The 61,883-nt window shown below is 37.3% G+C and overlaps 1 protein-coding gene across 1 annotated transcript; it reads right to left on the bottom strand.

Annotated features, from left to right (window-relative positions):
- Nucleotides 1-5,482: 5,482 nt before the first annotated feature.
- LOC145779080 (uncharacterized) lies at nt 5,483-49,435 on the bottom strand. The gene is made up of 20 exons (XM_082590651.1): nt 49,364-49,435; nt 42,706-42,768; nt 39,448-39,500; nt 39,077-39,163; nt 33,917-34,038; nt 30,038-30,159; nt 27,496-27,529; nt 20,451-20,693; nt 19,048-19,164; nt 18,639-18,683; nt 17,900-17,949; nt 17,130-17,299; nt 16,724-16,752; nt 15,560-15,640; nt 14,720-14,837; nt 13,512-13,585; nt 12,327-12,593; nt 10,897-10,988; nt 9,809-9,943; nt 5,483-8,636 (listed from the first exon to the last, which is right to left on the bottom strand). Exons 1-20 carry the CDS (start codon nt 49,433-49,435, stop codon nt 8,511-8,513), a joined length of 2,100 nt encoding a protein of 699 aa, XP_082446777.1. The 3' UTR covers nt 5,483-8,510.
- Between the last annotated feature and the right edge of the window lie 12,448 nt (nt 49,436-61,883).

Genomic DNA, 61,883 nt, shown 5'->3' with positions numbered 1-61,883 from the left:
CTTTTATTTCGATTGTTAAGCTGCCCCACCTTGTTTAACAATTAAGTACAGTGGTAGCAGCTTAACAATAGATGAAATGTATGTTGGCGGATCAATGTTGCACTTTTTTACAACAGTAGGCCGACCAATTGACTCCCGGAAATGTTGAAAAATCTGGAACATCCAAATCATCTGTGCATCGTAAAAGAGAAAAATATCGTCTTGAATCTTTAAAAGCAGCTGAATTAGAATTGTCTTCTGTTGATGCTTGGCAGCTATGTTACGATGGAAAAATTATAGATGGTATTGACAGATATGTATTCATCAGCCAGTAGGCTATCTCAACACAACTGCTGGGGAAACAAAGGTGACGACGCCTGTTAAAGTGAAGTCATTTTGGAAAGAAATTTCGGTTACTTCAGAAGTAATATTCCATGTTATAATCGAAAACATTGATCAACAATACTTTCTCGCGTGTATTTGATTATGGCTGATACAACTGCAGTGAATACTGGTAAAAAGACGGGTGTCAACAAACAATTAGAAGCATAGGTGTACGAGCAGGGGATGCAATTGCACCCCCAATCTATCGAGAATTTGGGCAACGTTTCATATTTGGGCAAGATTTCACACCTATCTATCCTCCTTAGTCTTCAAAAGGAGAATTTTTGGAAGATACAAATAATGCCAACCAACAAAGTTTGAAGTTGATATCTGAATTCTACACCGTGGAACAGGATTTCCTGGAATCGGAATATCAACTTTTTCACCAACTCACTCGCAACAGCGAAATCAAAACTGCTGTACAATGTACAAAATTCCTAATTTCAAATGGATTAGATAAAACTATGCCCCACTTTGCCAAAGCTGCAAAAATTCTAGCAACAGTTCCTGCAACTTCATGTTCAGCCAGTGGCGTAGCCAAGAGGGGGGGGGGTTTAGGGGTTACAACGCCCCCCTTTGACACGCGTGTGACGTCACGATATTGAAAATGATGCTTTCAGTCTCTATGTCTGTAAAACAAAGTTTGCCTAATTTTAAACGAAACTGCACTAAAAGAGCGAGTTTTGCCAACACTAAATATTCAAATATCTCATCCAAGAATTAGCAACAAGAAAACACAGAGACTTAGCTTTGTTACCGAAAAATGCCCGAGAAAACATGATCTTATCCTTTTGCTATGCCACCGGACAGCACCATTCTACAGTAATATTCATACCCAAATTTTTGTTGAAAATGCTCTCAGAATGCACCAAATTCAAAGTAATTTTTCAAAATTTTCTGGGGGGGAACCCCCAGACCCCCCGCCGCTGGCTGTCGATGTCGGGCTTCGCCCGCTGGCCGTCTACCCCCCCCCCCCCCCTTTTCAAAACTCCTGGCTACGCTACTGTGTTCAGCTGAGAGGTCTTTTTTCGGATTACGACGACTGAAGACATATCTGAGATCAACAATGGGCCAAACACGACTGTCAAACTTAGCTTTGTTGCACTTGGAAAGACCAACAACAAATAAAGTGGATGTCAATCGCATTGTAGATATATTTGGACAACGAAGTGGGCGAAACAAATACTTCTTTTAAATTTGTGTAGCCTATACCACCAGTCTACCACTAATCAGTACTTTTTAGTTCAGTTTTAGAGCCATGTATCGGTAGTACTGCATTCTACTGGTTCGTTAGTGTAGTGTCAATTACTCCCTTCAATTGTCTTTTGATGAATTTGTTGTTTTGCAAATTTGCATAATGGTAGGCCTATACCGTACTTATCATACCAGTGGCTTTGTGGAAGTCTTGTCAGTTGATGCCTTATGTTGTTTTTTTAAGGCTATGTTATTGCTTTTTTTTTACATGTGTAGTACTTTTGTTTAGGCCAGTTGACTATATTTGGGCAAGATTTCTTTTGCACCCCCAAAAAATATGCTTCCCGTACACCTATGATTAGAAGAATATGTCATGTAGTACACACTCTTGAATGTCTCTTCCATGTAAATGAGATTTATTTTACACACTCAAAAAACTTTTTGGAAGGCAAAGTGAAAGGCCCGAATGCATACGAAGATGGTGGTTTGATGAACATAATTAAGAAAATACCAAACTTAAGCCCCAACATCTGAAAATCCGACAAGATGGTAAAGTTTCCATCACAGCTATAGTCGCAAAAAAAGCCAAGATCTTATGGTTTTGTGAGCACAAGAAAGAAACTGAAGATTCATGTTTTCGGAGCACAATACGTGTCTTCTTGCCCTGGCAGCTCATTTATTGATGGATGTTCCAGGAAATTTGAAACCCCTATTTTTTTATCGTCAAGAAGGCGTGTCCCATGCGCGTTGGATAACAACAGTGAGTGGTTGATAGTTTTAGGGTATTGTGTTGAGCCTCAGGATGAGGATATCCCTAAACTTCAACGTATGGTTTCTTTCATTGCTTGTGTTTATTTGCCAGCATTTTTAGTCATACATCTTCAACCTTCCGCTGCTGAAGGTCCCTCTATTGTATATACCGTTTACAAGAGATTTATTACTTGCATATAAATCGGTTGATGGAACAGTATTCACCGCTGTTCTGAAACATTTCGTTAAGCATGCATCCCAATGGTTGATCCCTAAAAAGGTTGCTTTAAGTTCCCACGCTGAAGCTCCGCCTTTTGCTCCTGATGCGGTAAGACAGAGAAGTTTTCCAAGAAACGTTGATATCGAGCAGACGCTTTTGAAGCGTGGCAACTTACGTGATTTTTTCTCCGAAGAAAGTAAGATGGCTCCGTGCATTGCATGATTTTCATCTCCATCAGTGTTTTGACGTATGATCGACAACAACAATCGAGGAACAGAACGCTTCATTGGCAGACTCAAGCGCGTTGTGAACGGCTTGATTCGAGATGACCAAGATGATTTGGCCAAAACAGACTTGCGCATTTGTGCTGCTTTGCACAGTATGGTGTGATAAATAAGCCCATTGAACTGTGTTGTGTTGTTGAATGGTGGTTTTGTTTGATAGATCTGTGAACTAAATGATCAAGCATTAGCTAGTATTAGCAATTGCAACATGCATGTAAAAATCAATGCTGAAGTAGGCTAATCAATTGTAAATACAATATGCTAGACTACTACCACTGTACTTAATTGTGAAACAATGTGGCGCAGCACAGCAACTTAACAATCGAAATAAAAGCATCACTGTAGCAAAACCCAAGCAAAATTGCCGTGTTTCTCATTTTTTTGTCCAAAAATGAGCAAAAACATGTTTTTTCAAAATAACTCCTTTTCTGTTGCAGTTAGCGTTTCATATTGTATTGACAACAAATAGGAAATCGTCCCTTCCGGTCATTTTGGCGCAAGTGCCAACTCTCTAGCTCTTACCATATTTGTGATAAGGCCAAAACAGCAAAAATCCGCTAGCTGGCACATCAAGATGACGTCATAATAAAAAAATAACGTCATTTTTGAAATCAGTGACGAAAATCCAGTCAGAATTTGACCCGAACCTAATTTTCCTGAAAAGTCTCCTAAAAGTGGGACACCCTATTATTAACCCACCACCGGCTCAGGTATAAAACCGTGTAGTTTGATGTCGATGGCATACCACGCTGCATTCCAAGTGTCTTCCATGCAGGGTTGCAAGTCGATATTGAAAAAAGTAGGGGATAAATCGATATCGATAGTCAAACAAAAAAGTAGAGAAATATCCGATTTCGATAGCTTCCCAAAAAAGTAGAGAAATATCCGATTTCAATAGCCTTCCAAAAAAGTAGAGAAATATCCGATTTCAATAGCTTCCCAAAAAAGTAGAGAATAAAGAATAGGCTAATCGATGTTAAACGCAATTAAAAAAAATACAAATCAAGTATCTGATTTTATACTGCCTTCCAGTGCTTCCTTTCTGCTCAATCATGCATAACTTCAAACAAAATGCTTATTCTTTCAACTCCGCTTGATCGGTATTGTTCAATTATCGTTTTTCTCGCATGAGCGTCAAAATACGTTATGATATCTTTGTCCGTCGTACGTTATTAAGTAAAATTAAAGGCTTGAAAAAAGTCGCAAAACAATCGAATAAAGAATATCGATTCACACAAAAAAAAGTAAAGAAAAATCATAAACGATATTGGTGGAAAAAAGAAAAAACTATGACGTAATCGATATTGAAAAAGTAGAGAATAGCGCTATCGAATAGCGATTTGGAACCGATACTTGCATCCCTGCTTCCATGTAATGTTCTGCGCTGATGGTATTGCAGGGGTTTATGGTTTTATTTGTATTAAAGGTTTATAACCCCTGTGACAGCAGATACGCTGCTGGCGTAACAAAGCTTCGATGGTACAAAGGTAACACAATGAGTCTCAAGTTCTTTTATTCGTGAGTTCGAATTGAATTTAGATTTTGAATTTGAAAAGTTATCTTATGAGTCTCAGTTAATTTTCAGTAATATTATGAGTCTGAGTTAAAATTGTTTTGTGCAGAGGTATATAAACCACTTTCAGAAAAAGGAAAAAGCAAACAGTTACGTAATTTAAAATTGGCAAATTCCAACAATGTTTACGAACTAGGGTGAACTCCTGGTGAGATTCCGTCACGGAGGTAAACTGCGGATGTAACGTTTTGTTAAAGCAGAGAAGATTGAAAGCGATGACTTGCCATTAAACAGAATCACTTGAGGAAAGCTGCCGGTGGAAGGTTATTTGAGTAAAAAATGATCCATCAAAATTATCTCGGTGCACAACAAGTGAGCATTTTTTAAGAGACGCAAATGTTATGTGAGAATTACATTTTGTAGAAAGCTAAAAACAATGGAAATTCATTCGGGTCCCTACAGTATGATCGCTGAATGCTAATTAGGCTACAAAGGGGTGTCGACTTTAATCGCCGGGAAGATTCCTGAAGAGGAACGTTGAGTTTTGCGTGAAGCAAGTTTGTTGTTTACTTTAATTAGACATTTTTTCGTTGGTTTTTGTGATTATATTAGCCAAAAAAGTAATTCAGCTTGAAAAAATCTTATTTTACTATAAAAGTAGGCCTAACAGCCCACAAAGACCAGTTCGTTGTCAACTGAACAAGTATGCACTATAAGACTACATTTGCAAAAGCTTATACCAAAAGTAACTGTCCAATGCCCTATTTAACCATCCTGCATAAATTGTTGCATGGTTGCATGGGGTATAACCAGGTCTGGCGCGTCCGTTAGGCGAACTAGGCAGTCGCCTAGGGCGCAGAACTTGCGTTTTCATATGCCAATTTTGTAACCTTTATTGAAATTATTTTGTCTGAAAATGTAGCGTTTGGAAGGCTACCAGCTGCCCTTGTGGGCTACATATGAAGTTCATTTTGAGTATCTTGAACCATTTTTTGCTAGGTTTTTGCAGGCGTACCAAACAATAGTCTTCCTACTCCATTTTTTTTTCAAACATTTTCTCTTTCGTAGCAACAAAAACAAACCACTTGTGGCAGGGTGGAAGAAGATTTGGATGAAAAATGAAAATGCAACCTTATGAATAATTATAATATTAAGTCATTTTATTTCAAAACAGCATAAAAATTAAACAAAAAAGATTACAAAACAATTATAGTGTAAATAACTATTATTTTACATCAAATTAATGCTCGAAAAAGCAAATAAAAAACAAAGCGAAAAAACGATAAAAAAGCGCAAGTTCACTTCATTCGTTGAATGAAACGACAAGATGTGTTAATAAAATATAGTAAGGATATCGTAGAGTACCTGTGTATAACAACAGGCCATCCAGTTAAACGCAAGCCTATCAATATTATTCAATCCAATCACTGTAAAATATATGTCCGTTGTCCTTTTTATCGCAAAGAAAATCGTCTAGAGGTCCTTATTTACCGAGTCTCCTACAAGTCAGCAGTTGTGAACTGGGCAAGCAACATTTGAGCAAGTGGCTGAAGTTGGTAAATGATGAAACTTAGTAACAACTGAGCAAGTCGAACTTGACTGGTCACAAGTCAGCAAAGTAAGTTTGACAAGCGATGACCAAGCAAGTCCGACGTCAGAACGTACATCTCATTTGCTCACTTGGAAGTAGCTGAAATGTATTTGCTGAGTTGTCGCATGCCGAGTGGTCTGACGACATTATTTACTGTGAATAGAAACAAACGTTGATGTTGAAGCAAAAACGTCACCTAGTGATCATCCTGGAGATAAACAGCAGCATCGACACGTTCTATTTAACCTCTGCAATTACTCTAAAAAATAGTTATTGCCCGTTTACAATCAGGATGAATGGAGGCCATCCTCATGTCCGATCCCCATAGACAGTGACAGCTTACAGCAAGAATAAAGCAACACCGAGATAATTCTGATCAAACTCAAATTAAACATGCACAACAGAAAGCACATACAATTTCATTAAAGTACAAGGACACAGACGGTGATCAGAACGTCGGTTGGAGGTTGCAAGGGGATCGCAACTTTGCACGAGTGCCTGGGTATTGACAATGAAACACACAACATTATGAAAAGTAAACCGCATGTTTAACAAGTCAACCAGCAAATGCCTGCTGCAAACTCGGATTGACAGTTTGCAAATGCTTAAAGCACGTACTGAATGCAGCGTTTCTGAGCGATTTTAATAAGACAAGCACTTTTGCAATAAATTATTTTGGTAATTGACAAGAAACAGCGTGCATGTAACTTCGGAAGCCTACTGGTGACAAAAGTGACACATGTGACATGGTGGCACTTCTTTTGTCTGGAAGCCTCAGGCACATGTTGAGCACACGTGTTATCACACCACCGGAGCGCAAAACATTTATTCACATATGCAGGTAGGCATAAAATCCAATAATCAATAGCAACTATACGAACCTGTATCGTGCATCAATGCACTTACGTAGCGTATGGTACTCCTCAATGATTTGATAATTCTGTCATTTTAGAAATAGACAAAATAACAATTTAAAAAAGTATTTGGTCAGTGGCGTTAAGTGTGATTATAATAAACAAACGTATGTTTTTTATAAACATTGCAAGGTACTTGACAAAAAGGTCATATACTTCAAACAACAAGTAACTTTTGTGGAATAAAATACTGCAAGTTTTCCAAACTCCGCCAGTTTTGAATGAAGCTCTAACAAAAGCCTTCCCCACGAAGAACGCGTACTGACGAGTTGGCGTGACATTAGAGAAGTGGTTCAAAATAAGTTCAACAGTCTAAATGAAGCAAACACCTTTTCACAGAAATTGCAAGGACTGCTAAAAGAAGTGTGAGCTGCTTCGTCAATCCAAAGATACGACAAACCTACATATCATCTTGATATTTTTATCAGCAAACAAAACCCAGCAACAACATGCATGTAACGCTGAATGTTGTGTTGTTGCTAGGTTCATTTGCTGATAGTTTGAAAAAGTTACTTCTACCTTGATATTGATTTTTGGAATGCGCGTTGCAATGCGCAGCAAATAAAACAATAATATTGATGGCTATGAGTATCAGAAATTGTCATAGTAGCTTGCGCGCTGTTTGCTATGACGTGTGTTGTGTACCAATGCAGTCGATCTAATCACTAAAAGCGATAAGAGACCTGCAAACCTGCAAGTACTGCACATTGTGGGATTCAGAATGTAACTTAAACGCTGATGGTGTTTGCTGGACATTCAACTTGTTTCAGTGCAACAATAATCGGTAATAATAATAATGTTATGGTTCATTTATTGTCGCTCTACAACTGCTAAGGTCCTTTAGCGACAGGGCTCATGTTTAATTTTTATATCAGATTTACAATGTTATCGCATTATCACCCGACTTATCCTCAGTGCGTAATGCAAGAAAGAACACAACCGGTATAGTTTTTTGAAGTCTTCAGTATAACCCGACCTGGAATCGATCTCAGATCTACCAGCACTAAAGACGAAGGCGATAACCACTCGGCCACTGAGCCAGTAACAAGTAACTGATTTTGATTATTTCAACTGGTCTGAAGTAAAAACAAAATCCGTTTAGCACGATGTGATTCTGACACTGAGAGACAACTGAAAATGTTACAACAATAAAAAATGAACTAGTTACAGAAGTAGCAAACATGGTCAGATTGAAGCAAAAGTTAACGTTTACAACAGTTCCACAAAAATATGCGATGATTGAATGTGAGATTGCAACAACTAAGGTTTCAACTGCAATGTAGTGACTACCAGTTAATTTGCAGTCATTACAATAATTCGCAATGCCTTTGCACAACAATCTAATATGTAGAAATCATGCTCGAAAATCACTAAACGAATATCGCGTGTGGTTTGTAGCAGCGGTGTGAATTGGACGGCTATTTGTTGAATCTCTGCAACCAATAAAATTAGACACACTTCCTTATCAGTTATAGCATATTCTAACTGAAAATCTGATTAGGTTACGGCGGGATATGCATGGCGCACCCTTGGCAAGGATGAGAACGACTTGTCAAGGAACAATAAGCAACATGAAACGAAGAAATGATTAAAAATTGAGAAATGTATAAACAAAACAATTAGTTGGTTAACTGCGGTATTTTGCAAGTTTATGACGTAATACAAAGATAGAAAAAAATCGTCAATATTGAGAACACTGAGGCGGCCCAGATAGAGTCACTGATCCTTTACCAGCAGCAAGAATCAAAGGGGAGCACATGTAATATTCTATCATGTCCACTACTGCTGAGAATGCTCTTTCGTTTTCCTGCAAATAAATACAAGTTAAAAAAAATCCACCTCCATCAAACTAAGTATCAAAACTAATTAAAACAAGTGTCCATAAGGAAAGAATCGGCCACTCCCATAAGGAAAGAATCGGCCACTCCCACTAGTGGGGACAAAACCGAATGCGGATGCTGATGACAATGTCAGCAGTGAAATGTTCAAAAATCAACTTCCAACCAAAAAGGTGTAAAACGACAAGTATGAATTATGAATTTATAGTAAAAGAATGCCCGGTGACCTGCAGGTTTACTTAATTTGCCATGCTAAGAAAGTAAATAATCATTAAATTAAATGAGTTATAGTAGCCTATTACAAAAAATCGTTACTGGAAGCCGGTAATAGAAAACTGTCGCCAAGATGCCAACATAAGCCACAGAATTTTGTTGTTGACATAGCCGATTGCTTTAATTTCATTTCGTGGCTCACCATACCAATACACTTTCGTTTTACATTATAGTGTAAAAAAAATTCATTGGAAATTCCAGCACAAAATAGAAAAAATGTCTTCGATTTATTAGATGACAGATGGACAAACTAGCACAACACTTCGCCTTTATCTTTTGGAGGTAAAATAAGATAATCAAGAAACAAGAGTTTGACATTTACATCGCCAGTTTATTATGTCACAAAAAACTAACAAACCTAGTGGGTGTATTCAGCCAACAAATTATCAGTCAATAGTTGCCTAAGCCAATACTAATTAGACGTCAGTGAGGGCAGGAGCTGGTAAAGTATGTTAAATTTACACAGTCTGCAAACAACCCAAAGCACAAGAATAACCTTGTTACAGATGGAAGTCCCCGCTTAACAAGTCAAGTCAACTAACCCGAGTTATTAGAAATGTCACCGCTGTAAAGTCTCACAAGAAAAATGAACGAAAAAAATATTTCCACGCAGTAAAAATTCACATTGAACTAAGAATTGTCATCCATCAAAGAAGTACCCAAGAAAATTTCAGTGAAAATTAAAATAAATTGTGTTTGACAATGTTGTAGTAGTGAGAGAATGGCAACAGTAGTTAAATGTCTGAGCCTCAAATAGGCACGAGAAGACCGGTGACCACCACGACCATAGAAAACACTTTTGATTGATTCAAAATATCACGAAACCGCGTCAATACAACTTTCAACAATCTGAAACAATAATACACACCTTTTCAGAACCCAGAGCATATTGTCTGTCGTCTCTGCAACGAATTCGTAAATTATATGTCCGGTTTTGTGAAGACACCGTCAAGGAATAAGGATGTTCGCGCGACGCACCAGGTCGAACTACAAAGCATCCTTCCTGCAAAGTTTAAACAAATTGAAGAAATCAAACCGAGCTTTGCAGCTCAATCTTCAAATATTGTTTTATCCGAACCTGAGTTATGTTTGTCAGTTGCACATTTGAATTAAGTGGACAAGAACATAAGGAAACTATGTTGTTGTTAAATTCTCAGCTCTTGCAAAGTGGCGAACCAAGAACCATTCGAGCGCTGTTCGAGTACATTCACCACTCACTTATGCAGCCAATCACAATATTAATAATAAATTAAACTTCTAATATTGATGAATGAAACACTGAAATGATTTCATCTACTTGTGTTGTATCGAATAGGAGTCTTAATCATGTTGACCAGTAGAGACAGAGATCGGGTATCGTGTCACAAAAACAAGGCTATAGTCGGCCTATATCATCATAGAGAGTAGCATCATCATCATCCAATTTGGTCTCCACCAGTGCGGTGGCAGATTAGTTCTGGCAGGGATTGTCCACCTCTTATTCTCATCTTATTCTTTCCATCACATCTTCCTCCTTCAGTCCACCCTGGTTTGACCATCCTCAAGTTGCTGTTTTCACGATTTTTTGGGCATCCCCGTCACCTTTTCTTATCTGCCTTCAAATCTTTCTGAGAAAGTTTTCTTTTTTCCTCTCTCCTTAGCACACTCTAGTCTATCCTCTGCTACATTTGCCTTTGTAACTTTTCAAGTTTCTCTACACTGTTTTTAATGCAATAAGGTTAGACAAACCTGTATTACAGTTTAATGGCGTAATAAAGTATCATGGCGTTGATATCACATTTAAACAACAACTTTCATGTAAATTCGCAAAAAATCGTTTTAAAGCAATTACAGCCATCCGCTAGATACGGTAACGCTGAATGGAGAACTGTCCTTAAAGTCAATATTGCTTACTGCACGACAACTTTAATACAAAAACAAACATCCACATATTTATGTAAGAAACTGCAAACTTACCTTTCGATTTTGGCTGATCTTGTTTTCGGCGGTTTTGCGGTCAATGCTCATGAACCAAGGTTGGCTCTCAAGAGACCTTCCAACAGTAACAGCTACAAATAAAGTAATTTAATGTTGAAGAATCATTTTCATCCACTGCTTTATACACATCGCTTCCACCAACACCACAACTTAACTTCTTTAGAAAGGACTTTTATCTGTCCATGTTAAACAATAAATACTATTGATCCTACAAAAAGTGCTCAATGCCAAGCAGAGCGAATTACATCAAATATAGTTATGACTCTCTAAACCCTTGACAGCCTGTTTCACCCTAAAAGGAGGATTATCAGAAGGTCCTTATTCAGTCCAAGTTTATTTGTTTTGATGAACCAAAACTATACAAAAGATTTTTTTCTTACGTCCTTTGACGAATCGTTGTGTTACGACAAATAAATGTTCAACTATTGAGTTTTATCGCGCCAGAGTAACCAATGGCGCCGACTGGGCACTTTGATGGTTACTTACAATGACTTGCCAGCTGTGTGGAACATCACGATTGCAACTATAGCAAACGTTTGTACCAATATAGAGGTACACAGTATTTTGATCCAGTGGTGGGCGAACTGTTCTTGCCTTTACCTAACACAGATACTTTTGGGAATACCGCTTCCCCAAAGTTGTATAAATGTTCACAAAGGCTTTCACGATTCAATACATCTATTTACATGTCCTTGAAGATGGGAAAAAGTTTGCAGTTGCACCAGCAGTTACATCTTGTTACCATTATTAAAAAAATAATACCTGAAACCCCCAAAATCTTTAAAACAAATCTTATTTTTTCAAAATCTTTTTCGATCACGTTGCAATACAGTACGAATAGTGACACTGCTTAATGTTGTTTGGATAAAACAAATTACGAAAAACGTTTTCTTTAAACTAGTAAACAAAGCTACAACTTAATAAACCCCTAAATTACCCCCAGAAATTTAACCCAGTTTGCCGACCACTGCATTAGTGAAAATAGCTGCATACTTCAAATTGGATATTTAATTCTACGCAACGAATGTGTTCACTTGGTACAATTGTATACAATGGATAAAATTCAAATTGGGCTGGTTTTGTCGACTACATTTTTTTGATCCAGATTACGGACAAAATGTTTATGTTGACGCATTCATCACATGCAATGACACATGAGGTATCATTCTCAAACGGCTGCAGACGTTGAATCAATGCAAAAATGAGAAGTTTTGCTAGCTGGGAAACAAAAAGCACAACATAGATACACGCAGGCTGGTTCTACATCGGGAAGAAAGCAATTCAAAACTTTAAACAAAAACATGCTTTCTTGTAAAGTTTTGCTCTGTTGGTTTTTCACGTTTGAATGTTACATTAATGAACAGAATCATACGCACTAAGAACAATTAATTAAAAGAGTTCATGCACACCCGAAGATGAGATCCTTTTCTCCTCCTGAGGACTTTCGAAGTAAGGAAACTTGGAGGCAGGAGGAGGAGGAGTGTCATGTGGTGACCTGGATAGGATGTTAGCCAAATTTTGGTTCGGACTAATAACCGAAGACAATGACATTCCTTGCTGTTGGGGCTTCGGCTTTGGAATTGGGGTCGGCTTTGCAATTGGGGTCGGCTTTGTAATTGGGGTCGGCTTTCTTAGGCCAGTAAAAGGAAGGCCGAACTTCGGCTTTGCCGGCTTTTCTGATGAAAGATAAGGTAGAAATAGAAAACAACTAAGATATTTCATGCGACTGAGAAAAATTGTCAAATCACAACACATACAAATAATAACAGGCACAGTGCACACCACATTTAGCTAAAGCAGTGGTTCTTAACCAGGATTCGATCGAACCCTTGGGGTTTGACGGAGCGGTTTTGGAGGTTTGGCGCGGAAGTCCTCTGAAACATTGACACAGGGCCTGTTAATAGACGGTCGGATAAACCTTGGCACCCTGCAATTTATTGTCGTTTGCAAAAACTATTGTCGTCACAATGATCAATTTGCTCAAACATGGCTGATTTGAGAGGTGCCAGCAGCAGAATTGAAGAAGAGTTAGTTATTTTTCCAATTAAAGATTCAGCATCGAAAACTATAGCATAGCAAACAAAATAATGTTGAAATGCGCATTAGAAATGTGATCATCTTCTAAGATAAGTTTGTTGCAAAAACGTATCACGATTAAACGTGGTTGACTTTTGTTTATATGACATGGACATAAGTTCGGGGTTCAACGAAGCCTTGCGGAATAATGTAGGAATTTGGCGGGTTCGAAAGATTAAGAACCACTGGATTAAAGAAACGATAAAATGTGACATAATTACGGTTACGCAACGTTACATAACATTAAGTCATCAAGTTAAACATCAAACATTGAAATTTTTGCAGATCCATGCAAAGCAAACCGGTCCAGTAGAAATAAATAGTAGACAAGTGAGTATGTTAGTTATGTTTAAACAACAAAGGAAAAGTGCACAACAGACAAGCAGACGATCAAATCGAAACAAAAAAGTCACTTCTACGTTGATTCATGGCAATTAATTCAAAACATGAATCCACACAAAATGATATGAATGCTTCATCTACAACGTTACAACAAAGTAATGTCATTGCTAGCCTACCTGAATCGTCGTGCTTTATTGGAGTCATTTTGGGTAAACACTTCGCACCAGGTTTTGTCGTAGTGGGGGGAGGTCTAAACAAATGCACGGTGAGATGATAATACTTTTAATTAAAAACTTAAAAGTTGGATTTTTCACCAGGAAATATCCTTCCCATAATTTCCAACAAAATCCGAGGGGTTTCATGCATTCAGCGAAACTATGTTTGGGCAAAAACATACAACTTTAATAGTGAATTCAAAATTAGTGTTTGTATATATTTAAAACGTTGTTATTTTTGCATAGCGCAACTGAACGACCGCTGGTTCCGTATTCAAAAAAGGTTTTCACGCCACGGCTAGTTTAAATGTTTGAAATATTAACATGTTCTAAAATACAAAGAATTCCATTGTTAAGCCTTCAGAGAATCTCTCGGTTCTGATCAAAAGTGGAAAAAACTAACTTTTGACTGTAGGAAAAAAAACTATTAATTTGTTTTTTTCTCAATTCTGCTGTCGCTTAACGAATCGAAAAAAAAATTACATTAATAAAACCAGACATTTAATGTTAGATCGGGCAAAACAAGACCGTAAACATACCACACAGAAGCTTCGCACTACATGTTTATACCTGTTGTTCTAATGGTAGTTTGATTGCAACGCTCAATATTCTATGATGGCTTTGGTACAATAAGCGACATATGGTCGACATCACGATAAGAAGCTAAAAATAAAAGCCGCTTGTTTGTAGCGCGCCAACGCTGTGTGATGCTGACCCGAAGTGGAAAAAGGTAACTCTTGAAAACTGGCAATAAACACTTTGCTCGTAAACTTGAATCAATAAAACCGATTAAACTTTAAATACAGAATGGGTCTGTTCACCAGGCATTATAAATTATAGATTAATTTCTTGAGTTCTTCCGATGACCGTACAGTAGACTATCACAAGATGTTGAAATGATAACTAGATTTTTATTTCCGACGTTTCGTCAAGGGACTGAAGACTTTATCAAGGAGCTGAAACAGGTAAAACTACCTGGTACAACACAAAAGCATATAAACAAAATGAAGAATTTTGTAGGATACAAAGTTTGAAACGCACAAAACTGCCACCCAGTGTGATTGACAAATGATGAAGATGATGATGCGTAAAGGACCGCACTGTTCAGAAACCAGTAAATCTATATTGCTCTTTAATTTTGTTAGAAAGAAGTCTATCTTGCAACTAACCTTAGAGGAAAACCATGACCAGGAAAATTACTTGTTGGTTTCAAGGTTGGAAAACCATCGTGGCCTCCTCTGTAAGAAGTGTCGGAAGAGTCACCATGGTTACCGGACCCCGAACTCCCTGGAAGACAAACATAGGTTTAAATATTGAAAACGAGTTGTTTGCACCGTGTTTAAAAACAATGCTCTCCAAGTGATTAAATTGCACGGCAGTCGAAAGATTGCCGCAACGATCATTGTTATACGCATAACCAACACAATGGACAAACGCAATTCCGTTTTTAGTACAACTCTTCGACACATACATAATCCAAGGAAAAATCAATTTAGATGTTTTGCATCTACCGAAATGGAGTTACAATTGAAAACCAAATCATCACCCGTAGCTTTGGTGAAGCAACGAATACCTCAGTACTTCCTGCACCAGCCACGCGTGCAGTGATTGGTTTGTTTTCCTTTTCAGGTAAATCTTCAACTTCCGGGCTATGTGTCAACTGTTTAATACTGTAACCACATGGATTCAGCTTGATGCGTTGTGTTCTTTTGAAACTTATTACCAAACAAAGCAAGATCAAGCGGCGCTGGTTCGACTCTAGGGGTGTGCCCTTGAGCAACGCACGTTGTCCATTTAGCGGCATCTAGTGATAATTCACAGGTACCACTTCAACAACCAGGCACTTCACTTTGTCAATCTCGGTGACCGGGCCTTAGGCAGAGGTTGAAAGCCTCTACAAGTATGCGAAAGTGCCAGGTTAAGCTCTGAGAGAAGCTTTCTCAATCAGAGGAAAAGGATTCCCACAATCAATCAAAGGCAACTTGACGCCTGGTAGTGTTCCCACCCACCTGATGATCCAGCACTGTTCTCCCGCGACAAAGGACCTTTCGGGGACGGGGCTGGGCTTCTGTCTCGTCGTTGCTTCGCTGCTGAACAACAATAAAAATCCAAAGTTAGTTCCATGCTTGATCCAAAGCATTGAGAGATGCGAAGGTAAGGTTCTTACTATACTTGACCGTCGGCACTAACGAGAGTAGGGTGACCAGATATTTTCTCTCGGCGCCTTTCCTTCAGCAACCGTCGCTCACCCTATTTATTACACCCTAGGCAGAGGTGAGCGATGTTTTTCAACAAACAACCGGATAACGATATAATCATGTTAAGAATTAGTTGAGATCACTCCATTCTTACGAGCCAAGTAAGTTAAGTTTGTGACAATCACAATGAGTAGGCTAAATGAGGTGGTTAGCCAAGTGGCTGTCAACTTTTGGAGTAACATACCCAGACAGCACCAGTCGTTTTTTTACATTGATCCAACGTATGCAGACGTTGAATGCAAGTAAAAACGACTGGTTTGCTGTCTGGGCACTTTTTAGGTTCCACCAGACTACTAGCACACATCTTGTCAAGACAAGTCTCCTTGACAGATACATACATTTAAATGTGAAATTGCAATAGATAGTGAGCCAAAAGAATTGTAAGAAAAGCGTCAACTTCGCAAGAGTTGCGTCACTCACTGAAATATCAGCTCTACAAGCTAAATACAGCAGCAACATTATAAAAATATTTCCCAACTAGCAACGTAACAAGATGTTAAAGCGATGTAACAAATATGACGTTTATGGACAGAGTGTGGATACATCGCAGTGTTTTTCAATGACCAGATGGGTTTTCCCAGACACATGTTTTGTCAATCAGGTCTTTCAGTTGTTGTTTGTTGTACTGTCTTCGAAAATACTTGAAGGGTTGTCAAAATACTTGAAGAGGTTGATTGGGTTTGTCAGTTGCTCAACTTTCTAATTCTTTGCGGTGTTTTCGATTCGTTGTGATGAAGCAACAATAGGATATAAAGCGTCACACACCTCATTGTTTGAACGGAAGCGCATGCGCTCGGAAGTGAAAGTTGAACAAACAACAAAAAATAGACAATATCCAAAAACAACGTTGATAAAGCATTGACAAAGTTAAATTTTGATACTTTGCAACAGCAACAAAACACATGTTCAACATACTTTGATCTGGCACTGGTGGTGGACTCCTCCTGCAAGATAGAACATAAATGTAGGTCAGCATGAATTGCGTCATTGCATTCAAGCTGGCTGAAGGTTTGAAAACGTTTGAAAAAGAACAACAGTGAAAAAGGGCAGAACTGGCAAAACGTAGTTCTTCTTCACTTCAAAAATCCGTTTTCGTTGCTACGTGACATATTGAACAATCGAGAACAGATGTTGCACAGTTGGATTCCCAATCAACGAATCAGTTCTTTCGCACAAGCTAGAGTGTGTGATGTGCATAAGCCTGAAAAGTCTTACAAGACTGGCAGAAGCAACAATCTATTTATTACATAAAAATCAATAGCATCCAAAACAACTTTGAAATAGCCAAAAAATATCATTGCACCAAAACAGAGCCTCTTACCAAGTGTGATGTGGACTGCTCACTGTAGGGAGTTCGTAAGCCTCCTGGTCGTCAGAGAAGTTGTTTTGAAAGGAGGTGGGATGGTGGTTGGTGGGGGTGGGATAAGGGGGGCGCTCCCGAATGGGAGGTGGATGATCCTGTTGTGGGGAACCTGAGTACCCCTGGTTGTGCTGCAAAAACGACAAGTTACAAGATCGATCTAAAGCAGAAACTCTGAAGCAAGGGGCTATTTGTTAAAAAATGGAAACATTATATTTTTACCCCCTTTGACACAACTTGCACGTATCACACACTTCTACCAATTTGTTCATAGTTCTAATCTACGGAAACAAATGTTCTGAAACTTCACCACTATCCTGATAAAAAACGCCAGCGATAAGCAAGATTGAAAATATGTTCAATAAACCTCCAACCCAGCGGGTGGGGATCGCTTCCATCGAAGTGTTTAGTTTGAATTGAGTACCGAATTCCAACAAACTATTTGACTTTCAGCATGGTGGTAATATAAAAGCGAAGTAATTAAGAACAAATGCGATGACAGAATCGACAACGCGCAAGGCAGGACAAGTATCCATGGAAACCACCGCGAATTACACGACTGCAATTGTATGATCACAAGCTGAAAACTTTTGTTTACTTTACGAGTTGCAGGAGTACCTCGTTTCGAAGTGACAAACTTTACGCATGATTTTCATGAAACTTCAGCAACAATGTATAAAGGCTGCTAAATTACAGTTGAAGAAATGCTATTCAAGCTAAATCTACTTTACCTGGTTGTAAGAATGCTGCTGCATTGTAGGATGTGGAACTCCCATATCACCTGATAAGAAATAGTTTTATAACTTTTATGGTAGAAGCAATTAACTAATTTTGTCTTATCGTAATCAGGTTTCAGTTTGGGTGGTTCAAGATTTAGGTTATGCGGTGGAAAAAAACATTTAGACACGCCATCAGTGAGTCGAGTCAGAGCTCTCACCACTCGCCAATGCAGCCGACATGTTGCTTGAACTTGTACAAACGTTAACTTTATAATACCTTGGTTTGCAAATTATTAGACAACCAGTACGGGAGTTTCAAGTAATAATCTGATTCTTTGGGAAAGCATGCAATAAAAAAAAAACAGGAAAAGCAACATTTCAGTAAAAACTATAAATATCTCAGCAAAAAGGCATTGAAATAAAAAAATACTGAGTAATTTTAGTACAAGAAATTAAACTTATTACTGAAATCTCATTATAAGTAACTGTAGACAGCAGAATGACAAATCACGCCAGATTTTATTTCAATGAAAAAATTTCAACAAAAACAAAGGATACCACAAGACAGACGATCCGCAGTTTGCATTTTAAGAGTTTTTGTTTCTGTAAAAGTTACCCCGTACTTTTTCTTGTGGTTTAAAAAAAAAATGCATTAGAAAAAATATAAAGCCATTCAAAGGTTGAATCATTCAAGACACTATGTTGATTCAACGCAAATTCAACTACAAGAAAAAGTTTTTAGCAATCTAACCTTGTCCATTCAACTGAAGATACATGCCACCATCAATGGATTTAACTGGAGAAGAAACAAAAAATGTTTTGAATCTTAAACTTTATTGACATGAGCTTTGAGAACTCACCGATGGTTTTGTCAGCAAAAATTCAATTTAAAGCATGACCGGGGATCTATGTTAAACCACCAAGCACATGGCATCTGCCAGCATGTATTTAACTGAAGACATCACAAGAGTTTGTACAGCATTCAAAAAATAAATAAAAATCAACTAAAAGCATTTTGAGTCATGAAACTGTTCAATAGCATGCAAACCGCCCAGCAATGAACGTTTAGCTTCTGTAAACAGAACACAACAAACAAATCAAACATATTTCGAAACAACGAAAACACATTAAAACATTAGTAAACTAATTGTTTTACGTACGGTTGTTTTGTGCCCAGGCCGGTTGCTGTTGTCTGTAGGGTTGCTGGGGCTGGGAGTTGTCCCCAGGGTAACTTCCTCCGTATGGGGGCCTGGTTGATGGCTCAGCCGGCCGACGGTCTGCAGACAAATAAAAATGAAGGAAAATAACTGGAGAGTAATGAAAACAAAACAAATGGACAATTAGAAGCACTGTGGCGTGCTGGCAGAATTTGCAAGCTCGAAATCATATTCCTTTCAAAAAGTCGCATCAGCTATGACACATACGCTACAACACAATAAATGGGAAATCGGGGATTTCTGGAAGTACGGGGTGCAAAACCGCCTGCTCAGAGTAGGATGTTATAAATAAAGGGGTGGGTAGAAAAAATAAATATCGTACACGATTGATGACGGTGCAACACAGCAGCAAGAAAAACTTTGACTTTATTTGCTTTAGTGTTCCCCAATTGTGACAACTTGGCTATTTCTTCAGCTGCCACCAAATGTGAGAACACATAACACACATACCAAACTTGTCGACTAATAATGATATGCAAACGCATGCACCAAAAAGCGCAAGCTGGCTCAACTAGCTTGTGGCAACCAAGCCTTCTATTTTCTGCAATGAACAACCAACCATCCATCAGGGAAAATAGGTTCGGTTTGAAATTTTTTATTTGTGAATAGAACTAGAAGTGCTTGGCAAATGCATTGAAATAAGTCCGTGAATTCAAAACAATTCTTTGCATTTTTTACACGTTGTATTCGAATACTCAAAAGTCGGTTGCGTGAAACAAAACATTTGGTGAACAAAAAGCACTTTTGACGCAATATCCTCCTCTGGATAGGATGAATTTGTAGAGCAGTGTAAAAAATAGCAAAAGCAACAACACGAAACTCAATTGAACGTGCGTAAAAATATGTTTTGATTGGAGCAAAACCGTGTAGACATGCATAATCAAATTAAACTAATAAAACACATCGTTGCACATAAACCAGGCCTTAGAAGTGATATAAGATTGTCTCACCAACAAAAGCTCAAGCAAGTTGCAAGGTTAGATTTGTTATAATAATCGTGTGATGCATTATTATGTAAAGTATTATATTGTGAGCATAAATCGATGACATCATAAATAATGGAATGATGTCACCACTTGTCGAAAACATAAACATTAACATGAACAAGTCAGCAAAATTTTATTCTTTATTAAAATTAGTAATTTGTGCTAATTATTTTCTAAAAATATTCTATCGCTGTGTCGTCGTAAGACTTGTCACATGAGAAAGGTTTGAGAAGGTATTTGCATTGAAATTTAGTAGTTGTGCTTCCAAAGACCAACAACTTCTTTAAACAATTCTTTGTGACAAATAAACTTCCAGACAAAACGACAAGAACATTGTCCCAAACAAGTACAGCTCTCTACCTGAGACAGGATTGCTGGGCGGCGGTCTTTGATTGCGTGGAATGCATTGCGTGTAGTTCTTCTTTGTTTGAGTTGTTGGTTGGCTATTCTGCTGCTCAGGCACAGAAGGGTTTGCGTTATCAAAACGGTACCCTGGTTGGTTGAGTGGCCTGACATTGGAAGAAAAATTGTCTTGCCTATGTTCTCCCCAGCCATAGCCCCCTTCCGACCCATTCTGAGACTGTTGTTTGAAGCCGTCCATTTCTAAGTACAAATCATCAGTCATTGTCAAACCAGACGCAGAGATGCCAGTATGTTCACTACCTTCCACTAACAAAATTGTGCAGAGAAATGATAAACTTCAATGAAATGATTATAGCAGAAAACAACTGAAACCAAGTTAGAAAAATAAGTTTTCATTCAACTGCTTTTTTATTGTTTCTATCTTTTCTGCACCATTGTTAGAGAGTGCAGACTCGACGACCTCTCACGCCTATTGTGCGTTTTGTTTTGCATCCGAATAAAAATAAATGCCTGACTGACATTAAACATATCATTGACAAGAAAGAAACTGAGTTGAACAAAGTTATTCAAATCACAACGAAACCTAAAAACAGAACTAATTCAAATATTTTTGGGCAGCACAGTGACTCATCAGACTTCTGATTAAAAAGTAAAGATCGTAACAACTTAAGCAAACTACTACGTAAATCCTGCATGGAAACTGCCAAGACTATTTTGTTGCAATGAGACAATGTAGCAGCGAGTCAATGACAGAAATAGAAAAAGTAAAATGGACCATAAAAATTACAAGAAACGAGTTTAATATTCAATATCAGCTGATCACAAAATATGTTTCTCTGGCATAAAATCTGACTGTAGCAAGTTGCAATTGGGGTTGCCACCGTTAACAGTCTTCACAGTCTTAACAAGCAGCTGCACGTTAGAGGAGCATCTTTCTTTCCCAGTTTAATGAGAATTACGTTGATTCTTGCTTTGTAACGTCGTTTTCACAAGTTTTTTGTAGTTGTCATCGTTCGTGTTATCTTTCTCGTCGCTATCTTCGTCTTGCTGAGTACACTCTTGCAACCGAATATAATATTGAAAAGTGCCATGCGTATTCTATCAGCACCTTTGTTTCAGCTTTGTTAATATTTGACTTGAATGTACCCAGACAACAAATCAGTCGTTTTTCACATTGAATCAACGTCTGCAGACGTTGATTCAATGTGAAAAACGACTGATTTGCTGCCAAGGTAAGATCTCTCACAGCTTTTAATAGCTATTGTCGCTGTTCGTTTCTTCGATTATTTCATGACGCTGGTACATTGCTGCCCCAAATACGTTTGAATTTATTTTGTAAGTTTTGTTGTGGTTGAAATAACGTTATTCAACATCGCATTATAGTCCATCATATGGTGGACATTGGTGGTGCACCAAAATTAGTTTCTCCTAGATATACAACTGTTTTTGTTGACTAAGCAAAAGATTTCATTTCTTCTGTCTTAAAAAACCAATAGGTTAGACCAGTGGTTCCCAAACTTTTTTAAGCGCGACCCAAATCTTAGTTAGGTGAACATCTCGCGACCCAAGACTTAGACAACCTGTACAAACAATTTTAGTACTCTACTATTTTTTCAACCTATGGTTGCTGATAGATATACAGAAAGTAGCAGAGAAACGTGACGTGTGGAAGCAAATAACAGCCAACCTTCGGCTCGGAAACAGCACAAGATGACGTTGATGCCTGTTATAGCCAAGACACAGACAACCAGTTGAAGAGTGGTTTACTTGAGCTCGTTTGCTTAGAGGCTAAGTATCGCAGGTTCGTTGCTGAGTCAAATCGTCTTCGCTTCAATAGGCTACCGCTTCTTTGTGATTAAAATAATACTCTCGTTTTTCGCATATGTTCCGGATGCTTCGTCTTCAGATGTGTCTTTGACTTTGTTCGACAACGTTTTATAGCACCGCTTCCATTGTGGCGTCACAACATTAGGATAGCACAGAAAAATGAACTCGAGCTTGAAAAAAAGTTTAGAAATCTTGAATTGTGAATTTTCAGCATAACTCGCGTTTACCTTGAATTACTATTGAAGGAACTGCTAATGAAGCAATAGATTTTGACAAAAGAGGCCAAAGAAATGAGGCAAGGGAGGCACAATGAAAACACCCAGTCAATGTTGGGATTTAAAAAAAAAAATAATAGAATAAAAAGCAATGTTCAGTTGTATAATAATTTCCAACACTCTCATTTTAGAACATTTGGATCATTTTTGCACGACCCATAGTTTGGGAAACACTGGTTTAGACTGAAGTTCATAGAAGAACTACTTGAAGTGTGATTGCTCATAACATCTAGAAAATTTCACTAATCCCAATCTGGCTGGAGTCTTTCAACTACAAGATCTGAAGTAGGCTACGCTCGTTCACGTCCATCAGTGTACAAACAGTTTTCTGACAAGTGAAACCATGAGTATAAAAAGATTTATATATACAGTGTATACATCCGTTTAGGCAAGTGGTCAATAAATGTCATGTCACGTAAAAACGTGTATTTGACCTTCAGCCAAACCTCAGCCGCAAAGATGCCTATTTTGACTGCAGTAAACCTGTATTACTGCACGTGCCCTTAACGCTTGAGGAATGCTACGGCTACTCTGGGTCGACAAAGTTCACAGCAACACACACAATTGCACATGCCCTCGAAAACTGTGTCCTATCAAACTTACAAAAAAACGTTTATACCTAGCATCCGAGAGTCACGCACCTTTGGTAAGGTTCGTAGCGACGGTGTCAAGAAACATTGCGACTTGACAATTCCTTGTCAAGTTAAAGAAGACCATTTATTTTAATAATGAGTCTCATCAAATCAGTCTACCAATTATTTGCACGTTTTGGTTGTAAAAAATTACATCTTAAAAAAACTTCGATTCCAAAACTGTTGTAAAAATGGTAAGAGCATGCCGGCTAAACTTGTATGGTAAAACAAACTATGCTTCACCTCAACTGTAATTCTGAGCTTAAAACATTAACACAAATGAAATCCCACTAACAAAGCTATCTAGATCACTTAAAAGCAATGCGATAGATGCAGCAATGACAATTCTTTGAACAGGAATCCAAACAGGCTCGTAATTCGTAAAATTGTGTCACAAACATGTCATACAAAGTGATTGCAAGGATTAATAATACTGTACAATACAAAGATCGACTTCAACTGAACACGCAGCGATGTGCATGCAGTTTTTACTGCGTTAAATGCCGTAATGATGATCAGTGATGCTGCACAACAAGTCTAATGCAACAAAGTCAATTTTCTACGGATGCTGTAGCCCAGAACACCCATTGCTCGGGTTGTGTGGTTCTAGCATACATCTCTCACCTCTTAGTCTAACTCTATCTCACTGCAAGGGCTGGCAAGACTTGGCTTGCTCAAATGATCGGAAAATATTTTAATTAATTAGATCAGTAGAGCCTTGTAATTTCCTCTTTAGTTACATGAGCCAGTCTGCACATAAGGTGAAAGTATGTAACCTTAATGCACAGAAGAGGTCGGCGTGGCAAGGTGTAAAATGAGTATTTCCTGATTTGGTTTTGAGTAATAGCGTAGAAGCTGATGTCTCTCTACCTCTGTTCCTGCTTTTCAACGTAACGGGAATTTATAAGTTATAAGGGTCCATCAACTAGATGCAACCGTGCCCCATAATTTCTTGATAAAGCTTTCGCCACCATAAAAGCGGCTTACTCAAATACCTTGTTTAACTAGTAGAAGAACAAAGCAAACAGATTTCAGGTTTTTGAAACAATGTAAACCAGAATTGTTTGCGAGTTAATGTGACCCCAATACAAAACTTGCAGATTAAATGGGTCAAAGTAAAAACTGTCTACATTGATGCAGCAATACATAAATGAAAATGCCAGCAAGTAAGACTGTTTATTTATATTACTTCAACGCCTGCCAACGTTAAATCAATGCCACTAAGAGCTGATTTGCTGGCTGAAATTATGTCATGTCCTAAAAATCGAAACGTACAAAGCTGAAGGACTCCTGGTCAACATATAGTGTATAGACTAATGGAGCAATGGTCTCAAATTCAAATTGCTCTGAGAGCCAAATGTACACTAGTAAATTAACCCGAAGGCCGCAATGCACAACGAGAAGTCAATAAAGAAAATAACACAATTAAAACGCAATAAAAAAGGTAGTAAAAACACACCAAGAACGTTAGGTCGCAAGTAAAACTAGTAAGAATTAAGAACAAAGAGATGAAAATACACTGTACGAACGCAAACGAAAAAGAAAAACAAAAAGGAACGCAAACAAAACGAGACTTGAAGATTAAAAATCTTGCAATCAACTTTCAAAAAGCGCGGCAAAAACTAAACCCTTGAAAATCTGACTTCAGCTACTACCAAGATTACTATTGCGATAACAGCACAATAAGTGAATAGGCAATGTGATTATATAACAATATGAGTTTCTCGCACGCAATCAAATGGGCGCGACAGTAGTGCTTACTAAAAAGTCGTGTGATGTTTGATGGTCATGTTTAGAGCTTTTGAGCAATTTTAGTGCATTTTACCTTTCTAAATCTATGGAAAAAGTATGTACTGTAATTGTTAATCATTTCAAAGCTTAAAAAGTCCTCGCGGCCCGTGGGCCGCGTGTTTGAGACCCTTTGTATAGATGAACTTATTCCCTTATGAAAACGGTTTTCAATTATATAAGTGACGCAATCACAACTACGCTTTCCAACTGCAACAACGTGATCTTATGACGACACAAAAGCTTGCTAGCAAAAACGCAAGTTCCGCAAATCAAATAGACGGATTCAAAACAACCACATTATTCAAAATTGTTGAAAAAACATAGTTCATTAGCAAATTGAAGAAGTACAAAGGGTAGTCCAGTTCAAACGGATGTTTCTTATGTGACGATGACTAATTCACAACAAGAATTTCTTTTAAAAATAAAACTATAAATATATGTGTAAATGTTCGCGCCAGCAATGAAAAATAAATTGAATTGAATTGTTCTTGAAAAAACGCGGCATGATTACAAGATCGATTTGTTTTGTTTGTTGCAGTCGCTAGAACCGAATAACGTTCATTCCAGTGTAAACTAAAAGTAGCTATTCAAAATAATTAATAAAAAAAACAGATACAACTGTTTAACAAACTTTAATTAACACAAAAAGAAACTACAACACGCCTCTCTGCAATGCGTTTGCTGGTTAACATACCAATCATTTGTCGCACTCAAATTTAGACTCAGTAGAAACTTGACTCTAGACTTGCTAAGTTTGGACTGAAAATCTTTCTACTTTCAATCTCCTTAGCCTACGGTTCTATTTGCATCAAAAAGCAACTGTGAACTAGATATTACAATGCAAACTATATTTCGCAACTTAATGCACACAAAATGTTGTTCAAAAATTTATCTCACATAAAACATAAATTCAACAACAATTAATAGGCTGCTCATATCTGTGAGAAGGTACAAAGTCTTATCCTTATCAAGAAATGAAAATGTCACGAGTATCTTGCCTCCTTTCACTGTTAACTGATATCGAAATAACGTACATTGGAAGCAGTTATCTCGCAAACCATATACTCATATGCAGTGGCAAACAAAGCAAAGTCAATATTGGCAGTCAAAGTGAAACATCTTTCACATCTGCTTTGCCAGCTGTGGCACCTTGTGTGACATAATGTAAAGTGTCAGCTCTTTGGTATACTATAGGATGCAAGTTTGCCATGAAATTGATTAATATAAATACTTACAATTTTCTAAGAACAAAACGAAAGTAATCAAATCACATTGAGATGCAAACCATCCGCAAATTCTCAGACGAGCGAAAAATAATTTCCTAGTGTGGAGAACATTTTCAATGGGTAGCCTAGCCACTTTAACATGAATGAATTCTGCCACAGCCGCTGAAACCTTGAATCCACCGGAAGCTACGTTGCCCATGACGTGGAAGTGGCTACCGTGATAGTGGCCCTTCTAGTACTCAGCCAGAGAGTTGATCCTTGCTTTGAATTTTGTTTACAAATTAGAACAAAAGAAAAAAGAGATATGGCTGGGGTGAGAATCGAACCCGCGTCATCGAAACGACTACTTCTCAAGCCCTAACCTGTTACACCATGCTGTCGACGGCGAACCTTCACTTAATTTACTTTGCTTCATCTGCTTTTCACGCCACAGAAAACGTAGCTTAATAGTTTTTTCCCCACTTTTGAGCTTACGAGGGGTTGATTGGTACAAGGTTTCAGTGGCTCAGGCAAAAAATTTTCATGTTCAAGTGGCTACCACCTTTTCAATGAATCTTTAAAGCAAACTGTCGCATGTATCCAATTTGTTTTTAAACTGGTGATGTTTTAAAAAGCTTGATTTTTGATGGTAACACATTTATAGCTATAAAAACAAAACGTAAACTGACGATGTAGGATACCACAAACGCATCGGTCTGTATTCACTCCCTCCCCACTTACTGTATACACGTACAGTGTGAACCTAAAGTGCAGCTAAAAATACAACCCATGGCTCTCACCGCACGCTCGGGCAGCAAGCAAAGGTACAGTATGAAAAATAAACAGATTTGATGAGTAAGTATCTAATTCTAAGAACCATGCAAGAAGAACGTGAGTTCCATTGCTTTAAAAACGAACGTGAATCATGTACAGGCTCTTGCCGTATGACGTCATTGCCACATAACGAAACCTTGAGATTGGCTCCGGAACCAGGGAACTTAATCTGCACCCGAGAAGTGACGAACAGAGATTGTTTGTTCGTTGTCAGTAAATAGGGAAGTGCACATCGATGAGCATGCGCATGAGAACGCAAAACGTGTCATGTTACATTTTCATAACCAACACTTGATTTTGATAAAAAAAATGTATGGCCCCAGTGGACAACTGATTCCATGACTATGACATGAGATGGTAGAACAGAAAATTTCGAGATGAATAGGCAAAAATAGATTCAATAGCGAAAACATGCATGACGTCTGCCGGCAACAGTTACTATTTAAAAAAAAATATTGCACACAAATCGATCACTCACCGGCAGGGAGGGCTCTCCCATTGTTTTGATAGAACTGCAAATCACAAAAACATTATGATTAATAATGATACGGCTATTCAGATGCAAGGTCAGACTCTAACATGAGAGCAATCGTCCAACATGCCCTTAAGTACAAATAAACAAAACACTTAACGAGACCTGATCTTTGACCATGCTATATGTCGGTGAAGTTGCTATTTTGGCGAATATTATCTAAAATTCAAAATCAACAATTGCTTTTATGAGAATTCAACAACCAAACTTTTGTGGAGACCAAACGCCTTCTTTAAAGATCGGGCAATGGCCACAATCCAGCGATTGATGATATTGTTCGACAATCTACAACTACATGCAGAAACAAAAAACATAACTAGATAAACAAAATTTTAAAAATAAAATAAATTAGAAGTCTTCCAGTAGAACTAGATTAATATTGTCGAACGTGTGTGTTTTCTTCACTTCACTTCATTTCAAATCATTGAATGTTTAACTGGCTGATAAGCAATGGATTAGAACAACTTTTTTCAACGTTTTTGTCATCGCGGAACCCCTGATTTATTTTCGCTTTTGTCAAGAAACCCCCATCAACAAAAGTTTAGAAATCACAAATTGCTTGTAGGAAAATCCAATATTTCGTTATTGCACTTCAAAAAGTAATCAGGTACTTCAACAAATTAACGGTTATTACAAAAGGTACAGTCAGAAATAGCCTGTTGTTTAACTAACTGGCCAGCTTGGAGTGTGTTAAAAAAATCAGAATGATGCATCAATACACTGATTACTGAAGCAAGAAATTAATTCTCAAAAAAAAGCCCGGAAACCCTCGTTAAAACCTCTAACCCATGGAACTCCTTTACATGTTCTGTTCGTATTACAATGTTTTACGAATTTTTACAATCCCTTCTGATGCTTAGAATTTGAGATGTGCGTTTAAAAATGTGACGAAGTCGAAAATAACCTCAATAAACAGAATTGCTGGTTAAGTTTGTAACATTCCCACACTAGTTTTGCAAACCCAGCAGCTTTTGAAATAACTGGTTTTGGGGTCCATGGCAAAAGTATGACAGAGGAGAGAGGAGTAAAATGGCAGGCTACAGCTTACAAAATTAAAAATGAAAAACTTCAACACAATAAAAGCGCAGGCCATAAATGATAAGACGATTATGCTTCTGGAAGAAAGTTACGTAGAATACCTAGGCAGCAACAAAATACAAATCGCAAGAATAAAATTTTTATGCAAAGGGTAGACTGCAAAAATATCACATCATGCCATGGTCACCTTTTTCCCTTATCCTAACAAACATGTTTTTTACCAACGTGTGTAACGCAACATAATATGATTGTTTTAATGACCCTCACAAAAATGTTACCGTATATGATATTCATACAGTCCCTTATTGAACAATAAATGCTATTAATACAAAAAGTGCTCAATGCCAAGCACAAAGCCAAGTAGAGCAAATTAAATCAAATATAGTTATTACTCTCTAAACCAGTGGTTCTTAACCGGGGGGGCGTGAAACATCTCTCAGGCGGGCGCGAGCTCTACAACAGTTTCAATTTTTTAATTACTTTAATGTCCTAGGACCTGTGCTGTTCGTAATATTTTGTACTTTATCTTATTTTATATTGTATTCAGTAATTCTTGCTTTATTAGTTAGATCAGAACTTTACAAAACAATTTTTGCGCTGAACTCCTTCAGATTTATCAAATTTTCTCGACGCTGCTTCATTTTTACTTTTTTGTTTAAATTGCTTTTTTACAGTTTTACTTACTTAATGCTCGATCACCTTACTAAATATTACCGGTAGGCCTACTAATGGCCTGTTTTAATTGCTTAATGCTCGGTTGCTTTTTTACGCTTTTATTTAATGCTCGATCACCTTATCAGGTCACATGAGTTCTTAGCTCAGTGGCCTATCCCCAGCCTAGTTGCAGTCTTTGTGAAGCTGCATTTTCTGCTCTCGTTGCTTTCAAGACCAAGTACAGAAACAGGCTGAGAGTTGAAAGAGACTTACATTGTTCACTCTCTGGAGTTAAACCTTGCGTTAAAAATATAGTCGCTAAGAAGCAGTGTCAAGTATCTCGCTGATGTGTACAATAAACAGACAAAAATGCAATTTTTTTAGTATGATACTTATTTAAAATCTAGGGGGCGCGAGGCACATGACCATTATTGAAGGGAGGCTTGATAGAAAAAAGGTTAAGAACCACTGCTCTAAACCCTTTACAGCCTGCTTCACCCTAAAAGGAGGATCATCAGAATTTGAATAAGGACCTTCTGATGATCCTCCTTTTAGCGTGAAACAGGCTGTGAAAGGTAGAGAGTGATAACTATATTTAATTCAGTCCTTTACTTTTTTTTAAATTCCCTTATTGTATATTTATAACACTAGCTTTTTCCCTAGACAGCAAAATCAGTCATTTTTACATTGATTCAATGTCTGCAGAGGTTGAATCAATGTAAAAATGACGGATTTTGCTGTATGAATCTAGTGTGGATGTCACAGACTGGAGACGCCTGCCAAGGTTCGTACTTACAGTGGGGTCATCGATATCGTCATCATCCCATTCGTCATCAAATTCGTCATCAGGGTTATACTGTTCCGGTAAATTGGGTTGCGTGGGGTATTGGGAGTTATAACTCGTTCTTATGTTTGCACCTGAAAGAAATATTAACAGAGCATGGTGTCATTTTACATCCACAACATTTGAACTTACCCCCTTAGAGTTACAAAAATTGGAATCATAGTTTCATATAGGCAAAAATCGATCGGCTTCTTTTAACAGTTAAACGTACATAGGCAATTAGGCATACCCATGGCTACCTAGAGATACGGCCTGATTTTTCACGTTTTGCAGAATCTTCTAGATTTAGTCAAGTTTTGGTAACTGTCTGAATGAAATGTTCTAAAAATTCTATTTCAACGTCTTCTTTCCTGTCTTCTCCAAGTAACAAAATAGGTGTTAACATCATCAAGCGTTGAAAAATAATTTGAAAGATACGATGAAAGATAATTTACAACTTAAAATTTCAGTCAGAGAGCTAACCACTCCCTAATATTCAAGTTTTTTTTTCTACTGCTTCCCTAACGCAACAAAAAGCATAGCATTACGAGTCACCGAAAGAAAAAAAATCTTAGAAAATTTCATGGAGATAGTAGCAATAATCAAAATTTTAAATCAGACCGCATATCCATTATCCAGGTAGCTATGGTATACCTATCATCAGAATTGGATCAATTACATAATTTTTAGTTCCATTACATTACAATTACACCATCAAAATTTTTAATTACATACATCTGGAATTTTCAAATTAGAGTTAATTCCAAATGTAATTAATAACTACAATTACACTTTCAATTGCAAATATTAAATGTTTCGACTTTATCAAAGACAAGCAGAATTGCGTTTGATTAAGATTAAATTGCAAGTCCCTTTTGAACCCCATTTAGCGGCTAAACTAAAGTACTGATATCATGGGCGCAAGTTTTCAACTGAAATTGTGATTTGGACTAAATTTTTGTGAAATTGCAATTACATAACAAAAAGTCTCAATTACTATTATAACTGATCCAACTCCGATACCTATTGCAACAATGCTCTTTCCAGTTGAAAATAAGTAAATTTTTTCAAATAAAACGATAAGGTATAAAAAAAATCTATTACGTATTTGCGAGCATTATACTTCTATATTTACACAACCTAATGAGCATGGTATGTGCCATTAATATGACCGACAAAATGTGAGTACACAAACCCCATATGTCGGCTACATAGCCGAGTAGTGAAAGCACTTGTATGACACTCGAAAGGGCACCGGCTTGACACCGCTTTAAGAGAATGTGGCTGTATCTTCAGCAAGATACTTAATGACAAGCTTGGCACGAATATTGGATTTCTTGCCTACCCGTTCACTTGATTTAAAGTTCATGCCACCAGGTTCAAACCTGATGACGACAAATATGACTTCTGGAAAGTCATAAAAAGCATAAAGTTGGGAAATTGAGTTGTAAAAGCAAGAAAGACTTGGACGCAGCTGTGTGGTTTTAACTGCTTTTAAACAATAAAACGAGTCTGACAAACAAATGAACCATGGACCCGGACTTTATAAATTTGCTCCATTGTTACAAATGGCATCGACAAATCGCTTTCAAAGTAAATTGATTACTATTCATGCCATGGACATGGTTAATGATAGAGATGTACCGATACCAATATTTTGGCCGATACCGATCCCGATACCGATATCACTTTTTTAGGCCGATACCGATACTGATACCGATATTTTGGCCGATACTTTGGTGTTACAAAAAGAAACAATTTTGGTATTTGCAAGGAATTATATCAAATGCTAAGCTTTACCTTATTTGCAAAAAACTATTAAAAAAGCTTTCAATTGGCATAATTTATTAAAGATTCAAGAATCCAATCTCAACCACATTGTTGTGTCATAATAGTCTCTCTGTAGGTATCATGGCTGATACAGCCCTCGATGTACAATGATGTTCCAGTTTGATCGATCTCGTGCGTCTTGCCAAATTTTAGTAGGGTTTTTGATTTGTGGTTGAAAAGTAAGTCATAATAGTAGGTTTTAGTAATGAAAGACCACCGTAATTGAGGACTGGGGTATGAGGGAAGAAACATTACTGTACATCATAATTGGGGTTTCTGAAAAATTAATAAAGTGTTTGCGCAAACTTTCCAAATAGGCTATCATAATTGATAATAAGATGTAAAATGTAAACCAAGTGATTTGCGTAGTCGTACAAAAACTATTCGACAAGTAATGTGCGACCTAATGGCGCTTGTCGTGCGGTTGAAAAGCTTTTGCCAGGCCAAGACTACCCAGGTAGCAAAAATGTATACTTTTGCATCGTTTTTACATTGCTAAACGGTTAAAAAACCCATGTAACTTGGTTGTTTTTAGTAAGCTGGTTCTATCAGTTTTTGATTAAATTTCCACCTTTCGTTGTAATAAACTCACCAAGCTTAAACAATGTCATGGCAGAATAGATAGGCTCAAAATGAAAGCAATGGAACTACGAATTTTCACTAAACTAATCAAAATGGTCTTGTTGACCTAAGATGACCAAGGCCTATGAGAGGGGGGTACGAAGGGTACGGTGTATCCTTGATGGCCCAAGCCTGTGTTTGTTGGGGTGGCCTGAAATTGTGGTTTTATAATTTACCCGCAAAAATGTTTGGTTAAAACCATCCTAAACGACTGATTTCAAGCATTAAAGTTGTTATTCTTTAGGGGGGCCGTAATCTAGCAAAAGGGCCCAGAAAGGTAATCGGGTGCTTTGCAAAGAAATTATGGGCCCAAAGTGGTAATTTAATGCTTTACGTGCAAAAATGTTCTGTTAAAAGTACCCTAAATTAAATCATAAAAGTTAGTTATTCTGCTGTCCGGGCGTACACTAGCCATTTCAATTCTTGTCGATGTCAATTCTTGCTATAAAACGGCTGCCGAGAAACATATAGTTGATTGGATGGTCTAAATGGCTAGCGTGGAAGCTACACCGTTATGGTTAGCGAATCGCAACAGCTCTGTATACTAGTGAGTGCTCAGCCTTGTGCTGATAGCCGGGAAGAACACTCCTTTCTTCACAATGAGGTTGTCATCTTAGGCGCAACAAGACCATTTATTGATTTGTTTAGTGAGGATTCGTAGTCCCATTGCTATTATTTTGCGCCTACTTACTCTGCCATGACATTGTTTAAGCTTGGTGAGTTTATTACAACGAAAGGTGGAAATTAAATCACAAACTGATAAAACCAGCTTACTAAAAACAACCAAGTTATATGGGTTTTTTAAACGTTTAGCAACGTAAAAACGATGCAAAAGTACATTTTTGCTACCTGGCTAGTCTTGGCCTGGTTTTATCCTCTGCTGAGAGTAAAAAAGAAACACAAAGAAAAGAATGATAAATATTGGAGAAATTGTGTCTCCTTCACAACTTAAGAATCGAACAATGCAAAACTGCTGAAACAAAAGGTTTTGTTTGAGTGAAAGAATCACTGTAAGCAAACAATGCCAAAAGGTGCGGGCATGAAGTCATGGGAGTGTGAGGTATCAAAAATTTGAACAGGTTGTTATTTTTCTACATCAATGTGATGTTAGTTACTACTTTAAAAAATCTATATAATATCTTTGCTTCTGCAGAAAATCCCCAGCAAACGCCTTTTTTTACATGTTTAGTATCGGCCACAGTATCGGCCAAATTTTACCGATACCGATGCCGATACCGATACTCAAAAAATGGCCGATATCACCGATACCGATGCCGATACCGATATATCGGTACATCTCTAGTTAATGACATCATAAAGTCATTTGAAGAGGGGCTTTAGTTGTTTCAATGAACTCATGATTGCTTCGCTTGAAAGATACAAAATAAAACGTCACCATGCCTGGTAGTCTTTGTGGAGGCAAAGCAGGTCTATCTTGTGCATTGTTTTGAGGCCTTCTCGTTACAGGGGGGAAACCTACAGCCTGTGGTCTGCCACCGTTTCGTCCAAACATGTTTTGCTCTCTGAAAAAAATATAACATGCGATACAAACTGAAGTTTTTTTTTTACAAATCTTGAACGTTCCAAGCTAGCAAGTTCACAAAACGAATATCATTGCCTGAGAAGCAAAGCGGAAAGTTATAAAAATTTCCGTTCATGCTTGATGCTTCGGCTTGAAATTCGTAAGTTGCATTGTTGTCACATGATAATAAGAGGTTTTGGAAAGAACCTAGCAAGCCTTTGCGGACGTTGAATTAATGAAAAACAAGGTTTCCTGACTTGAGAGGAGCTTCCGCTCGATAGGTGGAAATTTTCACCAACACAATAGCCTACGTCATCGACATTCCGATGAGTTGTATTTGAAGTGTAGTTCCCAGCTCAGTCAATTTATCCTTTTTTTAGAATGATTCAACGTCTGTAGATGTGAATCAATAAAAAAAAAAGATTAACTAGCATGGTTGTGAACTGTTAAAAACGTTTGCTATGGTATTGTTATTGCTATGGCAACAGTGCATGCTGTCACATGTTCGATTGAGTCGTCCAAATACCTCTGTGAATTTTTTAGCGGCTTGAGTTAAAAAAATGCTTTCGGAACAGCTGAACATAGTTGCGTTTGTTTGTGGTGATGTGCCGATGATTATTTTTAATTATTATGTCGGTAGTTGAAGATTTTGATTAAATGGACGGTAAGACAAGGAAGCCAATCTTCGTGTCCACCGTCAGGCATGTCTTCAAATGTCCTGCCATAGACACAGCCGCATGCTCTTTTGGGGAAGTTAACAAAACTTGACACAGTAGTGCAAGTGATGCATTGAGCTTCACAAAACATGAGCTTTGCAGAAGCAGCGAGTATTGAAACTACAGTAGTGTTATTTCCACATTCTAGTGGGCGTGTGCATATTTACCACAAAAGTTTGTTACAACTAGAAAGTTCTGAAATCGACTTACGGTATAGCTACGATAAACTTTGGGGAAAATATAGCTGGATAATAATCACAGTTTACAATCCAGTTAACCGGGTAAACTATCAGGTTTGCAGCATTTCTCAGTATCCAAACTATCTCTACTCATGTGCCAAGTTACAAAAGACACAAACAATCTTGTCACATTGTATTGTTACGTAACCAATGGCTGCGTTTCGCTTGCATACCTCACAAATTTACTTCTGGATCACTGGTTTTGATTTGAGGTCACAGTGACACTAACACTAGAATGGATTTCAACAAAAGGTTTGTTCACAGAAAAAAAAAACAGAACCGCAATTTCAAGCCTCAGTTCACATCAAAAGCAGTTAAAAACCAACACAGCAAAAATGCATCCTCTTGAGGCAACATATCCCCAGCCAGCAAAACCTGACCTTTTTACATTGATTCAACATCGGTTTTGCTAGCTGTGTCGTGAGAGCCAAAGAGACGAAACAACAAGACTAAGCAATTCTTCATTATAGAGATAATCGGAAGCTGTTGAATGTATTTCAGAAAACAATGACACAAACTATTTAATAAAAAAGAAGCACTTTCGAAAATCTAAAATTAGACAAAAAACTCTATAAGCAAATTAAGCGCATTATAAAAGGTTTCAGGTTGTGACGTGGGGGATTCTGTCAACGAAATTGCTTCTCAAACCATGGACCTGTCACGTGTTTGCTAGGCCTATTTAAATTTTTTGCAGAGTTTACTTGGTTGTTGGGCAATTAATGGTGGAACGAATTCATAACAACAAAACAGCAGTTCTGCCTTTATATATATAGTATGATTTCATAATTGCGATTTCGAAATTTTAGTCGTTTTACTTTCTATTGCCATCATGAAAGTCCGTTATTATGTCGATGACCACCTCTTCAACCAGATTGTCCTAAACTCGCACTTTCAAAGGCCCCAGTGCTTGAAATCTCGACGTCCCTTTTCCGGCCATGCTGCACCTATCTGCAACTCCAACATTTCTGAATTTGAAACAATGAATGGAAAGAAGTCGCGAGACCAATTTAATTTGCAGTCCTTTCCAATAACAACACTCCACCCGGAGCAGAACTACCTCAGAAGGAATGGGTGAAACTCAATCGCTTGCGAACTTGGGGTGGGCCGTTTCAACAACAACATGTTTCAATGGGACCTCGCCGACTCATCGTCTTGTGCATGTGGCTCAGATTTTCAAACTGTTACCACATTATCTACCAATGTCCTATATATCGACCCCAGGACATATATGAGGACCTCACAGCGCTCCATGAACACACAATCCATTGGCTGCTGTGCCTGGATTTACCAACGTGACATGCAGTGGCCGCAAACGCAAGAAAATTATGTCAATAAACTATAGAATAGTCGCAATGTAAAGTCAGCAGCCAAAAGAAATACAGCGTAACTCTGTATTGCTCCTTTTTTTCACAATGCCAATTTGTGTTCAGGAACAGGGTGCACATCAGACAGTTATGAACAGGTATATGAACAGGGTGCACATCAGACAGTTTGACTTGGTACAGACTGCAGCTGCTTATTTAAATGACCTTGCAGTTGCTGGCATCACATAAGCTATGCTTGGCTTGGAGGTTTGGAGATGAGGGTCAGGTTTGCTCTAAGTTCTGACGCAAATGACGGATATTTCGTGGAATGGGTTTTGAACAAAAGCAATTAAAACATTTACATGACTTTGGCACAAACTTGTGTATTATTATAAAATAAGGCGTGTTTCGAATATTTGATTGATGTAAATGTTGTTATAATATGTTGTTTTACGTTGTTTCTATGCACGTTGAACCTTATTTCAATAATTACTTTGTTGGTGTGTTCCATCCTCGGGCTGTTCTCTATTTTGTGTTGCTTGTTGTAGTGAGCGACCTGCCTCCATTTTTAGTACAGTTCAAGTGGTCGCATTTTAAGTTGGTTAAAACCTTACTAATAAGTTTAGCTTTAATTTGATGACAAATGCTAAACAGAAAAGCTTGAAAACACATACACGTTCAATGTCGTGTCACAATGTCATATTGCAAATTTTCCTTCGCAAGCTAACTATTTGTATTCAGAAACGTTGAAAAAGAGACTCAAGTGAATAAATTGCTATATTTTTGAAGTTTTATACCTCGATTCAAACTTCCATCGTGGGCAATACCAGAAAAAAACAACAACAATGAATCACCCCAATACTAAGCACACACACTTTGTGGTACACCTTAAAAAGGTGAATCATTTTTTTTGGTCACTTTCTGAAAGGATAGCCGCTTATGGAATAAGTTTGGCATTAAAATTTTAACAACAATCAGTTTCTAAAGCTATAAATTCTTCACTATGGAACGATGAGTCACAACAACATAGTCATGATTCCGAGTTATTTTCGCATTGACTACGTCGATGCAAGCGCACTCGCCAATCATGATCGGTCTATATTTGTAGAAATGTAAACGAACAACCCAGGAATTAACGCGAGACTGTAGAATGGCTCTTCGGCATGATTCCAACTTATAGATGAATATTTTGCTGGTTTCAAAAATATTTTAGACAAAATAATTTCAAAAATTAGAGTTTGGGATTGCAAAAAATATGCAACTAAAATAAAACGTTCACGGTTCTTCTTATTGAAAGCTCTCACGAGAAGAAAAGTTGTCTTCGTATTTGATAAGCAAACACTATGAAATGAACTGAATAATTTTTCCAAAAAGCAAATAAAAAACGGCAAAAGAATGCTACCTGACTGTATGCTGGCTCTCCAACAGTATCAGCACATTGTCTTGATTGATTGAATTTTTATTCTCGGACTGAGAAAGCTTCTGGCTGAGCTTAATCCTGGCAGTTTCGCATACTTGTAGTGGCTTTGATCCACTAACACAGGCCCGTCACCGAGATTGAGAGAGCGAAGTTTCCGCATGTGTTGAATTGTTGTTATCTGTGAATTGTTTCATCCACGGTAACCGGTCACTTGGTCGACAGACATTTGGTCGACAAGACATTTGGTCGACAAGACATTTGGTCGACAGGACGTTAGGTCGACAGAACCATTCATTTTAGGGTTAGTTAACTAACTTTAACCCTAACCTAACCCTAACTCTAGCTCTAACCCTAACCTAACCCAAATGTCCTGTCGACCAAATGTCCTGTCGACCAAATGTCCTGTCGACCAAATGTCCTGTCGACCAAATGTCTGTCGACCAAACGACCGGCTACGTCATCCACCAGGTGCCGCTGAATGAAGAGCTACCCTTGAAATGCGTTGCTCAGGCGCACAGTCCCAGAGTCGAACCAACGACGCTTGATCTTGTCGTCTCTTCGTTTGTAAAGTCGAACGCTCAACCAACTGAGCTATCGGGGCTAAAGACTTGACTGGTTCAAATATAACAACATGATACTTCCTATGGCATTCACTAGGTTCAATGGATAGAACGCCCCATGTACCGGTGTATATGACTCAGATACGCCATTAGAACACAAAACAATGAATAACAATCTTCGTATAGAAGGAATAAATTCGGTTCGGACTACATGTTCCAATGGCAAAGCACTCATCGAAACTTTGTGGTAGAGAAATTGTAGCCGCTCTGAAGCGTCTTTGTGAGAAGTAACGTTATTACAAGGCACGGCTGTGGACTCGGGCGAAAAATATACGACTCCGAATCCTCGGTGCATAACAGGCCAACTCCAACTTAAGCTTCAGTGTTGCCAGATTTTTTAGAGTTGTCAGATTTTTGTGCATTTTGTCCTTTTTCATTTTTGTAAAGTTTAATTTCACTTTAAGTTGTGATCGAAATTCAAATGGGGACTTGTACAGAAATTGACAAAAAAAAACACTTATAATTTCTGGTAAAGTTTTAGAGCGCAATACGGCGAACAAGAAACAATAGGCTATATGTGTTCAAAAAAAGATTGTAACCAAAAATTTAATTCTTCGTCGTCTTGTATCAAGCCGGAGTCAGAATCAACATTTTTTCCAATGACTCACACTCCACAGACTTGCTTGGCAACCACCCAGCCAGCAAAATCGGCCTTATTAGCCAGTAACATTTGCGGATGTTGAATCAGAGTAAAAAGGATAAATTTTGCTAGTTGGGTAGCAGCTAGTTTTGACATGTACCTGTTTTGATCGTAGCCTTTACTTCTCTGGTTGGTATTACTTTCTTGAGCATTAATCGAAAGATTTCTCAACTTTTCCAAAAACTTCCTGCAGAAAAAACACGTGTGTACATGATAACGCAGATTAATACAAGCGGTTTTGAGATATAAAAAAGTCAGCTGATCGTTTAAATCTCACTACAATCAATAATAACAAACTTTTCTGTTTAAAAGAAGCTAATACTACACCATTGCTACAGACCACAAAACAGCGTCAACCCAAGCTATTACGCAGGTGTGCTAGCAATATACGTAACAACACAAGTCGACTTTCAACCAGGCTTTTTTGAAGCAAAGAGAGATGGTGTATGCATGATGCATTTATTAACTTACTTTTCTAATGCTTTATTCCTGAAGATGTTTCGGACTTGAAACTCTTGCAATTCCTAAGCAAACACAGTTATCATAAATACCTTGTAATGGATCACAGCTAGCCTAGTCTAAAAAATTAAAACAGTACTGGAAACATTGAACAAACTAAAATCATGCTTTTCGCAAGTCAAACAATCTCTATAAAAACAACAGTTTTAGTTTCAATATCTGAAGTGTGCTTTAAAGCGATTCTCACTCAAATCTTAGCTAAACGCCACAGTTACAACATCTTGCCTGGCTATGGGCCCTGTCAAATACTCTGTAGCAACTAAATATATGAACGAAGAACAATGGTTTTTAAAAGTGATATACACAAAGCACGACGGATGACTCAGGATAAAAGGAAATTACATGGAACAGAACTTTGCAGGACTTTTTCGGTTTGCACACTCTTGAATAAAAAGCGCAGCTAGTGTGCAACAGGCGAGGTAGATTAAAACGTGAATGAAACTTCATCGAGCTATGACACATAGAAAATTGAAAAAGTACAAAACTCTTATTTATGTAAACCAGTGCAATGCGAAATTAAAATGTATTCAGTGATTTTACTTTAAATCACAGTATATCGCAAAATAAAACGATAAGTTACGTTGATATAACAATACAACTAAATCCATTTCATGATTCTCAGAGAAAGGTTGTAACTGTGTTAGAGAAAACATTCGCAAATTCTAACAGTCTAACCAATTCTACGCAGTGACTCTCTGAATCAGCACCCTTACAATAAACTAAGAAATGCCAATTTTTACAATTTTTCAAGGGCATTGAAGTTACAGATCTAACACTGGTAAGTAAAAAGAATCAAATATTACAATTCAATCCTTATCTATGATATGTTTAGATTTGCAGAAAAAAAACAACGAAATGGCGGCAATCGTGAACTTCCCTGAATAAAACAGTATTTATTAATTTACATCAATGTTATCAAAAGATTGCATGCCTGATATTCAGAACAAAGATGATTAAACTATACGTTTCTCGGCAGCCGACTGTAGCAAGAATTGACAGCGATAGACACCGTGTTTCGCCCATTAGTCTGGGCTCGTCAGTATCGCACCACTCATTCATGCCACAAGGGTATTCGACCATTTAACATTTCGACATATATACAAGACCATTCGACCGCCGCTTCTACCAGTCAGTTTAACTCAGGACTATCTTTGTGGAAACTTTTTTTTCTTCACAAAGATGATTATCATAACGTTTATATAACTATTGTAAACATAACTATAAAGTACTATGGAGTATACGAAACAAGGTTTGCAATTACATCTCACAAAAACAAAAGTGATATGAGTAAAAAAGATGAAAATTTTCCAAGCTTATACATTAATGGAAATGCTGTTAAAAATGTAACTAGTGTCTGCTATCTGGAAAGTGTCACAACAGACACAATACATAAATTAGAATGCAAATCGCTATGGCAAAAACAGCTGTGACACCACTTACAACGTGTGGAAACAGAGGTCAATTGGTAAAAACACAAAGTTAAGATTGCTGCGAACTCTCGTTTTCCCAATTGCCACATATGGATGTGAAATTTGGACATGCAAAAAAAGGGATATTAACCCTTAGGCGGTTGGGCTCCTGGAGTCTTGCTCAGTTTGGGGGGGGGCTGTCGATTCTTCTTATGCTTTTGGAGTGATATCTCTGTTATTTTTTAAGGCACGGTTTCAAAATTTGGGATTCACTTTGTAAAACTATTCACGCAGAGCATATCCGAAAATTAAAACTATGTAAATTTTAGAACTGCTTATATACGTTGAAATGTTGATGTGACTTATGACGTTTGAATTATTTGGTATTTTTTGATAGAGTAATGAAAAACATGCATTGCAATGTTGTGAATAATTTTTTTTTACATAATCTCAATTTAAATCATTTGATTAACGAGACATGGGCCAAATTAATTGCTTTCGTCCAGCTGGTGGGAAAATTTTGAACAATAGAATATGAAATATTTCAGAGGATGTGCTGAGAAATGCCTTATATCTCTCAATTTATAACCTTTATTCGCTCAAAATTTCAGCTCAATAGAGGTGAATAAAAGTTAGGAAAAGTCAAGAAATCTCGTAGTCGCAGCCTCAGTGGTTTTAGAGATACAACTGTTGATACAAAAAAGTTGAATTGACAGCCCCCCCCCAACCTTCAAAGGGTTAAAATGTTTTGTAATGTGGTGTCACAAGAAACTATTCTGGATTGAAAGAAAAACAAATCAATTTGTTACCCAACAAACAGACGATAACTGGAGTCTGAATAACAACATCAACCTAAGAAAATTAAGGTATTTCGAACACATAGCAAGAAGTACTCGTTGAAAAATTTGACGTTGACTGGGAAGGTACAAAGCAAACGAAAAAAGGACAACAAAAAATGAAATATTTTGACAATATCAAGGAAATTACGGAAATGAAAAACACGCAGGAAGTACCACTAAAAACAAACGACAGAACAAAATGGAGGAAGTTCATGTGAGAGATCACAGCTGATCAAACCTGATTAATCTGTTGAAGAAGAAGTGCGAAAAATAGATTTTATAGCACATGCTTTAAAAATTTGAAATGCAAAATATTTAATCTACAAAAAACGGTTAACAACAGAGTGCTAATTGTAGTCTGAGCCTAACAGTTTTTACGCAGAAAAGCAGAGGTAGATCGATGCGTTTGGTTTGACTGACAGTAACCGGACATATATAATAAATAATATTAAATCCTAACCAATTGCTCTCTTATTAACAAGTTTGGTTTAAACAACTTTGAAAAATTACCTTAAGACTACTCCACTGCAAAATACAAATCGTAGCCTAGGTATTTTGTCTCAAATATACTGTAATCACTGACAGCTACAGAGACCTGCCACTACCACTGACTGACATGCCACCGCTAAACAATCATCGCATATATGTCACGTTCAACGCAACAAGATGCATAGACTATCCTTTGAAAACGCCAAGTAAATTATTTGATAATAAAAACTAGCCCTTGCGCCAAAGAAAAGAATATTTTCATATGATACAAAAGCTAACAAATAAAACCACTTGTTTAAGAAGCGTGTTCTGCCATATGGTGGCCTAGAAATTGTTTACGACCTACGTAAACAAGCATGAAACCTTGACAATAAAAAAATGGAAAATGTTAAAATATTTTCCTAATAAATAAAAACTTAAGCATTTCAGAGAAAGCCATATAACTATAGTTTATTGTAAGTACTTTCACTTACCAACAGTTTTGAACCATTGATTTCCCTGCTAATAAGGGCAGCAGTATAATTGGAAAAACCTTCCTGTAAAAAGAAGTGGAGCGACTAAGAGCATATCATAACCTAAAAGAATGATAACTATCGATCACAGCAGCTTGGACTTTCTTAAATCATAAGAAAAATGAGGTTAGTCTATCGCTCCAATGATTAGCACTGCAAAAAAACATTGTTAGCAGTTAAACACTTGCTTTCGTCACAGGTATGGTAGGACGGGCATTATATCGATTCCCAGCGAAGATAATCGATCAATAAATTGATATACCATGACAAAGTGACGTCGTGTATTTATAGCACGGAGGGAAATTGGGAAATTTAGCGTCGGTGTGCCGCGTATCAACTTCCAGTCAGTTTATATTTTGCTACAATGTTTCTTGCGCAAAATCGTTATCATTCAATCAAACACAACTACAATAACCTTTGTCATTCGTGTAGTTACATTACCTTAAAACATAAATAGCAAACCAAAATCTTTTCAAAATGTAATCAATAAGAAAAAACACAGGGCAGTCATATAAAAACGTTCAACATGATCGAAAGAAATACGCACTGAAAATGTCACATTACACATGCAAAAGAAAATAGCAACTCTATTAAATATTTTTTAATCATTACTTCATTGTTGAAATTCATTCACTCATTGAAAGCCTTAAGTCGAGCATCACGTGTGAATTGAGAGCAGTAAATAAACTAACAAATATTAAGATAAGCATTTTTTGAATGTCATGTGTGCACAGTTATGGAGCGATTACGACGAAGAAGAAGTTATACAATCAATTCTATTTACCCCTGTTTAAACACGATAACATCTATTCAAGGTACTTGAATTGTATATATCAAATCAAAAATTAAACATCATTATTCGTTACTTTACTAAGTGCTCATCAGACAATGCGTGTAGCAATTGTTTGTTTCCAACTTTGAAAAGTTGTTGAGAGTTAAAAGAAGCCACATTTACTACACAAACACCACGTAGTCAATGATGTTCTATTTCCCGCAAGCAAATCATCATTTTTAACATTGATTAAAGACCTAACGTTTGCAGACATTGAATCAATGCAAAACGTTTGACTGGATGAGTTTTGAACTCAAAAGATCAATGACGCAACCACGCAAAAGTAAATGCTATATATATCCATTTGATTTAAACCATCCATGTCACTTACACGATTAAAATCTAATGAAAAACATCGCCATTAGCCTATTGTAAAATAAGAATAGAACGCAGCTAAGCAAGCAATACAAATCCACGCCTGTAGACTTAATTTTACTCTTCAGTAGATGTTCAAATCAACTGCACTACAAACAACGCGAAACTACAAGACTAACATTTTACAATTAGTTTAATTTAGCACACAAGCATGTTACATAAAAATTCTTGCTACGTTGCATTCATCTTCACATACAACTCCTTGAGATGAAAGCTTCTATGGATTTAGAATTTATACACTGCTTAGCCAGTAGCACATAACGTTTATCACCATTGAAACTATATTTCAGCATTAACTATAAACAACAGCTCCACAAATAACCGTCAATCAAACTTGTCATGGAAACATATTAGACATAGAAGACAATTTTTAAATCAACAAACGCATAGGTTTTGACTTTAAAAGTAACAAAATCTTCCATTAAACTTTCTTGGTGATCGTTTGCTTGATAAATGCAAGTAGTTTCATAATTTGAAAAGAAGCTTCTTCGCAAAATCCTTGCATAACTAAAGGTCTGCCAGTCAAATAAAAATAACATTTCCTAAGCAAATCCGTCAACGCAGTGGTAAAGTAGTTCAACCAAATGCTGAAATTTTCCCATCTTACCAACTGCAACTGTAAAAACACAACTGAAGCCTACAGAATATGTTGACTCTGAGGATGAAACATGAAACTGACGCAATAATGAAAGATTTTCTTGTAAAACAAGCAGTGTCTCCCCACTTCTTATCAAACAGCAAAGATGACTTGCTTAACAATTGTGGCATGAACTTTTATTACTTTTAGTGAGCCATGAATCTTCATAGCGTTGTAGGAATGAGCAAAAATATTGTGGAGTGGCTAAAAACAAGGATCTAAAACTTCTTACTCAAACAAAAGAACAAACATACACATTGTCAACAGACCAATCAAACAGTTGTTAGGCTACACAGAGAGTCATTGCAGAAATAAAAGCCACTTCCAAGAAATAAAGTCTTTGGAACAACGACAAGGAACAAAGACAAACAAGCAAACAAACTCGGTAAAGAATGTTGGTAGTTAATATAATTCTAATAAATAAATGGATAATAAATTGTCGGCTGCGTAGCCGAGTGGTGAGAACGTCTGCGCGACGTTCGAAAGAACGTGGGTTCGACACCGCTCCAGATCCAGAACACGCGGCTCTGTCTCGACAAAGACACTTAATGGCAAGCCAAAATAAGGGGAGAAGCTGACTCGAAGACTCTATGTCACTTCGCCGCTTCCTGTCGTCTGTTGTAACGCATTTGTGATATCATTGTAGGCTACTGTATATTGGTTTGGTTTCAAAACAAAACGATTGCAAAACATCGCAAAGGACAAAACAGAATGGAGATCCTATCAACCTTGTTGAAAGACTGATCGAAGCCAGCGGATGCCAAACGATTTGGCTACACTGGCGGCGGAGACAGTTACAATAATAATACTGTATATTATCGCAATGGGCGCAAATAAAAACACGATTATTATTAATTAATAAAATTCTAATAATTCAATATCAAACACCTATACTTCAGTTTGCCTTTGATAATCCAGGGCTTCCTTGCAAGCTCGCAAGTCACAAAATGTTTTTGTGAGTTAATAAATAAAGTTCAAAAACAAAAATCACTAAAACAATTGAATTAGATGGAGTTAGTGTTAAATCACCAATTATAACCATAACTTTTTTACATCAAGCCTTGTTCTTTTTGATCATTTTTCTGTGCAGAACTTAAAGCGAAAAAAAAAGAAAATTAACTGTAAAATATCTTCATGCTAAGATTTACCATGTCATGGCGTTACTGTATATCAACATCTGAAAAGAAGCACTACATATTATTATAGATCACCACTACTCCACATCTCACACAATTGCTTATTTTTCTCCTTTTGGTTCGCACTTACGTCTAAGAATGGCATGGATTGCAGCAAGCAGCAGGTGTATTTACGATTTAATAATTAAGTGGACCTGAATTTAAACAAAGAAAATTCAGCAACATAACAGGCTGAACTGCTTTTTCGAGACGGATGCAGGTGCGCGGTGATCGTCTGCGCATAGGAGTTAGTATTTTCCGATCAATTGTGAACCACCATCTTTTGGCAAGTGTGGTGCTAGCACTGACTATGCCATTAACAACTATGGGAGCAAGTCTTTTAGGCGCTGGTCTAATAGGCGCGCACACTGTGGCGTCTGGATATTTAGGTGCGGAGCACTGTGGCGCCCAGTCATTTAGGTGCTATTACTAGTAAAGTCTGTAGATTGTATTAGCTTGGCAGCTTGCCAGAAAATTATATCATGGCTTCAGTGAGTGAAGCTGCTAAAACCGGCAAAGCTTTTCACACAAAATGTTACATTGAACAGAAAAATATATTGTTGTTTTATTGATTTATTATTGTTTTATTTGTTGTTAGTCCAGGTTTGCTTTGGTGAAAGCTTTATCAATAAATTATTGAAGCTTACGAACATTATTGAGTTCATTTTTAGTTAACTCTTTCGCGACCACGGACGTATACACACGTGTTGGGATTTTTGCCATGATGACCAAGGAAGTATCCCTACGTCCAAGGTTAAAAGGTAGCCTATTTCAAGCAAAAAAATAATGTAAATGATGGCAGATCCATAGTCTTTGCCTGTCTTTTTTTGGCTAATTAAAAAAAATATTTTGGCGGTGCAGTTATCAGATGAGGACTTCTTAAAGATGGGGACACAGTGGATTTTTTTTTCTTTTACTCATTGGAATTGGCAGTCAAAACTGGCTAGGCAACCCCTTACTTTGGAATTTCTCGATCAAAAACACTGTAGGCTAAATTACGTAAACTTTTTGCTTAAAATTGTCCAAATTTTTCCATAATCATTCTGCTGTACCTCCTAAAGCATTGCGCGCAGAAACGAAGTAAATTTTTTCTCATGTGCAGAATTGTTTTGGCATTCGATTAAACTACATATATTTTCATATTATTGTATCATGCTTGGGTAGTAAAAATTATAATGAAGTACACTTTTCTGCCATTTTTTTAAAAATTAGAAAAAATACCTTTTGGAAAGTTGCTAGTTGTACATAGAATGTTTTAAATTTTATTGCAAAGCTTTGCATCTTCGGATAGCTGAAGAGGTATGTTTTCATTTGATGTCAAGATTGTGCGTCTACGTCGATCACATGACATGTTTTTACCGCGTAAATACAACAGATTTGTGTGAAAAATGTCTGGTAATTTAGATTAAATATAGATTACTTCTGTTCGGGATGGATTGGCCATGTGACGAGAACGCGTAAGACGCTCTACTACTGTTCACACGAATACATTTCTACAGGGCATATAGGCTACACCTTGGCTACAAATTGCAAGCATAATGGTGAGACTTCGCTCGTTATTAAACCTAGTCCGGGTTTTGACGGAAAACTAAGTTACTCTTCACTCAAGCCTACCGCCCGCTTGAGTACAGCCTACGGTACATTTTTACTGATGTTTAGTTATTATTTGACCTAACTAAAAGTGAACTCAATCTCATACATTTTCGGAAACTTGAATAATTTATTGATAAAGCTTTCGCCGGCGCAAACCTGGACTAACAACAAATAAATGCTGAACACGCGCATTAAATAAAACAACATATTTTTCTGTTCAATATAACATTTTATGTGAAAATCATTGCCGGTTTAAGCAGCTTCACTCACGGAAGCCATAACATATTTTTCTGTTCAATATAACATTTTGTGTGAAAAGCATTTCCGGTTCAAGCAGCTTCACCAATATATATTTTTCTGTGTAATATAACATTTTGTGTGAGAAAGCATTGCCAGTTTAGGCAACTTCACTCACTGAAGCCATGACCAACAACGCACACGCATCAACAAAACAATATATTTTCCTGTTCAATATTATATTTTGTGTGAAAAGCATTGCCCTACGCCCCTACCTGCCAAGCTGATACAATCTACAGACTTTAGTAGGAATAGCACCTAAATGAACGGGCGCCACAGTGCTCCGCACCTAAATATCCAGACGCCACACTGTGCGCGCCTATTAGACCAGCGCCTAACTGTCAGCGCTTAAAAGACGTGGACCCACAACTATGCCACCTTTTGTCTGCCAAATGGAAAAGAAAGTCTTTGTGTATTGAAAGACGGTACCAAAGCTTGTCTGCTTTCTAGTAGTAGGGGGGGGGGACTTAGAAGGACTTTTGGCGAAAAGTCATCCTCTTATAGGCTGAAAATATGAACCATGATATGAAAATTCCAACTAGCCCAAATTTATGTCTCTGGACTGTCGTATACCATTTTGAAGATGACCACTTAGTGATTCCAGATATTGTCATGCAGTGTTGCAATATAAAATAACATTATCACTTTTAAACCTTTTTTGTCTTTTTTTCGAATGGTAAACACCTGTTCTGCTTGGAAAATGGCAAAATTGCAATTTTTATTGTTTATGCAGTTTGGTGCGAGTGATGATACAAACTAACTAGGTTATTTTGTTACATGCGCGATAGTTCTTAGTCTAATCTCTTCTAATAGAGTACAGCTTTTGGTAAAAGTAACTGTTAGCCCATTGGAGTCTGAGATAGTATCATACTGTGGTAGCAACAAAGGTGTCCAGTAGCTAATGTTGTCTGGTTGACAAGACAATGAAATGAAGTGTCTAAATTCTGTTTGATAAGTTATGAAAAGATGGCTACCAAATAACTGTACTTTTCCAGAAACTTTGTAGTGTAGTGAGCCCCAAAAGCTCTGGTCACAATGCTACAAAACATGGTGCCATTAAAACTACAGTATGAGTCTGTAACCAGTCATGTCAGGGCACACAATTCTCATGCGGTACCATAGTCTATCATTATCATTTTCATGAAGTTTCTGTAGATGTGTCATTTTCATCTAAGATATATCGTTATAACAACAAGCTATTTTAACAGCGCTGCTACCATGCACAAAACTTGGTGTCAAAACTGTGAGCAATGAAATAATGCACATTTACAAAATTGTGAAACATCAATTTTGTAACCCCATCATTTAGCGCTTTGATAGATGATAGTAAACCTATTTTCTACTAACAGTCCAACATAACATATTTTCTAAATTGTAAAACATTTCTGTTCATTGTATTTGTCATTGTCATTGTACATTACAATATGCTGATTTCACAATTAAACAACACTCAAAAAGTTTTAAATTTTAAAAACATAAAGTTTAAAAAAATAATTACAAATTGTAATGCCGGTACTGTAACTACATTTTGTTGTTTAGAACTCAGCGTTGCTTTGGATATCAAAACATGACAAAAGAAATCATCAGCTAACATAATGCAAAATTCTGGCATAGCACTAATGCATCGAAGACTAATTGGTTCTTCAATAATACAAAAGAAGATCATTTCAACAGTAAAATTATGTGATGCTCAATAATAATTTATCTTACCCTGACAGCCCATTCGGCAGTTTCATCCACAGACCATTTCTTCACTTCATGCAATGACGAGTGAGCAGCCATTAAACCTTAAAAGAAATATCACCTCATTAAGTTAGACACATTTAAAAATAGCAAATTTTCATTTATAAATACACACTTCTTACAAAGCTATTAAATAATTACCTTTCAAATAATTATGTATTCTAGAATTTTACTGACAAACCTGGAGTTGGTGTAGAGATACAGACTTAGTAAAACAAACAAAAAACTGTAGCTTACTACTTTCCTAAGTTTAGTTGCATGTATTTAGTCGGATATTCTAAATTTACAATATTTTGACATTGTCACTTTACTGTGCACTAAAAGATATTATATATATCATACGTAACTAATATACAGTGTATATACCAGCCTTATTTTTTAATCATAGATCGATTTCGCTATCATAGCATCCTCAGTAGCTCTTGACATGATCATACTGAGGATGCTGTGATAGCTAAATCGATCTATGATTAAAAAATGAAGCTGGTACACTGTTTGTTGCATTCAGCAGGCTAACAAGTCTTATAGTAATGATACGAGACAGTCAACTGCTTCAAGTGGACAGTTTTCTGGGTTGGTTCACAGAAACAGACAGGTTTTATTAGTCAACTAACTAATATCAATAATTCAATATTCAGATAATTACGTTAAAATATTCAAATCCATACCTAACTTCAACAAAGGATTTTCCAAACAACTAAAAAGTGTCTAAAACTTGTAAAGAGAGTTGCACAGACTAAAACAAGCCATTAGTATCTGTAACAAATGACCAATGACATTTTATAAACTGGACAAAATAAATAGCCTACTGCTACTGATTTCACAATACACTTTCAACTATAACTACCAGTACAGTAAAAGCTGGTAATTTAAACCTAGCTTATTTACATAGGGTGGAGTGAAAAAAACTTTTTTTTTAAATTCAAAAAAAGGGGGGTCTAGATCCCTGACAAATTGGCAAAAAAACAACAACAAAACTGGTTTCGGGGAGTTGCACCTCCTATTGGCCGTGCTACCCCCCATTTTATGGGGGAGTACCCCCAAATTTCTCAAATCGGCTGTAACTTTGGAACTGCTGGTGCTAGGAACATGAGTTTGGTATCAAATGATGCAGAATGAGAATCATCATATTTCTATCTGCTCTAAGAGGACTTTTTGCCTTAATCTCACTAGAAAAAAAGTTATGACAAAAAATGTATATTTTACCATGTTTTGGACAAAAACGGTAGCGCAGGCACAAGGTAATGGGTAAATGTGTACTGCATATGCACTATGCAGGTTACAGATAACTTGGATACTTTGGCTTATTTTATTTGCAATAAATATACAGCATAGTATGCATAATATATGGTATGATACACATGACATAAAGAATACAAGGGTTAATTGAGAGCATGTTGGCAGTGGCAACCATGGTCTAACGGTACAGTAGTGTGACTGCGGACTGGTAACACAAAATAGTGCTCATGTCATGTATACACACACTTGCAAGTAACAACTTTACTGCATGAGGTGGGGGTTACTAACTGGACACCTGTTCAAAGTGTAGGTGCATAAAACATGACATATAGAGCATATACTGTAATTGGTGATGGGTAGACTGTGATCTGCCATGAAATCATTGTCAAGGAAATACCAGCACAGAGCACACAGATTGATATGATCCATACTGCTGCACGTGCTAGGCCACCAGTACTACGTTGAGACTTCAACCAAAATGGTGAACATGTCAATCTTGTGGGAATTCCTTCTTGCTGTGGAATTCTTTCATAAGTTGATGAGGTTGCACCTTCTGACGAATCAGCCAATACCTTCATCCAAAAGCTACAACAGATTCTTGCTTCAGTCACAAGCTTGACATGATGCTCCACCACTTGGATGTGGCAAGGATAATCGAGCCGCAGAGGTTAGCCAATGACATTGTCAAGCTGTTGATCTGTTAGCGATCTCATGATAGGTGGCTCAGACTTATGAACTAAGCCAAGCTTCACAAGTTGGTGGTATGATTTTGCTTTAGTAGCTATGGCACAAGTAATCTGCGTATTGCAGGTGGCACCGCTGGTGAAATTTCCTTTCTCAGCTTTTGATTTTCATCTTCTGCTTGTTGTGAGCAGCCAACATTATTCTTGCTTTGCTTTTTCTGTTCTTGTGAACGTAACGGATGGATTTGTTGGACTGCTTCTCTTTATAATTGGCAGTCTTCATCACCTAGCATACCAACAATGACATTTTCAGGGTGATAAAAAATGCATTGCGTTCCAAAACCTTCCAGAAATCTCTTTTACTTCTTGGTTTGGGAAGGACAGATTTCTTTGCAACATGTTGAAGAAGTTTTTTGACTCATCAGATAATGAATTGTGGTGTTTTATTTTAAACTAAGATGTGAAGCAAACCTTGGTGCAGTACTCAGACAAGATCATGAAACTTTTTAAAGGGTTGATCGCAGATGTGTATTTACTAAGTAGCCTACAAGCAAGTGTTTGCCACCTTGAATGACATAATTACCCGACTGACAAAAATTGCAAGTCTTCATCAACATGCCCAAGCAGAAGAGCTCAACATATTCTGTAGCCATAATACTAGTCAGAACTAAGGTTATCGATCACACTGTTGGGCAACACAGAAAATTTGGAATTGATTTGTTTCTCATTGTACTAAGTCGTCGACACTAACAAGAGTAAAGTGGCCGGTTAATTTCTCCTGACTGCCTTTCCTTCAGCACTCAATTTATTACACCCTGGGTAGAGGTGAGCGGTGTTTATCAACAACCAGCTGAAGCCAGGAGAGAACCAGTCTTGCATGATTGGAAAATGGAAACACCTTAACTGCTTGTGTCATCGCACTGCAGTTTTTTAATAAAAATAACATAAAAAAATATACAATATGGTATTATACAGTCTTTATTTATAGACTATATTTACCACACATGATGAATATAGCTCCTGAAATCATATTTCTCTGTTTACTTGAGCAAGAAGTTTGACTCAGTATGCGCTCAGGCATTACCACAAATGTATCCCTATCTAGTGTCTATTCTACATTACCCGGTGGCTACATTTTGGCTACTTGCAATTTTGTTACACACTGAAAGTGTTATCAGGTGAGCTACAAAGCAATGTCGTAAAAATGCCAACAGATGCACAGGCAGAAATAATTGTTTGTTTGAGTAGGAGGGTGGTAATTTTAATTTCAACTTTAGCCCTGATTTTAGAATACATCAGTACGGTATGAGATCTATATGAGATCCTCTACCCTGAAAATTACTTTTGCTTAAAATTCCCTTGTATTGTGTGGATATTAAATTTGTTTATGACATTTAAACTTCAAATAGTGTTTGCCATTGTACTAAAACACTTTAAAAAATATTGCAACACACCTATGTATAAACAGTTTTTGTGGTCTTGATTTCATCGTAAAACACGATAAAGTGGTCGTCAGAGGTTAGATGAATAAAGCAAATGATTATTCGTTCAATGTTCATCCATGTACAGAGGGAAAGACTTTTGAAAAAGTTATATGGAGAAAAAGAACTCATGCCAGATAACTAACTCCACATTATTAATGTTAATCTTGCAAGTCTGATGTAGGCTACAAACCAACAAACGAAATGCATAGCACGAGACTGAGCTACCCTGACCTGGCTTTCCATAATCTGTTCTTGAAAAAACTGTTTCTTGATGTTTCTTGTAATTTGTTTCTTGTAAAATTTTCCTTTAAAAATTTTCTTAAATATTTCCATCTATATACTTTAGTAAAATACTCAGTAGATAGCTTGGGCCAAACGAATATGCTTCATGGCAAAAAATCATTTTTGTGTCTGTTTTACATTGTTGTTACATTATTGTGGTAGCATAACTTGTTTATTCTTCTTTTTTTGCTATCTCAGTAAAACTTCGACAGCAACTGTATTCAAGTACCGGTACAAAGTCATGTAACGTTGATTCTCAATTTCACTGGCTTACACATCTGTGTGTATGCATGTGCAATTAGATTTAATTAAAGACATTATCAACAACGGCTTTCCTAGGATTCCCCACAACACACAGACAAGAATGGGTCACAGCTAACAGGATCATCAGCAAACACACCCTCACTGCCCTAACACTACATAGGTGGGGCACTTTCAGTAGCCCTGCATGCCCACACTGCAAATCCAGCATTCAGATCAGTGGCAGATATGGAGCAGTACATGCATGTGACATTTTCAGCAGCTGACTCGAAGACTATATGTCACTTCGCTGCTTCCTGTCGTCTGTTGTATCGCATCTGTGATCGCAGTGTACTGTATGTTATCGCAATGGGAGCAAATAAAAAACACGATTATTAGGCTATTATTTTCAAGCAATAGTTGAAGCATCAAAGGCACCGCACATGAGATGTGCGCACAGCACATCTCATAGGGTGGCAGCTGACATAGATGACCTTACAGGTCTTTCGTTGCCATCCTGTTGTGCTGATAGACACTCAATTTGTATGTACTGTTTGTTTGTTTATTGCCAGCAAAACAATAAACTGAACTGAGCACACCTACCGTATCACTCTGTTGACTATACTATTAGATTTATGGTTATGGTCTTTCACTACCATCCTGATCGTCCATAATCTAACCTACTGTTATACAATGCATTATTTAGAAAAGTTTATCATATGCCCGCATGCCCTAGGTATGAAAACAAATCCAATCAATCAACTTTATTGCAGCGCAAACTGTCATTGCGAAAAACGGCATAAAGTATCGTGTACGGGGATTTCCAGTGGTTACTAAAAAGGGTTTAACATATTTTTTATTTTATCTTTGGTTTAAACAAAAAATATATACCTACAAAGCTTAAATAAACAACAACAAAAATTCCACCAAAAGTTTTCAACACAACGTTGTACCGTCATCAGGAATAGCCTAATGTTGGTTATAGTCATTAGTCAAGGGTGTTTTTCTAAAATTATCTTTGGCGGGGCCCAATTAACTCAATCATCAATCATTTTATTTCTCGTCATTAACGCTGCTATCTAAAAAAATTTAACGCGTCCGGAACGAAAAAGACAATAACCACAAAAATCGATATAGACCTACCAGCACGTCAATGAACGGAAAAAGGTGGCAAAACCTTGAAAGGTTTAAAACGTCCCTGAATGGAAAATTATGTAGTAGGCTATTCGTCAGTAGGATATAGTTAACACGACCACAAAACCCAAAAAACAAATAGCAAAAAATAAAACAAACACAGAGTAAAAAACAAACCACTTAACCGTGTTGTGAAAGGGAAAATATATTCCTAGGCTACAAGTTATCGGTGTTGGCTAGTGGACCAGAGCCAGTATAGGCTAGTGACTCTGAGTGGACAGTAAGAAAGGTCGAGACCTATGATCATGGTGGGAGCCGTAATACACCCCCCTTTTTTTAATATAAAGTATTCTTTTTGCATTTTTTGACATCATTATATTTTTTATGCTTGGATAACTTTCTCACAATCTTTTGGTCAAAATTCTAGCCTACTGAAAAATGAAGGTGCAATGAGAATTTATAGGTTTTGTGCAGGGAGTCGAACCGTTTGATTTTTCCGGTTCGGGTCCGGTTCTGGTTCAAAGATTGTTTCAAAATTTGGTTCAGTTCCGGTTCAGGTTCGAAGAAACTTAAAACCGGTTTTATAAGTTCCGGTTCGGGTCCGATAAAATTGCCCAACTACTAACTAGCCCAATTGGGCGTGAAAACCGCAAGGTTGGCAACACTGATCTCAACACTGTTTTGCTCAATTAACTTGCCTTTGTTATTTGTTGCACAAGTTACAATCAAACTTATTGTCTATGATGTCACAGTACAGAAGTTGTTTTCCTCAAAAAATTCCTCTCCAAAGCATCGATGATAGTGGATCGTGTGTTACGGAATAGGCTATAATTCATCCGTACAATGTGGCCTCCAAGATAACAACATGCTACGTACAACTTCACTTACCACACTGCGAACAATGACGTAATGCTGGAGTGAACCGCTTTTTTCAACCGGTTCGGGTTCGGTTAGGGTTTAAGCTAACTCAAATTTTCGGTTCAGTTCCGGTTAAGGTTCAGACAAAATCGCACCAAAACCAGTTTACAAAAATCCGGTTCGGGTTCGGTTCGACTCCCTGGTTTTGTGTTAAAAAATTAAATTTTTTTGACTGAATGTGTTTTAAAATAACTCATTTGTTATGCAAGAAATGTTCATGAACTTTTTTGTAATGGTAGGTAGGTGACAGGTTTTTTTTAAGGTTTGGTTTGGGTGACCGCTAAGTAGTTTTAAGAAGCCGCGAGTGTTTCATTTAAATACCGTAGGCCTACCGGTACCAAAAAGTAGCCACAACTGCATACAATCAACGCAATATAAAATGAATTATTCGACAAGGCACAGCTTAAATGATGGTGACAGCAACCAATACAGCCTGCTCAACACGGCCGCCAAACAAGTTTGCTGCACAATCAAACAAAGTGTGCTTGTTGGCTTCTGATTGTTATGTTTCCACACGTAAAAACTGATCATTATGCGCCATGAATCAGAAATAAACATTGACGAGTATCGAAGGTGCACTTCTTTTGTGAATAACTCTTTGCAGTGGCGGCTCGTCCATAGAAACTGCACAACTGCAGCACCCCCTGCACATTTCAGCATTTTATTTTATTTTTTTATTGATTTTACGTTTTTTTTCTCATTTTCTCTATAAATCCTATCGACTAGAAGTTTCATAATTTCTGGATTTTAAAAAATATTATGATTTTTTAAGTTTTATATTTGGAAGCTCTGAACTGCAAGCTCTGCCGTTGCGATCTTATAAAAGAAGAACAAAGAGAAATTGTGATGTCATTTTTGGCTGAGGTTGCTTTAAAATCCGACAATTCCGAACTGCAAATTTTGCAGTTGCTGGTCAGGCTAGTTACTGTAGCAAGTATACTTCATCGTTTTCAAGCACGATATTAGGTGGCTGCGACCTGCGACTTATGCTGTTACATGATTAGACTAATGTGCTTTGCTTTCTGCACAAAAACATAAAGCTTAGACTAGGTTAGCCCTATAGGCTATCATTATTTTTGTTACACCTAGTTTCATTGTTAACTTAGGATAATAAGTTAAGGCCAAATGTCACATGCTAAAACAGCCTATTTAAACTTATTGAACATCGGAATAACCTTGCCACGGGCTCTTTAAAGGGCCCGAGCCCTAAAAAATACACACTGTTTGTGTTTGCAATAACCATAACACTGGCTTTTGTTTGCCAAATCAATCAATCAATGTTTTATTTGTCAGTAACAGGAACATAGGTAGATGTTTGAAATATGCAATTAATGTACACAATGCAAAGTTACACAAGTTCCCATACCGACTGGGAGACAACGAAACGACCATACGGTCTACAAGTCAATTGCCACCCTACGGACTGCAAAGGTCTTATTTTTTTAGAACGAGGAAGGCTTGTATTGTCTAAAAGTTGAAAAAAATTACTACCGGTAGGTTTGTATTTGAATTTTTTCTGCAATTTTCAATCATTTATAGAGAATTTTTAGTTTTTGTGCAAAGTGAAGTTAATGCAGTTCTTTCTTCGCATACGGTAACGCATAAATATCACCGTGACAACGTAAAAAGCTTAACACTTGCCTGACATCTAGCGGTAACGTTTACCGCAGTTTGAAGAGTTTTTTTTTTCAGATATCTAAACCAGTGGTTCTCAAACTGGGGTCCGCGAGACAATTTTCTGGGACCGTGAAGCACCTTTCAAAAAAATTAACACAATCCCAAAGAAAAAAATTTTGTGGAAAGTAAAAATTTTCAGGTAACTTATTTTCCAATCTAAAGCTAAAAGATACATTTTAGTAAGCTGGCTTGGCATCCCTCCACACAGTTTCTTAAGCCTGGCCTTTCGTTTCACTGTGATAGCCTTTGTTTCGATTCTATCGCCTTTGTGACATCAAGGAGTGCATAGTGGTGACGTGGTTAGCGCGTTGGGCTCGCAGTCGAGAGCCTGCGTGTTGGACTCCAGCCACCCGCACTTGCTGTTGTTTGTCTGGGCAAGAAACTTTACGATAATTGCCTCCACCCAGTGATCGATTTCGAGTAATGGGTAGTACCAAATTTAAGTTATAAGTATAGAGTAGACAACCAGAAACAGACATTGCCGTCGGCTGCAGCGTGGGTCAGGTGTAGGCCTATGTCAGAAGACGTACACCGATGCATAGCGCTCAAGCCCGCTTTCCCGCAATGCAGGATAAAGATATTACAAACAAGCAAAACACTCGTGTTTACCAGATCAAGAACAGGATTACGAAATATACTTGACTAAAAAGGAGTTAAGCGAAGTTGATTCAGGCTGGTTATTTTTACTGATTTAAGTTTTGAATTGAATGCCTTTCCGAACTTTTAGCTTTTTTAGCCTTAGTCAAATTATCCAAAAATTAATAACTTTTTAACTTTACTAATTGAATGTTAACTTAAATTTGAGTACAAAAAGTGAAAATGGCTCATCCTCGAAAAAAAGTAAGATTTAATGATTCCTATGTTCAATTTGGTTTCACTGTGATACATTTTGGAGGAAAAGAAAAGCCGCAGTGCGTGCTATGCTGTAAAGTTTTAGCAAGTTCTGCTCTAAAACCTAGCTAGCTGAAAAGACATTTGGTAACACATCATCCAGATTATCAAAACGAAGAGCCTCCTACGAAGTTGCAAGAAAAATAGCTATTGCTAAGAAGCCTCACACCATCGGAGAACAACTGATCTTGCCTTGTTGCCAAGTTATTGTATCAAACGTTTTGGGAGCATCTGAAGCTCAAAAGCTGAAGCAAGTGTCTCTGTCAAACGACACTGTGGGTACGAGAATATTTGAGCTATCGAAAAACATTTTGTCGCAGGTGGTGTCAACGATACAGAAGTCAATGTCACATTGATACCTAGCTCAAAACATGTTGGATGTAATGCATAATATCAAGATCATATTGAACCAAACGGAACCTAACATATAGAACTGACCCAAGCAGGTGCACCCATTTTAATGACGTGTGCATTTTTAATTGCATGTAACAACTAAATAATTATTTACCGTTTTTGCGCTAATTTGCATTAAGTTTTTGGTGGAACGTGAGTCGTTGAAAAAATCGCAAGGGGACCGTTCAACAATTTTTTTGAAAAAGTTTGAGAACCACTGATCTAAACGGAAATAAAAAAAAAATTATAGTTTGTCAAAAATTTTAGTCATTTAAGGCATTTTAAAAAAAAATACACAAAATTTGTAAACATATTGTAAAAGACTGTTGCAAATGTGACAAATTTCATGTTTTGATTTTTTTCTGGCAGTTACCCTTCGCAAAACACTGCAGTTCACTTCTGGAATGAAGAAGCTTCAAGATCAAGCGGCGCTGGTTCGACTCTCGGGGTGTGCGCTTGAGCAACGCACGTTAAGGACTGCTCTCCATTCAGCGGCATCTAATGAATGGAATAATTCCCCGACAACAACACTTCAACAATTGGAAACTTGACTCTGTCAATCTCGGTGACCGGGCCTGTGTCAGTGATTCAAAGCCTCTACAAGTATGCGAAACTGCCAGGATTAAGCTCTGCAAGAAGCTTTCCCAGTCCGAGGATAAAGATTCAATCAATCAATCAAGGTTCAAAATCAAATCCTTGCTCAAACTAAATTCTGAAAAATGCATCAAAAAAGCGTGGTAGTTTTAAGTGCTCAAATAGCCTCAAAATGCACGAAATACCATTAAATTAAGGTAAAGTTTTATGGGGGGCATGTCGTCATACCCCCCTAGCTTGGCATCGCGGCTTTGGCGCTCGATTTTTCAAGTAGCCTGTACCTCCGGTTGCAGCACCCCCTGTTATAAATACCACGAGCCGCCACTGACTCTTTGATTCAGCTGTTAGCTGTACCTCCACTTATTCTTTTTTCCGGACGTGAACTATTGATCGTAGGCTATGTTCGTATTATCGACAAGACATAGCGAGAAACAACCATTAGCCTACTTTTCTACTGTAGTTGCAAGTCCAAATTTTGGAAAACCGCTAGAGAAATTTGGGGGACCGTTTCGGTCCCCAAAACACCTTAAAAAAAACACTGGTGGGTGATGTATTTATGATGAGATTAAGCTGAAATTTTTTCAGATAGCAGTGTTAGTTTTTTCTCAGCTGTTGTTTCATTTCTGAAACATCAGGTAGGAAGCCTTGAGTCACCTTATGTTGGGACCTGCAAGCCATGACAAGTGCCTGTGATAGTAGATGTTAAAGTGTCATATGACATCATTTTTTTGCTTTTCACACCTTTCCATTAGGATATATCACAATTCTGACAACTCATTCCAAGAAATCATTTAAAAATTCTTCATCGCTTATTTCAAAATTTAAAGCTTGGAAGCTGGCTTGAAGATTGATTTGACACATAAATAATACAACTATGTTTTAGAATTGTATTTTTGATATGGTGAAGTCAAGCGATTTCTTTGCAAAAATACTACATTTTTTCGTACGATAACGCAATTGTGGCTTATGGCTCCCGACACGTGTCTTATCGCTCCCCATATGTGGGGTGCGATAAGACGCTTGGCGCGTGTTTATGTTTTTAACATTTACTGAAATAATAACTTGTGCTTTTGTTGTAAAGTAGGTAGGTAGCACTACAAGGCATTGCAAAACCAATTTTTAGAGAAAAATATTGAGAAACGTAGAAGATATGCTTCTAAAAAAAAAAGTGGCTCGCAGGTCCCGACCTTCCCTACAATTATACAGTTAACGTACAATCAGAAATTCGAGGTCAAGCGCAAACAGTAAACTTTACTCTGTCAATGTCAGCAAACCTGTCCTGCGTCAAAAGCTTCTACAAGTAGGCTATGCGAAACTACCAAGAATAACTTATCAAGGCTTTGTCACTCCAACCATAAAGGTTCAAACCCAAATCACCTAACATGAAATTTCCCCTCCGCTTCTTGTAATCTATGCTATCTTTCTTTCATTCATTCATTTTCTTTCACTTTATTTTTCGTCATTAACGCGTCCGGGGCGAGAAAGATGCTAGGCTACTAACTATAGCCTAATACGTAGTCAATATAGGCCTACCAGCAGGTTAATAAACGGGAAAAGGTGGCAAAACCTTGAAAGGTTTAAAACGTGCCTGAATATAGTAGCCTTAATCGTGTAGGCTATCTAGTGGTAGCAGGGCCTCCGAGAGAAGTCATGACAGGTCGGGAAACAATATTAAAAGTGGGCCCCAAAAAAATCATTTTTAAGCAAAAATACAAGTAGGGGAGACCGGGGCTAAAAGTAACAGGGGTAAGTTGTAACATTATCATTTTCTCCCCAACTAAACAGAAAAATGTTTTTCTCTATTGCGCCCTCTATCAAGTGTATTGTAGCTAAGTTCCAGAGAAACCCTCGTTTCAATATCTCTCCGTACAGTTGAGTTATAACGAAAAGCATTTTTTGCCTACTGAAAGTAAAATTTTAGAAAAATAAACTTGTAGTTACTACGACAAGAAAAAGTAAGCTAGAGGGCTGGTCTTTTTTTTTTGATATAACCATTTACTTAGGTATTTAAAAAATTAAAGGTGACCAAAAATATGTGGCCTTTTATTGGTGAAATATCGAACAGTTTATGGCTAACTGCTATTGGGGCAAGATGTAACAAGAGCTGTGTTATGTTCTTTGGCAGTAAATGAGCTAGATTACTTGGTAACTGTTACAATTATGCGTAATTATAAAAGAAAAAGTGAACGTGAGAAGATTCCACCTGCTGTATTAAAACGTGCTGCTGAGGAAGCCATCACTGGAAGTGAGTCTATTCGAAAAATTGCCAAAGATTACAACATATGCCATGTGACTTTGTACAGACTGGTTAAGAAAGTTAAAGGTAAATTTAACTAGCCTACCTAAGATAGCTTACTGATTGTAAGAAAAAACATTGAACACCTGTAGGCCTATGTCTTTCGAGCGTATTCGAACAGTAGACCGGGAGAAAACTGGGTCAGGTGTGAAAAGTGCCATGGTTGGTCGCATTCTCAATGTACCGAGGGATTGCCAAAGTATTATTGTCACCTTTGTGAGGAGTAAAGGAAAAATGTGAATTTTTGAAATGGCTATTATATTGTGTGCAGTTTTGCTTCAGTATGTACCTTCTGGTGAACATTTTCTGACCTTGAGGAGTGAATAAACCTTTCTTGAGCAAAAGTGAATGTTCAGTAAAGTGTTTGCTATTTATTAGCAGCAAAAATATTCTGTTACAACTTGCCCCAGATCCGGGGCAAGTTGTAACGATCGATTGAAGTTTTTCTAGGCCAATTTTCTTAAAATCCTTACATATCACAGGGCTTTAGGTGGAACAATATGCGTAAATAATCTACCTATACAACTAATCTCCAAAAAATTCGCTCAGACTTATTTTTACAGACATATAATAAATAGTTCAAAAAATGTTACAACTAGCCCCGGTCTCCCCTAATGAATTTGTATCATGCGTTGCATCATGTGTCTTAAGCTTAA

The sequence above is a fragment of the Aplidium turbinatum genome, chromosome 10 (assembly GCF_918807975.1).
Source record: "Aplidium turbinatum chromosome 10, kaAplTurb1.1, whole genome shotgun sequence".
Taxonomy (NCBI): Eukaryota; Metazoa; Chordata; class Ascidiacea; order Aplousobranchia; family Polyclinidae; genus Aplidium; species Aplidium turbinatum.
Note: the sequence above shows the minus strand (reverse complement) of the source record. Positions and strands in the feature narration are given on the sequence as shown.

Excerpts from the sequence above, each read along its gene's own strand:
- LOC145779080 (XM_082590651.1), bottom strand. The coding sequence starts at position 49,435 with ATGGCTGCTCACTCGTCATTGCATGAAGTGAAGAAATGGTCTGTGGAT. Across the intron at positions 39,164-39,447 it reads AGGAATAAAGCATTAGAAAA|GAAGTTTTTGGAAAAGTTGA; the intron begins GTAAGTTAATAA and ends TTTTTTCTGCAG. Across the intron at positions 10,989-12,326 it reads GAAAAGGATCTCATCTTCGG|CTGTTACTGTTGGAAGGTCT; the intron begins GTGTGCATGAAC and ends CTTTATTTGTAG.